Genomic DNA, 72089 nt, shown 5'->3' with positions numbered 1-72089 from the left:
ATAGAGAGAGGGGGGAGAGAGAGAGAGAGAGAGAGAGATTTATTCACCTATATCAGAGGTAAGTGGTCTCATACTCTTTCCACCTATTTATTTAATATTTATTTATTTATTCTTCAAAGCAATGCAATTAAATAAATCTATCCTATGCATTGTTTCCTTTCGAATTTGTTTATAAACTAAGTTTTTTAAATTTTCTGAGATTTCTAAAATTTTTATAATAACTTATGTTTTGATTAGGGAGAACTATTAGACAAACATATTAGGAGAACGGCATCCCGTATGTTCAAAAATTGGAATTTCTATGATTGAATTATGTAAACAATGAAACTCAATGGGTTTTTCATAAATTTTCTTTAAAATAATGATTAAAATATTACTTATAATTAATGCAGGAGTATTTTCACACTGAGCTCAAGTAGAGTGTCATGTGTGAAGCAGGGGCACACTCGGGGTGGGCGGCCCATATGAGGTGGGACCCATGTGAAGTGGGACCCATGAGGGGGGTTCAGCCGAGGGCCTAACCTGGGTTATGAGATAAAGGGATTGGTTCACCATACTTTATCAGTTCGAGTTTTTATAGTAAGTGGTTGGTTGTCCTACGTCAATATCTTAATTAGGTCAAGGACCATCATGCATAGAAATTTTAAGTTTTGCATGTGTGATCAGTTAAAATCATTTCCTATGATGCTTTACACTTAAAATTCTATACTATAACTCGAAAATCTAATTTTTCAAGGACTTCTTGAAAGGCCGAGTTAAATGTCCTAGAGGGGGGGTGAATAGGACAATGCTAAATTTAAAAATAAAGTGCGGAAATAAAGACTTAATAAGCAGTTGATAACACAATAGAAAGCAACCTCTAAAATCAAGTATTGAGAGGTTGATACAAACTTAGTTCTAAAGATAACCTGACACCAAAAACCTACAATTTATGGCAGGACAACCTTACTAGAACGTGGGTGAGTATTAAAAACTCAAACTCAAATGGAAGTGAAAGAAATAAGAACTAATCTATTACAACATTCACCACACAATGCTTGAAAAACAAAGATTACAACATTCACATCCACAAATACATCCCACGATCTTAAACCATAAAATGATAAAGAAATAAATCAAACACTCACCAAACACCAGAGAATTATAATGGTTCGTGTGTGTACACCAACTGTTTGAAAGCAGCCACACAGCTACTCCACTCCTAATATCCACTCCCAATATCCACTCCCTCGGGATATTAGTGTTCACTAATCAAATAGGTTTTTCAAGGTTCACGTAAAACCTTCACAATTGTATTTTAAGTGGGCTCACACAATCACAACCCCACACTCCGAGATTTTCTGGCTGATCTCAGAAAAAACCAAATGAGATTTTCTGGCTTATCTCATAAACCAAACAAAATGAAATTACAAAAAAGGAAACACTTATCTGTGTGAAAATTCTGAAGTAGCCCGGTAGAACCAACTTGATGATGACGTAGATGTTCAATGTTCAGTCCTATAAGTGTATAGGGTTTTAGGTCTAGATGATTTTAATTTAAATAACATGGGCTAGCTTGATTTGATTTCGATCTCAAGAAAGGGTAAATCAAATGTCCCTTTTCAAAATCAGATTGGAATAGAGATCTAAAATAAAATAACAAGAGCTACTTATAAAGAATCTAAAATATGCACAAAATAGCTTAGAATGAACACAAAATTATCTTAAGTGATTACCTAAAAATAATTACAATTGAATAGAAAACTCTAAAATTCGAGTGCTATTTATAAATGAAAATTTGGTTCACTCGACTGGCCTTAGGTTCGCTTTGACTGGCCTTAGGTCCAACAGATTTTTAAAAATTCTGGCGCGATAAGATTTGCAAAGTGCTCGACTGACCTTGTGAGTCCCACGACTGGTCGAGTGGCCTGCTCGACTGGTTGTGGACTACACATGACTGGTCGAGTGGGGCCAGAATGCTTTCTGTAATTTGATTCGAGCCCTGCACGACCAGTCGAGCACTATTCACTCAACTAGTCTAGCAGTTTCCAAGATGGTCAAGGACTAACAGAAAAATTCTGAAAAATTGTAACAAATCCTAGACTAGTTGAGAAAATTCTAAAACTGGTCGAGCTAGTGCTAGGGCTAGTCGAAAAAATAACCTATTAATTTATAAAATGACTAATACCAAGTACAAAATGAACGTAACATGCCCTAAGGTCAATCTAGGTCATTCATACCTTACTTGTGAGATAGAACATGTGAACCATCAAACTATCAATCACATCGGCAACTTTAATTCTTGCAATATTCGAAGCTTGAACTCAACGTATCATACTTAGTCTTCAATTAGGACTTGAGTTCTTGGACATTTCCGGTTACAGAACTTGAACAGCAATATTGCGATTGGGTTCTTGAAAGTTGAGTCTTCAACCAACACTTGAAACTCATACACTTTCTTCAGCTTAAAGATCTCGGCAAGTTCATCGTAGATATCGGCAAGATTGATTCAGCACGATCATCAAAGATTCAAAGCAAATCAAAGTACAAGCTTGATACATAAAACACATAAGCATGACGCAAACTCGAATTGGTTTGGCACACCAAAATTTGACTAAACTTAGACTTTAGTGTAATTTTTCTAAAGTTTCAAATTTATGATTTTTATTTTAAATATTTAACTTATTACTAAAAATTGAAAGTAAATATATTTGATACACTGTTTTGTTTTATGGAAGTTTATTTAAGATAGTGTTGGAAAACAATGTTGATTTTTGGTAAGTATGTTGTATTTTGGAAAATATGTGGTTCATGAAACTGTGATTTGTTATTGGATACCTTAGAAAGGTTGGAATTAATGGTTACAAAATACTTCAAAAGGTTTTATTTGAGTATTATATTTTCTTTCAAGAGAAAGTCATGCATCATGTATTAAGAATACTAATAAAAAAAATATGTGCGGTGATTGAGTCACTTGAGTTGAAAGTTTTTAAAGCTAACATGTGGGGTGATTAAGTCCCTTGAGTGAAAACTTTAGATTCTAATTACCCCGTAGACTCTATTGATCAAGGCATGTTGGGTAAGCACCCCAGTTGATTGTAACAAATCAGTTATGTGGGCCAAGTTGAAATTTTTGCATGACCACACTGAGTGGATCCCTCACCGTGATCCGAGTGGATTTGCTTGTAGGACTGTGAATGCCTCTAGAGACAGGTGTTGTAATTTGATAATGTTGGCCAACTAAGGTTAAATGGCCTTATCAGTTCGTTGGTTAACTATATTGTGATTGTTATTTCATCCTTACATATCCTACGCAGCATGGATATTTCTAAAAACATGATTTAAGAAGCTTTTTTATTCAAGTCTTGAATACTATTATTTTTAAAAATATCTATTTTACGTGGTTTTGTAATTATAATTATGTATGGTAAATTATCGAAGACTTTCTCACTAGGTTGTCAAACTCATTTATTTTTATATACATGGAATTTCAAGAGCAAGGTCTAGCTAAGGAGAGAAGTGGAGCGGAGTTCTAGTCGCTTGTCTAGTTTTAGTGTCATTTTTTAGTTTGAATTTATTGTAAAAACATTTATAGTGAAAGAGTATATGATACTTCAGACTATCGTGATGATATTTGAATACTTTTTTAATGGATTTATTTTATGAAAACATAGTCTAGTATTATGTGATATTTATTGAATAACGGATTGTGAATGTTTAATTTATAAGCCATGTCCTGATGTGCGAGATCATGGTCTAGTTAACCCAGATGCCGAATTTCGAGGGATGACTCTCTCTCTCTCTCTCTCTCTCTCTCTCTCTCTCTCTCTCTCTCTCTCTCTCTCTTCCTCTTATAATAGTTATATCAAATACAACTATTCTCTAGTAGCTGTGTGTCTCTCTACTTCTCTTAATATCTATATATGTTTCACCCTACTAGGGAAAAATAATCAATAAGAAATTCTAAATTTCATCCTTTACTTGTTTTGAATATGGTATCAGAGCATCTTCTCTGATCTAGAATTTAAAAAAGAAAAAGAAAAAAGTTGGGTTTAACAGTTGTGCAAAGCAGTATCCTGCAGCACCTCCAGGTATCTCCAATCACTCGACATGACTATTGCTCCCCTGCCCACCTTCCACACACCATCATCGCCAGATCTAATAAGTTATTTGACGCATATAGTTGTCGCATATAGTCGTTGCAGCCTATCCAAACATCCTTCGTCGAGAGTAAATCCCTACTTCATATGAGCATCACATTCGCCATTACTTGAGCTCTTCTCCGGTCAAGTCAAGGCTCACTCCATTAAACCTATCATGACTTTCACCCCTTCTCCACAATCGCTGAGAACAGCCATTAAATCCAACAAACAGAGTAACTCTCTACTCCGATAGTTAGTCCCCCACCCTATTTCTCTAATGTAGGGTTTTGAAAACCCCTTGCCAATACGAACAGCCATTGATTTCAACAAATCCTCTCATTGCACAGATAACTGCTTGTCACCATGTCAACAACTCCGAGTAGACATCTTCTATCTCTGATGCCAACCACAAAGAACGCAATTGTTTCCATCACTCCATTGAAACTCTGCTCGATCTCCATCTCCCATAGTCGCTTGCTGCCATGTTTCAAGGTCCATCTCTGCCACTATAATTGAGCACATGCGCTTGCCACCTCAACATCATCCTCTACATCGAATATCGATTCTATTAACACTGATTTCCACTACTGACAACACCAAGTAGGGGCAAATGAGATGAAAATGAGGGTCATGCAAATAAAGGGCAAAAGGCTTTGTTTTTTACTTAGTTATTTGTCGGTAGTATGATGGTGCACACCAGTTGGTGCTCACTCACACTTGATCCCTTTTCAAGCATATTTTTGTGTGTCGTGTCGCCATTTAGGAAGATCTTGTTAAGAAATTTCTATAGATTGAATCACCATAAGGTGTGCAAGGATGAGATCTATGCGACAGATGCACATACCTGAATCGGTCATTAACGCTGAGATGAAGCTCTATCAGAGAAGATGGTGTCGATTCCTTGCTTGAGTCTTTCGCTCCTAATCACCGCCAACTGATGGAGCTTTCAAACCTTTTGGAACTGGTGAGAGGAGTGGGGACTGAAGTCAGTTTTATAACAACTGATGGGTGGTAGAATGTCCGGCCCATCCCGAACTCTCCACGCAACCCTTCTCTTCCATGGCTCTATGTAAGAGAGGAAACTCATTGCTAGTTATGACTCAAAAGGTAAGGGTCGTATGGTACTCTGGTAGTAAGCGTCGTATGGTAATCTGAGTCCACCAAAGTTTATACATGGCCCTCTTCTTTGGGCCCCACCTTATGATTATCCAAATGATCCAAGCCGTTCATTGTGATGCCCACATCACTAATGTCATGCATGGCCCATTGATTTCTAATAGATTTGTTCATTCCAATCATAAGGAGAAGACTAAAGTTTTTTCAAGCCTCATTGTAGGTTAGGTCCTAACCCAATATTTCTTATGGTTGAATCATTAAAAAAAAAAAACTAGAAGCAGTTTTTTTCGCCCGAGGAAAATCCTATCATTAAAATAAGTCCATTTAAATTTAACAGAAACTATTTTCTTTCCTTGTACCATTCAGTCAAAATCCTTCTCAGTGGTAAGGACAAACTTAGGTATGTTAATGGCAAATTTTCAACCCCAAAGAAGGCGATCATAACTACTATGATAGGAATCAACCAACCACCTTGTTATGTCATGATTGTTCAATTCCATGGAATCGCATATATCTAAAGTGTCACGCCTCGAACTCGAAAGCAAGACTCACAAAATTTTTAATCGCCGAATCCGGCGCCGACAGCCTCCGTAGAACCCCATTCTCGGCTCCCGGCACCCATTTACCAGGTTCCGATCCTGGGATCCTACAAGGAGGATTTCTAATATCAATTTGATTCATAATGAGCATAACCAAAAGCATAACCCATGAACAATAACCACAAGAACACCATCACAAAATCCACTATGATAAAAAAATTTTAAGTATAAGCCGTATGAAAGGGAAATACAATATAATGAAAATAATGGAAACTCCAAAAGCTCGACTGCACGCTCCTGCTGCGACAAGGTTACGGCTGCGTCCTGGCGTCACCTGCACGCATCAATCGTGCATAAGCTTATAGAAAGCTTAGAGGGTGGTGTAAGTGTGTGCACAATATAAGTGTGCTCAGAATGCAAGGTCAGAGTAATGCGGAATCATGGTGATGAGTACATGAATGCAATCAACCGTACCAAGGCTATGCGGTGCAAGATATGAATGTTATCGGCCATAACACGGCCATGCGATCGAGATGCAACTCAAGCATGCTAATCCTCATCATGTATCAGTACAGTTCTCATTCTGGATAATCACCGGGGTTTAGTACACTCCAAATGGCACTGCCGCTCTCCTAGCCGCACAGTCCAAGTAAGCGTAAGAAACCTCACTATCCGCTTAGCCAATAGTCTGCCAATACCTATCTGACATGTCAATAGTGGACTCATTACCGAGCTAGTCAAACTCAGTCTAGTATTGCCCCCTACCCTCGGGCGAGTAAGGCCACACCCCTTTCCAACCGACCATGACGTAGTGGGAGATGCGGCCTCCTAGTATTCGGCCCTCGTGCGCTCATATATCCACTCGGTCTCGACGTGGAGTCATCCTCTAGTACCATTGAGTTTAGAAATTTTCACCCAGGGACATCTATGACGCCCCGATGCTAGAAACAGTATTTTCGGTATCCAATTCAGCCACCCACGATGTATCTGTGGAGGCTATGGCCCTGATGTCACTAGGGCATACAATAATTATAATCACACAAATGTAAGTGCATGAATCACTCTACCAGACATGCATTAAATCCTGCGCGTACCGCACGCTCATGTAAGACAACTCTGCTTATTAGGGAGCCCATAAACAATCTGGCCGAGGGCATATCCTATGATCAGTCACTCCTCATATCAAGCATACATATGATGTGTATGATCATGAATCATGGATCTATACTAAACAAGCTATGTGGTGATGGGCTCTATCATAATGAAGATGGGCCTAAACAGCTACGTGCTACAAGTATGGGCCTATCAATGGGCCCTAGGGGGAGTCATAATGCGGACATTTAACCAACATTATCCTTACAATATGGACATCAAACCATCATTGCTCCCAGGGCATAGCCCATTATAAGGGTCAACATATACACCATGGTGGGATCACACTACAATGGACCTTATGTGTGTCCTATTAGGCCTTGACCCATGGGCCTCCAGTACATCAAATGGGCCTCATAACGTGGGTTTCGTAAATATATTAAGGTAGGCCTCAACAACGGGCCACAAATACATTAAGATGGGCCCAATCACATGGGCCTCTTGTGTATCAAAGTGGGCCTACATAAGGTACTCACATACAACTAATGGGGCCTCAAATGTGCCAAGTAAATGGGCCAAGTCAAGTGGGCTGAGTCAAGTGGGCCCCTAAATACATCAAATCAGCCTTAGCCCATGGGCCCCAAATAAGTCATGTGGGCCGATTCCAACCACACCATCCATCTACTACTAGAGATCAATTTAGAGCATTATTTCAAAATAAATGAATCATATTCAAGGATCATCTGGACCATACCACATATGGCAGTGGTGACAATGATTCACACTGTTAAAATTTAGAGGGCCTACCATGGAATTTATTTTCCATCTAGACTATTCATAAGGTCACAAAGATCCAGATTTAGAAAAATATTATATGAGTTCAAAACTTCTATAATCCCAAAAAGGGTTCCAATGGTGGGTGCCCAATCCACTGCCTCCTGTAGTGTGGTCCATCTGGTAGATGGATCTATCTTATTTTATTATTATTATTATTATTATTATTATTATATATTTATTTATTTATTTTAGTCTCAAGCCTTGAGTCAATCTTGTCAAATGGATGGACGGTTAAGATATAAGACATTGTATCATGGTGGATACATGTATCATGGTGGGGTCCACAGTTGTCACTGTACAAGGTGGATTTCCAAGTTGGGACACAACACATATGGTGGGGTCCACAAAGTTTGGTGACATCGACAGCAGCTGAACAGCGGCTGTGAGATGCACCTGCTAACCCTGTCTAAATAAGTGGGTCCCACGTGGGGCCCACCGTAATGTTTATTTATCATCCAATCTGTTGATAGGGTCACACGTACCCTGTGGAAGAGGAAAACAAATTTCATATTGACCCAAAACCTCTGTACCACCCAAAAGAGGTTTCAATGGCAGCCGTTTAATCACCGCTGTGTCCTATAATGTGGGCTACCTGAGTTGTGGATAGGGTTGGTTTTTGGGGTGGCCCCTGATCAGAAGGGGGCCATCAGAATGCACGGTGTTGATTTTCTAAAACATTAAGGTGGGGTCCATGGCTGGGACCCGTGGTCCCATCCCAGCCCGTCCGCATGCAGCAGCCGCCTACGCTACACGGTCAGCAGCAGCAGCAGGCGCTGCTGCTTGTGTACTTAAAAAAAAAAACCATTTTCTTTAGTTTTTCTGTAGTAGGGCCCACATCATAAGAATCTGCTCCAGCCATTAGATCTTACGGCTCAAGACCGACCAAACGAGTCCAATATACGGCATGTTTTTGGTGAATAGAAGGATCAAGGTGGGTTTCAATGATAATACCGCTATTTTCTATGGTATGGCCTACCAGAAAATGGGATCAACTTCAGTTTTCGGCTCAGCGCCTAAAATGAGATGGAGAATGGAATGGACGGCGTGGATTAACTTCATACACCAAGGTGGGGCCTGTATGGTAGCTTGTAACTACACACCCCTGTTAATATAACTTCATGTTGGCCACGCCCATCCAGCATCCAGGGACGTTGGATGGCATGGATAAACACATGCATTGTGGTGGGTCCCATATGGACGTGGCCCACCAACTATATATATTATGTATGTATGTATATATATATATATATGTTCATATATTAGCATAGTATAAATATAATATATTATGTATGTATATATATATATATATATATATATATATATATATATATATATATATATATATATATATATATATATATCTGCATGTGGGACTTCCCACCGGATGGTGGATTTTGCCTAAAATGTGATGGGCCACACCATTGATGAATGGAGTGGATTTAACATGATTTGGTGGGGCCCACTACATTTTAGGGAGAGGAAAGAGAGAGAGAGAGAGAGATACGGTGATAGAGAGGAGGGACCCCGCCACTTTGGGCCCTCCATTGATACATCACATACATCGAAATGGATCCCATCAACAAGTGGGCCCTAAGATAAGAAATAACGATGGATCACCCACTTCTAGGCCTCCTCCTTGCTCCCTAAGCCTTCTATGCTCCTTGCTTTCACTTTTGATGGTGGTTGATGAGATTTTGATGGTGTGGATGAGAGATGAGAGGGTGGGCCACACTTGTGGTTTGGGAGAGAGAGAGAGGTGATGGGAAGGATAAGAGGTGATGGAGTGATGTGTGATGGGTGATGGGTGATGGGTTGCTTGTACTTGACTTGATGTGTGATGTGTACTTAATTGATGGGATTGATTGATTGATTGATGAGACATATCGTAGAGATTCCCTCGAGGTTTGCAACGCCCAGCATTTTTCTCGAAATGAACGTGGGCCGACATCTTCTAGCCTAGGTATCGAGTCGGTGCGCGAGTTACGGTGTTGGAACCGCGGCGACGGCGCGGTCGCTAAGATACAAGTCTCGGGTTGAGCTGACTTCGGTATGCAGGTCTCGGCTTAGGATCGCAATCAAATGTCAGATACGGGTCGAGGATTATCGGAATTCGACCGAAAGGACTACGGAAGCCAACGGAACGGTACGAACTAGGACACGGGCCTTACATAAAGGCCTTTTCTTCCTTTAGATGGCTCATGAAGTATGGTCCTCATTGCATGAAATTTGTGCAAAAAATAATAATCTTACTCGAACTCCAACTAGATATCTCGAAATCTAGTATAATGGATAACAAATTTGCAAATGTATGTGGGAATAGCTCTCCCATCTAAATCTCATCATCAATGATCTAATAAAATTAAAGAAAAGAATTGAGTAGGAGTAAATATTTCAAATGTTAGCCAGGTTACTGACCATTAGTCAAATTTTAATGGTAACCAAGCTTCTCCATCTTAATGATGTATGTGCTCAGATACAAAGAGAAGAAACAAGAAGAAAAGTTATTGGTGTTTCTAGTACCTGAACTCAATGGAACATTTGGCCTTATTCTCTAGTGCTCATCCACTCATTGGACATGGTAATGGAGGAAGAGGTCGTGGTCATGGTAGAGGCCGAGGAAGAGTAGGAATTGGTCAGGAGCTTCAATGAAAGACTTCGATGCACTCACTGTAATAAACTTGGCTATGCAAAGGGCAAGTGTTGGATTCTCCATAATAAACTATACGATATGACAAGTAGCATCAATCCTATCAATGTTAATATAGCCAACTTCTAAATTTTTCATGAAAGGCTTCTTAAATTATTTGAGTGGATAAATAAGTCTAAGGTTGCACCTCCTACCATTCAACCATCCTCACAAGACTTAAGTATTATTTCCTCTATTTTTCTAACTAAGTGTCATTCAAAAGTCTTAAATTATTGACTCTGATGCCATTGATCACATTGTTGGGACATCAAACTACATGTCTTCTCTAATATATACAAAAAAAAAAAAGATGGTTTCCCTTATGAATGGATCTACCTCAGGAATCGGCAACACAAATCTATTTTCCAATTTTAATTTACCAGGAATCCTTTTGGTCTCCACATTTCCATCAAACTTATTATATGTTAGTAAACTTACTAAATTCCTTAATTGTTATGTCACGTTTTTTTTTTTTTCAATTTTTGTATTTTACAGGACTTGATTATATGAGGAAGGAGATTGGTAGAGGATGAAAGGTACATGAACTTTACTTGTTAGATCAGAATATAAGAGCTCCTTTAAGCAGTGAAAGTAAAAGTGACACTAATCAGATTTAACATTGGAGACTAGGATATCTATCAGATCGAGTGTTATATCGTCTATGCTCTTGTTTGGTTTTTAGTTTTCCACTTAATAAATGTGAGGCTTATCATTATACTAAAAAATCCAAGGTACCTTTTAAGCATAGTGAAAATTCGAGTTACTGACCTTTCAGATTAATTAATTTATGTTTGAAGCTTTGATTTGGTAGACTCATCATTTGACATTAAATAATTTATGAGTTTTATTGATGACTTCTCAAAATATTTATGAATTTATCTATATATTAAAATCTAAAGAGGAAGTGTTTAATGAATTTAAGATTTTTTTTTATAAAATGATTGCTCCTTAGTAACATGCTAAGGTTAGAATTTTAAGATATGATAATGATAATGAAAGAGAATACATGAGTAAAATGTTTGAAGAATATTTTAGAAATAATGAAATAATTCATCAGACTACTTTTCCGAATACTTCATAATAAAATGGAGTGGTTGAACATAAAAATTGTCGGTTGCATGAAAATTTTAGGTCATTCATGATTCATATGCATATTCTAAATTTCTTATGGTTAGATGTACCTCATTAACTGGCTATATCATTAATAGGTTACCAAGTGTGGTTCGAAATGGAAAAGGCTCATTCAAAGTTTTGATTGGAAAACTTCCCAACATCTTACACTTGTATGTTTTTAGATGTGTATGATATGTTCACATACCAGAATATAATAAGAACAAATTAAAAAATGACTATAAAGTGTATTATTGTTAGTTATTCACTTCACAAAAAGGATACAAATGTTTTGATCTAATTAAAAAAATCATGTTATTAGAAACGTGCAACTTGTTAAAGTTCTATACTATTCAGGATATTAAAAAAATTTACACTAATATAGGTCTTGATTGAGGGAGTGAGAGAGCATTTGGTTGTTGTCAAGTCTATTTATAGTTATACAAAAAAAAGATGGAGATCAAACAAAAGGCGACTCTATCATGTTAGCTTCCACCACCCAACCTAAGAACCAAGTATCCGGTGGTACGACTAAATTCACAAGCATAGAACCTATGACGTCAAGCTCCTTCTCTCATCAATCTCCATCCTCTACAACAAGTTCCCCCATGCTAATTAGTATGTCATCCTCTCATACTTCTATTGCCTTACTAAAAGAAAAAAAACATAAATCTTGTTACTTATCTTATTTTCCTTATCAAGTTGCTTATCCAATCTAGTTGCATGTCTCTCTTAAAAACTATTCTAAACAACACACATCATTCTTAAGCTCCATCTCCTTAATTATTGAACCTACAAAATTTATAGAGGCAGAATCACAAGATGAATGGAGGAATGTTATGGATGAGGAATTAGAAGCCTTTGCAAAAACTGACACTTGAGAAATAGTATAATTTCCCAACGAAAAGAAGCTGGTAGGTTACAAATGGTTTTACAAAATCAAATACAAAAGTGATCATACTATAGAAAGGTAAATGCTAGATTAATTACCTAAACTTATGGTAACGATTATCAATAAACTTTTTACTTATGAGTAAGATGGGCTTTATACATGTGTTGTTATCCATTACAGCTGATCAAGAGTGGCATCTTTATCAATTAGATATCAAAATAAGTTTTTACATGGAGATCTTTACGAGGAAGTGTACATGAAACTATCTCCTAGACATCTTCAAGAGGGGAAGAACAATATAGTTGTTGACATGGTTTTCAGTTGAGTTATATAATTTTTGGGGAACTACGGAAGCACACATAGATTAATCAAGTAAGGTATTCCAATCGCACAATCAGGTCCAATCATAAACACTCGGAATTTAATATGAAAAAACCCTTGCAAGAAAAAACCACGGCACAAAGTGACAGTAATGCACTATAAAAGTAAAAAATTACAAGAGATAGAGATTACTCAATTCGAACAAGCCTCGAATCTCCCCAAGTTATGCCCTTAAAACCTTAGAAAAAATTAGAAAGAGCTCAGTACTCCCAAATTTCGATTACGCTCATATATATAGCCTCTATGATAATCATGATCGAAATCAAAAATAAATCCCGCACATACAGAATTTTGCATGGGTGCTCGATGGCACTATGATGTTATTGACAGACTATCAATGGCATCAAACGCCTTAGATATCATCGAAGAAACAACAAAACATTCCAGCGACTAAATATGGATTTTTAAAATTTTTCCGATGGCACCTTCGATGGGACTTTGATGGCATCGAGTTAGACACCACAAAGTGTCTAGCAACGACTATGTGATTTCTAAATTTTCTCGATAGCATCAACCAACTATCTATGGCATCGAACAATTGTCGATGGTATCAAATATTCTATCGATGGCATCAATAGACCTTATTGCTAAAAGATTTGAGACATCAACAATAATAATAATACCGTGGATGTTTCCATTAAGAGCATTCATCAAGCATAGTCGAGACATGTATAAAAACAAGGCACACCCTTTTCAAGAGGCTTTTATTAATATGGGTTCAAATATACATTTTAGGATGTGGTCCAGCATAGCCCCTTATTTACATTCGACCAGGAAATACCCTTGATTCTAAGGCAAAGCTCAATGAGCTATAAGAATAAATTCAATATAAATAAATAAATGAATGCTAGTAACAAGTAATTTGAATGCATAAAAGGATTCAATGAGTGGCGCACAAGGTTGTAGACATATTATAAATAGGTCATGAACTGGGCCATAGGGTGGGCAACAATAGCAACTGATTTAGTCAATCAAACATAATGTAAATCAAGGTCTAAATGGTCCATAAGTCGACCTTAAAATTAACAACATGTAGGACCTCAAACGGGCCTAAATGTAAACAACAATTATGTCCTACATGGGCTTCAAAATGGGCCAGGAAGTGAGGGTCAGCATACAAGCTTGACATGGGCTTGAAACGGACCTGTACAGAAACAACACCCGGGCCTCGTGTTGGGTGATCAGTATAAATGAATATAGCACATCCCCATATGCATATGATGAAACGTGACCCATTTTAATATAACTTATGCAACGTTCTCATAAGTGTGCATGTGGATGCATGAGAGTCCAAAGTACCATGTATGAAGCATGAGAGTCCAAAGTACCATACATGACGCATGACATGAACGTGATGATCAAATGTACATGTGTTTCATGCATGCGATAGTGAAGTGCATGAGGTTACATGTTAAGCATGTGAGGGAGAATACAATGTTGTGGCGTGTGCATGCAGTAACATGCAGAAAGGTGCAAAACATGTAACATACATGTAGCATGTAGGTATTGTTGACGAAGATGAACAAATCATTGAGGAAGGAGTTGGTGACGAAGAATGGTTAGCCGAAAATCATGGCGAATCCTTAGTCGTGAGGCAATTGGTGTACACCCCACGAAAGGAGTTGCATCCACAACGGCACAATATATTCTGCACATGGTGTATTGTCAATGGCAAAGTCTGTGATATAATCAGAGATAGTAGAAGTAGCAAGAACATCGTCTCGAAGGTGATGGTGGACAAGTTGCGGCTACTTACGACAAAGCATCCTTCCCCTTACTTGATTGGTTCGATAAAGAAGATGAACTAGACTAAAGTAACCGAATAATGTACTGTCTAGTTTTTAATTAATAAAAATTATAAGGACCAAGTACTTTGTGATGTGGTTGACATGGCAGCATGTCATACGTTACTCAGTTGACCATAACAATCGGACCGTGATGCGACCCACTGAGAAGGGGATAATGTTTACATCTTTGTCCAAGATAGTCGAAAAATAGTTCTTGCCCCTATGGCATCATAAAATCACCTTAAAACTTCTAAAGTGGAGGAGAGTTTCCTCATGACCATTTGGGATTTCATAGAGAAATCCAAGGAAACCAATGAGATGTATGTCTTGGTGGTAAAGGGCGATGAATCGAAGCTCTTAAACATTCCTCCAAGTTTAATATAATTGCTGAATAAATTTAAAGAAATTTGGCTCGGTGACCTTCTCGATGGATTGCCTTTCATGCGAGATATTCAGCACCATATCGACCTTATCCCCGTGTCCAGTTTACCCAATCGCCTTCACTATCAGATGAGTCCGAATGAGTGTGATATTCTGCAAAGGCAAGAGAGGAATTGATCCGTAAGGGTCTAATTTGAGAAAGCATAAGCCCATGCGTCATACCAGCCCTATTAACTCTAAAGAAATATGGGAGTTGGCGCATGTGTCTCGACAGCAGGATGATCAATAAGATTACCATAAAAATACATATTTCTCATACCATGGCTGGACGATATGTTGGACATGCTCGAAGGTGTAAAATTATTTTCTAAAATTGATTTAAGGTGCAACTACCATTAAATTTGAATACGACCGGGTGATGAGTTGAAGACAACTTTTAAGACTAAGGAAGGGTTGTATGAATGGTTGGTCATGCCCTTCGGTCTTTCAAACGCGCCTAGTACATTCATGAGGTTGATGAACCAAGTTCTAAAACTATTAATTGGGCGTTTCATAGTAGTCTATTTTGTTGATATTCTGATATACAATCAGGACAAAGCAAGTCATATGGAGCACCTCAAATAGGTCCTTTAAGTGGTCATCGAAAATAAGTTGTATCTCAATATAAAATAAATATAGTTTTTTTTTTACTGATAGTCTTTTGTTTTTGGGCTTTGTGACATCCACGGGCATCCGGGTGGACGACGAAAAGGTGAAAGTCATCAGGGAATGGCCGGTTCCAATAAGCATATACGAAGTACGAAGCTTTTAAAGATTGGTGACATTTTATTGTCGGTTTGTGAAGAATTTTAACACCATTATGTTTACAAGTTGCATGAATAAGGGACCACTTCAGTGGACTGAAGAAGCTAATAGAAGTTTTGTCGAAATCAAGCATAAATTGTCCACAACCCTGGTTTTTGTACTTCCTAACTTCAAAAAACTATTTGAGGTCAAATGCTATGCTTTATATGTCAGAATTGGGGGAGTTTTATTTCGAAAAGGCAGGTCAATAGCCTTCTGCAGTGAAAAGCTTAGTGATGCCTGCAAAAAGTAGTCGACATATGAGCTTGAGTTTTACATAGTTATTCAAGTGGTGTAACATTGGCGGCATTATCTAATTCAGAGAAAGTTTATTCTCTACATCAACCATCAAGCCTTAAAATTTATTAATAATTAAGATAACGTGAATCGTATGCATGCTAGATGGGTTGTGTTTTTGCAGGAATTTACATTCGTTCTGAAGCGCGCAAGTCAGGGCAATAGAATAAGATAGTTAATGCACTTAGTCATCATTCATTACTACTTGTTACAATGAGCAATAAGGTGGTCGACTTCAATTGTCTCAATGAGCTATATGCTAAGGACAAGGACTTCAAGGATGCATGGATGAGGTGCCAATAAGGTCACACCAGTGACCTACATATGTAAGACGGTTTTTTGTTCAAAGGGACTCGATTGTGCATCCTTCAAAGTTCTCTGATGGAGCAGATTATTCAAGAGCTACATGGAGGTGACCTTGGTGGACACTTTGGGCGAGACAAGACGGGAGCTCTTATGGATGAGTAGTATTACTGGCCACAATTGGAACGTGACATGGGTAAAACAGTGCAGCGTTGTCATATTTGTCAGACCTCTAAGGTGCAATATCAGAATACGGGCCTCTACACCTCATTACCTGTGCCTGACGGCCATTGAGAAGATTTATCTATGGACTTTGTGCTTAATTTTTTACGAACACAACGCGGCATGGATTTCGATGTTGGTGGTGGTAGATTGTTTCTCAAGTATGAAGCACTTTATCCCATGCAAGAAGACTATCGACGCAACACATATAACGAACCTATTCTTTAAAGAGGTCGTGTTACTACACGAGGTTACCATGACCATTATTTCTGACCATGACACAAAGTTCATTAGCTACTTTTGACAGACTTTGTGGAGTCAGTTTGATACACGACTTCAGTTCAACAACGCCTACCACCCACAGATTGATGGGCATACTGAAGTTGTGAATCACACGTTGGGAAACCTCCTTCGATGTATTTCGGGTGACAAACCGAAGTAGTGAGATTTGACCTTGTCTCAAGCGAAATTTGCATTCAATAACATGGTGAACCACTCGACAGGGAACTCCCCATTCCAGATTATTTATGGTCGAGTGTCTCGCCACACACTTGACTCGGTCCCTTTGCCTAAGCTTCCCAGCAAGAGTATTGCAGCATAACATATGGTGGACTGAATTGTTGGCATTCATGCAGATGTGCAAAGCCAAGTTGCATGCCTCAAATGACCAGTACAATGAGCAAGCTGACAAACACTGGCAATAAAAGGTGTTTGAGGTGGGTGACCATGTTATAGTTCACCTATGCAATAAGAGATTTTCGACCGGGACCTACAACAAGTTGAAGAATAAGAAGATTGGACCAGTACCGATCCTCTGAAGGATCAATGACGATCATCTGGATGACATGGAGATCTCACGTACTTTCAACATCGCAAACTTAACCAAGTATCATAAATCAAAACAGGACATGCTCTTTTGAAGTGAGGGGGACTGATGTAGAGTGGGTCGTGGACACTTTCATATCTACGATGGACCAGAAAAGGTCCAATCGCAGGCAAAAGTGATCAGGACTGTCAAAACCCTAAAACAAGCCTATCTCGCAAACCGGAATGGGTTATTCAACGTAATATATATGATTTTGGGGTAGGAGAAGCTACTTTAGCCAACCAACCCACTATTCAAGCCGAATTTGGGAGATTCCTGTTCACTCCCCAAGTATAGGGTTGTGATGAGTAATAAACTCGGTGAGACCGAGGTCGAATCCTAAGGGACTGATACCTGTACGTAATCTGAAACTAAGTAGAACTAGAACTAGACTAAGATGAAATCTAAATCGACTGTAATTTGAGGAATAATGATGAAATAATTATCTAAAACTTAAAGAATCAGGGAAAGGAACGTAGGGATTCAGAGGATCCACTTGTAGAGATCAGGGAGATTTTATGTCTGCTTCAAGAACTTAACTAAACTTAGAGTCTCATCTTCATCCAGTTAAAGGGTGTAATATCAAAATCAAACTGAACTTCATTTAATATAATTTTCAATAGATGAAAGGTATATGAATCAGAATGGATTCCATCACCAAACCATGCCTAGGAGATAAAGTAAACTACAGGATTAAACTAATTACCAACCAATCAACAATGTATGAAGGTTATGAAGGGTACCGTCATCTGACCATGCCTAGGAGACGATGGTGAACAATAGAGCTTTCTGACATCATAAACATAAAAAGGAAAGAAACATGCTCAAAGTTATCGCAGACCCATTATAATTTTAGTCACGACAGACCATTAAAAACTAAAAACATTCTCTTAATTAAATTAAAATCAACATCAGTTCACTTTAAATAAAAGGCACAAGCAAAGAGTCTTTCATCACGCTACAAGCTTCACCTCTTAGCCCTAGCTAAGAGGTTTAGCCCAACATGATTGGACTAGATCTCTTAAAAAAATAATAAGAAAAACAGTAATCAAAACAAATAAAAAAACTCTAAAATACTCTCTTTCTCTTTAATTATGCCTCGATCTCTCTCTTTCCCTTTCCTTTTATAGCTACTGTAGTCGGTCAGTTGGGAATCGGTGTTGCATGAGGCGGTGGAAAACTTCCGCAAGTCTTTACGCACAAAGGCGGTTGCGCAGCGACATGCGCATGAGAAAACACACCAACTCGTCGTTTGGCTTAGATTTTTGGGGCAATGAACATGTTTTGATTCAGAATTTCTCCATGGTTAAGGTCAACTGGGGGCCTGGGTGTCATATGGATGGTTCAGATCATCAAAAAGAGTAATGATAGTGGCCCACAACTCCCCCGAATTTCTGAATTTTCTGGACGCAGGGGCTGCGTAAACAGAGTACGTAGTGATGCTCGGTGGGCCCCTGATCAGCTGTGGAAGAACAATCCACTCCGTTCATTGAATTACTGGCGAAAAACCAGCCTAGAAGGAGTAGTTTTTATCTGGTTTTTGTGCGGTCCACTGTATCAAACCAACTCACCGTTAATCTTACGTTTTTCGACGATCCACGTGAATACACGTGTATGGGGCCAAACATCCACCTAGGAGAGGGTCACTCATACCCCAGAGATACAATAGATGGTTAAGATCATAAAAATACATGATGGGTGGGGCCCATAACCAAAAACTGGACGGCGTGCGTTAGACGCTGTTGGAAAATCTGTTTTCTTGAGAAATCCTCGGTCAGCACCTATTGACCGAGTTCTTGAGTTGTAATGCACGGCTGGACCACGTGCACTGTGTACACGCGTTTCAAGCGTGGACTCCACTGAGATGTGTTCTGAAAATCTACTCCGTCCAACCTATTTTTCATATAATTTAAAGGGTTGAGACCAAAATTGAAGCATTTCCAGATACCAGTCGGGCCCTAAATCAGGATTTTAGAGGATGATCTGTCCGTTAGAATACTTTCGCAAGGATCCAATGTTTTAAATTTATTTTGTACGGTTAATTTATGGTCCTCAATCCATATATAAAGTTTCGAGCCGAACGGATGGTGGGAACTTTGTGATCTTTCATTCTGGCTGACTTTCAGGCTACTTGAGCTTCAGTTTCTCGATTTCCTTGGATCTATAGCATGCAAATCCGTCGATCTTAGTCCTTTGGAGTCCATCCATTGCCTTGGTGACTTCGAAGCATTAATTTCATACTTTTAGCACCTTGTTTCAGTTCAAGCTCCTAAACACACCTTGCATCATAAACACGGTTAAATTGGGTTGTTAAACAGTACCATGTTCGTAAATCCAGGCAATAACTAGGGTCTGATATGCAATATTTGACCCTCAACAATTCCATTAAATCGATAGTCGAAAATCTATTGTATTTCTGTTTTTACTAGTTATAGTAAGTTTTGATTCGATCATAACTTTTGATATGAGTTTTAGGAGTCATGCCCAACATGAAAAGGGCTTAGAAAAATATGGGGAATAACATGGTTAAGCCAAATTGGATACTTACTATTTTTGGCCGAAGACCATAAAGTCTAGTAGAAATCATGACCGACTATAGATAGTAAGTTTATTATTTATAGTAAGTCACAATTTTAGAGAGTTTGGGTTGGAGTTTGATTCTGAAACTTCTTCCTAAGTTTGGTATTACTATTTAAAGGGTTGTAAATTCGTTGTTATCAACAATCAAATTATTTTTGGATTTATTAGAATTTTTATTTTTTTTTTCTCTAGTGGATTCAAGGAATCTCTGTGAGGAATTCAAAGATGCTTCGTAGATTCAGAGTAGTTATCCCTGAGGAAGATAGTCATCGACCTCATCATGTACATCCTTGCGTTGGATTTAACCCTAAAATAATATGGAAAAATGGATGGACGGAGTGGATAAAACACTTATATCATGGTGGGACCCACTGAGCACCGACTACTAGCCACAGCGTCACAAACTAAATGGTGTCCTACACATTCCAGATCCATGTCTGTTTATCAGACACAATGAGAACATGACAACAATATTTTAAATATCAACAATGACAACGTATATGTCCCATAATATATCTTGTATCCCAACTGTGTGATATGAAACCCGTAGGTAGTGTCGATATATCCAACATGTTCGATCTAGTGAGCATTTTTAGTTTTCAATCCTTTAAAAAAAATTTATGTTAAATGAGTGTCAAATGGCTGTAAATCTACTAGTTCTTCATGTTTTGCATGAAAATTTATAGAGTTAGGGCTTTGATTTCAATATCCATTGGTTCTTCATGTTGTCTTTTTTTTTTCAATATTTTCCTTCAACCAGCTGTTAATTGAGACTAATTTCGAAGTATTTAAGAGTATTTGATGAAATGATTATCACATACTTTTTAATTTCAAAATTTGAGTGTAAGTTGTTCGATTTAAAGAATCAAAATTTCTCCAATCTCTCAAATTGCTTGTAATGTTGCACTACAAACATGAAATCAAGCATATATGAGGGTTGATCTATTGATTTGTTAAGTTCTTGTCAATTTTCAAAAAATAAAATTTATTTTTTTATTAATTTTTTTTTTCGAAAATTTCTTTCAACTTGCTACTGTCAATTAAGACTAATTTCAAAGTATTTAGGAGTGGTTGATGAAATGATCATCACATGCACTCTAAATATCATGAATACAATTTAAATATAGTTGCATTAGTTCAATCAAATAATGCACAACTTGGGATCCTATACAAAGGAAATCTTTTATGTGCACTTTTTTGAAAAGATGTTATGATTTAAGAGTGTAAATTATGGTATTTTCTAACAATTCCTAAAGTTTTATTAAAAAATTCAACTATTTTTCCAATATTTTTCCTTTTTTTTTAAATTTAATTGCTATAAGATATTTCATACAAACAATATATACCGTGTCATAACTGATACAAGGTAGTGTCCTAAGGTTGGGATGTGTAACGCCACGTCAATATCTGGAACACTGTCACAGAGAACGCAGATTAGATACTTACAGGTTGAGAAGCGAGTCGGCTACTAAAGTTAGGTCTCTGTAGGCCCCACTAATGATATATGTGTTATATCTACACCGTCCACCCATTTTGAGATATTATTTTAGGGTATGAACCAAAGACTGAGGCAGATAAAAAACTTTAGTGGACTCCACCATAGAAAATAGTAGGGAGAGTGATCCCACGGTTAAAACTATCCTAAGGCCCACCATAATGTTTATTTGAAATCTAACCTGTTCAAAAGTTAAAAACTACGTGAAGTAAGGGAAAACACAAATATTAGCTTGATCTAAAACTTTTGTAACCTTTAGAAGTTTTTAATGGTGGGCGTCACTGTCCCCACTGTTTTATGTGCTGGGGTCAACTGGTGCTTTGAATTTAACTCATTCTTTTGGATATTGACATAAAATGATCTCTCCAAATGGATGGAAGGTGTGGATAAAAAACACACATCATGGTGGTGGCTACGGAACTTGGTGACGTCACTTCAGTAGCGAGTCTCGCTACTCAACCTGTCAGTAGGTAATCCGCGCCCCACGATAGAACCCGATTGTATACGGGTTCCACATGTCAAACATGGTACCCGACGTGCCGGTACGCTGCACCCAACCCGAATCCGAACCCGAAACGGTGACGGCCCTAGTCGGGTAATCGGACCGTACGATTCCTGGAGTTTAAAAGCAACTCTTCCTGCCGGATCTTTGAGAGAGGGAGTGAGGGAGAGGTATGATAGGAGTGGGGAAGATGAAGCAATACACGAATGTCCTCGACAAACCTCTCAGCAAAGGCAAGCAAGAGGTATTATTTCATTTCTTTCATTCCCATTTTGGCCCCTCAGTTCATGATCCGAAATCTGGGGTTTTTGATATTCTCCGTTCCAATTCCATTGCCCTTTTACTTCTTGATCAATTCATCACTGTATTGTTCTCTATTGCGCTTCATTTTATCTATTTTTTCTTTTAGTTTGTGCCTGTTTGGATGCACTATCGAATCGAATTGCAAATTACTAGTCTGATGAGAGATCCAGCCTCTCTGAGTGCTGTAAGTTACAGTGATGTGAATTGACGGTCCAATTCGTCCAGACTGGTCTTCGTGGGCTACCGAGCAAAATTCACACTGATCAGACAATTCTAACCATCCGATAATCAGTAACCTATAAAATGGATGGTCAGAATTATTTTTTTTTAATGAGAAATAGGTCCAATCAGTAATTGGGAACCATCCATTTCACGGGGTCCATCTTGAATTGCTCATGATTCTCAGGAGTTGCTCTATGATTAGAGAGTCTTGGCCATTTCATGGCTTGTAAAATGGATGACTCACTTACAGAAAAGAAGTCCAACTTCCAGATGAATAGGATCATCTTATGGGTGTATTTTTTTGTTGGTGGCCACAAAGTGTTGCTGCTGGACTAATGGAGAGTCTGGATCACTTCCCGCCTGATAAAGTGGAAATGACCAAGTTGTGATTTACCTTCCTCTCTATATTCGGATTGAGTGTCAGAATGCATTTATGCCCGGGTCTGTTTGGATGCTCAATTGAATTGAATTGTTGATTTTCAATTCAATAAGGTGGAAATGACCAAAGTGGGGTTAGCCCCAACTCTACTCAGAATGAGGGAAATTGGGGGGTTGGTTATCCTTATGAATTAAGAAATCCTCACCAACTCCATTTTTCCCATTTCGTTTGTGTTGATTTGATTTTTTGCAGCGTAATTGAATTGGGCGTCCAAATTCCAAATGCAAACCCACATACTTTCAAGTTGAAGTGGAAATAGCGTAACTTCAATTTGAGGGCTTCTTCCTTATCATGAACACCAAAGAACATCGATAAGTTGTCATTTGCTCCTTATTAAACTAAATGTTTGGAATTCCATTCACCTGTCCATCCAAAAATATCCATAGAGTATTGCATCAATGTGACGGGTTGTTTTTCAGTCACTGTTGCGTTGATGGGTCTTGAGCTACCTTTTTCTAATTCCTATTTGGGGATGGTTCCAGAATGGCATAAGCTTTTTGTTTTTCATCTTGCGTAGAGTCATCATTGTTGTTATGATCATGGCATTGTCCTCCCAGCTACTTGCATTGGCTTTATGCATGTGCTGCCACTAATCATTCCCATATGAGGCCTTATACTTGGTAAAGTCTAGAACCCTTCATATCCCTTCTCAGCACCTCAATGTCCTTATAGATCTTCCCTCAATCCTACTTACAGGCCCTTGAACCCTAATCAAGTTTCCCTTCCTTACTAGGGCCATGCTTGGCTGAACATCACAATGTGCTCCCCTTCATTTTCTCTCCCGATTGAGGCTACTCTTTTATTTTTATTTATTTAATTTTTTTATCGGTAAGACTGAAAATTTTATTAGAGGAAACTTAAGCCCTCAAGAAACAGAAAGAGATACAACATGCAAGAACACCCTTACAAGAAGAAAACACCAAAAAAATAAAAATAAAAAAATAAAAGGAAAAGAACAAAGAACCTCCCTCCTAACAGCCCCATTCTTTGCAAGAATATCAACCTTGGAGTTGGCCTCTATGGGGATGAGCATGAAAGAGATTGTTTTACCAACGCACAGTTCCTGCACTTGTTCTACAAGCTCTGCAACTCTCCTAGCCTATTATATCGCATTACTAGAGTCGCCTTAAAAAAAACAATAGAAAAGAAGTTGTGATCCACGACCATCTTGATAGCTTGGAATTGAGCCGCAACTTCAACGTAGTTTAGAGCATGAGATGCTGATGGGGCTGGAAAATTCCAAGAGAAATTCCTTGGCATTGTCATGAAACAAACCCTCAACCCCTACAATTTTGGTGTTGCAATTAAAACTATGAGCAAGCTGTGCAAAAAAACAAACAAAAAAAAAAAAAGCTTCTTTTTTCTGGTTCCACAACTTGGTCGTGCTAGTCAACTTGTTCTTGGTCTTCGTGATTGGTGGTCGTTGGTTCAAAATCTAGGATATGGGAGGCTTGGAACTAGTTTTTTTGGTATCTTGCGACATCATCTATATATCCCACGATATATCAGTTATCCTAGCTGGGCGATACGAAACCTATCTTTAATATCCATTTTACATGGTATCATGCAATATATTGCACGATATCGCAATATCATGCAATATATCCACACTCCCCCTTTATAAATTCTTAATTTATTATGTGCTATATTGATATCGAGTGCAATCTTGAAAGAGATAAAAGCAAAACTAACACTATTCTGTCTGGAAAATCCTAAAAATTGGTTGTTCTTTCTTCCTTCGGCAGGCCATCAGTGAGTGATAGAACACAGGGAAAGCAGTATAAGGACGAGGCTGACTCTGCCCCCCAAAAATCGATTTTTTTTTAATTTTTTAATTTTTTAACTTCTTCTTAGTACATTGTAAGGTGATTTCAACCAGTCCACTCTAATTTGTTGGAAGAAAATCTTTGAAATTTCTCCAAAATCTTGATCGGAAGCTTCTTGGGGACAGATTTTAAAATTATGTATTTTTTAGGTTTTTTTTTTTAGTTATTATTATTATTATTTTTATTTTTTATACGTTGTAAATAGTGTCGAATGGTAAGAAATCCATGATTCCTCATGTTTTACATGAAAAATTATGAATTTAGAGCTTCGATTTCGAGATTTGGGAGATATGGACCGAGTTACGGAAAATTGGGAAAAAATCAAAAATTTCCCAAATGTTCCCCAAATCGGTTGCAATCTTAGTGCCCACACAGGAAATCAAACATGTATATAACTTGATATACACATTCTTGGCAATTCGGTGAGCTTTTGAAAATAAAAAAATTTCTTCGAAATCCATAGGTATATTTCTAGTTTTCTACTTCTTCTGTTGCTTTTGAATGTAACACTTGTTCTTTCCATACATGTCTTCTTACATTATAAATTTTTGAATTGGCTTTGAATATAGTTACATCAATTCAGTTAGACAACGCATAGATTAGGACCCTATACAAAGGAAACCTATTATGTGCACTTTTTTGTAAATTTTATTATTATTATTTTTTAATTTCTAAGTTTTTATTTGTATCTTTTTTAACAATCCCTAAAGTTTCATTGAAAATTTCGACCAATTTCCCAATGTTTCCTCATGTGTACCAACAACTGCAATAAATTACACGATACAACATATATCTCACACGATAACCAATTTGCATCCGTATCCCAAGGGTGTGATACATTACATGATAACAATACAGAAAACATTGCTTGGATCTTCTCTTGGGTTCCTTTGGATGCTTTGTCCTCGACTTCAGCTTTCCTAGTCTTGCCACACATCTAACTTGAGTCTCAACATCCTCGTCCTTTGCACATGTGCCTTCTAATTGCTAACACTGTCCCATATGGTATAGATGATTGAGTAACAATTTTATAAAAAGTTCCAATTGCATAGAATTCTTGATGCTAGAGGCACATCTCTACTTCATCCACCAAACTCTAATTCGATTGGAAATGTTCCTGTTGATCTCTCCATCCTCATTCAATGCTTATTTATAATTTTAGTAATCATTTAATTTCCTGCTGTAAGTTCACACAAACAGGATTATGAATCACACAACGTAATTGCTTTCTCATGTTCTGAAATGCCGTGTTCTTCGTAATCTTTAGACAAGAGGGAGGGTGGCCTCTCTCTTTTCCTTTATTTATAATGGGGATTTACAGGAGAGAAGTTGCAATTGAGATGGGAGATGAGAGAAGGAAAGTGATAAAAAGATAAGAGACAAGGCTTGCATGTGGTGTCCTGCAGGAGCACTGAACTGTTTGTTCCATCAGATAGTAAATTACACTGCAGGAGATAAATTGCACTCTACAGTCTACACACTGATTCACTTCTAATAAATATTAAAAGCTTCAATCTCGTCTCTTTATCATTTCATAAATTGAATTAGACAATTGGTGTGTTTTCACAATTTCAATCATGCTTTTGACTTGCATGATTTTTGACAGTCTCGTGTACAATTGATTCTGTTGCAGGTTAGTCTGAGTGCCTTTGCATTCTTGTTTTCAGAGCTTGTCCAGTACAATCAGACTCAGGTTGACAATATTGCAGAGTTAGAGCGAAGGTGATGTCTTTTGACAATATTACTCATAATTTCATTAGAACGCCTACCCCCAAATCAGCCTTTCTTTATAATGATAAAATCTCCATCTCGTTTAGAGTACGGCATTCTTTAATATGGTTTTCAGATGTCCAAGCCTCAATTTATTGCTTGTTTAGATATGCTGAAGTTTGCAACAGTCCTAGATTGCATCTTGCTTTTAACAACTAATAATAGAGATATGTTATCTTCTATGCTTGGAATCTGGAGAGGTTAACATGCTTTGGGTTTGTGTGTCTCTTAGAAATAAAGGTCTTTAGGTCATTTTCAAGTAATCTTATTTAAAAAGATACATTTTGGATGTGACAGGACACCTAGATATTGCATGCATACTTTGGTTATATGGGTCTCTTATTTTATGGGTAGTTGGGAAAAGATACGTGTATTTAAGTCGGTTAATCCTAGAATTATGGTGTTCCTCACCTTCACATGAACGAACTTGATTCTGATATCAAGAATCAATTATATATCGGCCTTATTGCTATAAGAAATGAACGTGACAAGTTAGTTTGGAGGCTTGCTTCTAGTGGAAGGTTTACAATTTCTTCACCTTGGGATGCCTTGAGGCATAGACAGCTGGTGGTGGAGTTTTCCAGATGGATATGGAACAATTGCATCCCTAAGAAAATATCAATTTTTGTTTGGAGGGTGTTGAAGGGAGATGTAGTGGTGGAGGTGGTGAAGAAGGGAAGTCACTTAGCATCGAAGTGTTATTGCTATATCGATTATCCACAAGCAGAGAGTTTGGATCATCTTTTCTATTTGAGTGTGATGGCTAGGCAAGTATATAATCTTTTTTTGTGAGGTGTTAAACATCATAAATAGCAGTATCCAATTGATCACTGAGCATTTGAAAGCATTGGTTTTCTATAGCTAAGTTCTCCAATCAGATGCAGCTTATCATTGGTTTGGCTCCTTTGTTATTTGGGAGTTGAGTAAAGAGAGAAATTCCCCTAGGGACGACTGTTTGGATTGGTGCAATCCTCTGGAAGACTGTGAAAATGGAATTGATTTCCACAATTGTGACGTTTTTCCAGCTTGTGAAAATCATTTATCTGTGGAAATCGTTTTCTATTTCCATGGGTTTTCCTCAAAAACGGCAATTTCCATTTCTTCAAAAAAAAAAAAAAAAAAAGCCTGTTAACTGTAGATTTCCACAGATTAACATGTTAAAGGGGAATACCCTTCATCTTTGGAAGTTTTGGTATTAGTGGATGGAACTAAAGCATTGTTTGGAGTTATTGGTCTTTTTCATTCATGTTCTTCATCAAAGAAATAAAGTTGCTGTGGCATTAGCAGTTAGGGGTTGGGGCTGTGATTAAGAGAGGAACTGTATCGAGAAATATTCTTCTCTCCCTTAGAAGGTTGCTTTTGAGTTTATTTTTTTATTCAACAGGTTCATTTGATACCAGAGTTTGATTCATATGTATGGATGGTTTTGGGGAAGGTTTCATGTCCCACCAGTTCTTGGTGTAACCGCTTTTATTTTTAATAAAACATAGTGGTTCCATCCAGTTTTGGCAAGGAAAAAAAAAAAGATCTATTTCTCACAGTGGTGGTAAAAAAGCTTAAAAAACTACAATGAGGTATGTCTTTGGGAAAGAAGAGGACAAATTTTACTTATAAAATCAGAAGATGCACAAATTTTTATTTTTTTATTTATTTTATTTTATTTTATTTTTGAGGGAAAAAAGAGGAGGTATGCCATTGGCTAGGGTGAAAGAAAAGAATTGGTCTTGATTATCTCAGTGGTGGTGGAGGTTTGGTAGTGAATCAAATGCTTTGTGTAGGCATACTATGGCAAGCAAATATGGTTAAAACGAAAGGGTTTGGACTCATGGTGTGCTCTACAGGTAAAAGGCTTGACCAAATGTAAGAAAATTTGGCATGGGATCAAGGGCTGGTGGAGAAAGTTCGGAATGAGGAATTATTACGTTTGGAGATGTATGGGTTGGGAACTCTTCTCTTGCTCACAGATTCCCAAGACTGCAATATCATCTAGGAAAGGAAGCACATATTTGAGGATCTTACGAAATCCTCAATGCCAAAGTAGTTCAGAACATCCTCCTTAGAAAGAAGCTTGTGGGATCACAAAATTCAAAATTTTAAGGACTTTACAGGAATTTTAGAAGGCATCTAATTTTTTGTGGACTTCGTGATGGGATATGGTTTCCTCATGCACAGTGAGTTCTCTTCCAAAATTTTCCTCTATGGAAAATTAGTTCTCTTCCTCATATTTCTGAAGAATATTCTTGCAAATGAAAAGGATAGAACGCATGACTTTTCATATCTAATATTTTTCCAAAACAGAGTTGTGGTATATATGGCATAAACTGATATGGGTTAGTGTGCATATGGTGGACCATCCAAACGTGTTGAACCCTTGCCGGCATTTAATGCATATTTACTTGTTATCGAAATATTGTTGCAAATATTTGTATGGATAGAACAAGATGAACTAACTGTGGTGATCTGGATTGACTACAGACATTGCTTTGGTTGGGAGGATAGAACAAGATGAACTAACTGTGGTGATCTGGATTAACTACAGACATGGCTTTGGTTGGGAGTTCCATTTGAAACTTCCAGAAGTACTATCCTTACTAAGCTTATCAATTGGAGAACCTAACAATAATGCAACAGGATTACAAGACTAAATATCGTTTGACAAGCAACTTGGCTCTTAATGCACCCAATTTAGTTAAACTATTGTCTGCACATTAATTACTCATCATTCATTTTTTTTAAAAAATTTAAAAAAAAAAAGAAGAAGAAGAAAAACTAACACAATTGTGGGTGGATTGACTTGCTAATTTGGTGTTCATTTGGATTTGTTTTACCTGGACTATGCATTTCCTTGTACTACTGTAACTTGGTCTGGGAGCTGCAGGTTATACTATGTCTCCCCTTATCATTTGCTGATTCTTCTCTTTTTCTCTAATACACCCCTTGTCATATCTTCAGGGAAGGGTTACTGCCCTTTTTTCTTTCTTCTTTCTTTCCTTGAACCCTTGTACCTTCATTGACTACATTATCTTTTTGGCATATTGGTCACTCAGCCATCTTTTGCCAATTGAAGAACGTATTCTTCTACTTGTAATCATCATTCTCTTATCTTTCGGTGCATTTGTGCAGTAGATAGTGATTTAAATGATTATAAGCAGTTCTGGTTGTTGAAGTTATCGATTTTTTGCAGTTGCATCTTCAATTTTCATATCAAGCCAGCGTATTATTTCTTAACAGTATCTATATGGGGAAAAGGTACTATGAATTCAACCTCAAGCTTCCCATGAGGTCGAGCTGTGTGGGCATCACCGTGATCTACGTCAGACATCCACCCCATCAATCAAATGCCCCCTTCAGTGGTGGGCCACAGGCCTAAAAATCAGCCAATCCATGACTCAGGTGGGCAACACCACAGACAACAGTTGAGAGTTTATAACCACCCATTGAAACCTTTGTGATCGTTTATAGGGCCCACTGAGATGTGGTTCCGACATCCGGCCTATCCATTTTGTGTGTCCTACTTGGATGAGGGGTCAGACCAAATTTAGTTGTATCCAAAACTCAGGTGAGCCCCACCAAGTGCTTTGAGATGTTTTAGGCATGATTTCACACGGTTTCAGATGATGTGACCCACTTGAGTTCCAGATACGGCTGATTTTTGGGATATCCCATAACCTAGAGGGGACCCACCAAATGCATGGTGTGGATGTCCGGCAAAAATCATGGTGGGCCCCACAAAGCTCGACCTCATGGGAAACTCCCATGAGATCAACCTCACAGTACCAGTTTCGACACACACAACACACACACACGCATGCACGCACACGCACACACAGAGAGAGAGAGAGAGAGAGAGAGAGAGAGAGCGAGATCAAATATTGTCATGTTGGATACATATGACTTAACTGACACAGTGCTGGGATATTCACATTATTACCTGTTATTGGCATGGTCAATAACTTATCGTCATTCTATTTCATCATTTGTTAGCTTAAAGAAATTATTGGTTTAGGAAAGTTTCTTACTACACAATGCCGATATGTTTCCTAGCAGCCAAGGTTTAAGTTAGATCTGTTAGGTTCTTCAATTTGTTTGGAAATAAAGGATTAACAAGAAAATAGGTTTGATGCGTATTTAAACAAACAGTCACAAACAGTCCAGGATCAAATTTTGGATAATTTCTTGGTGAACATGATCTGCCATAATCCCTTTATGTGCTAGACTTATTCATTACATTTTTAGTACTTGCCGCTTGGCCAAAACTATGTTTCTTGTTTGTCTTAGTTACTTTATTTGAATTTCTATAGAACCATGATAATGTACCTTTTGCAGTAATGATAATATAACTTTCTTGGAGATGGAGCAGGCTAGAGGATGCTGGCTATGCTGTTGGCGCGAGAGTTCTAGAACTGCTGTGCCATAGAGATAAGGTATAAAACTTTTTTTTATGCAAATGGGTTCTACTATTGATAATTTCTTCGAAGGTAGGCTGATGTTAAAAATATTAATAAATTGCCAAATTGAAATTCTAAACAGTATATATCAGCAATGTGTTGCTCAGATCATTTGGTGAAGTACTAAGGCTGTGCTTATATGCACTATCAAAGTGAATTGCCATAATTAGTTAAATACAGTGGAAATGACCAAATTGTAATTTCCTTAGTATTCAAATATAAGGATTAGACTCCAAATTGCAATCACATTACTTTAAAGTGGGCCTTGAAAGGAATGTAACTGCAAGTTGAGGATGCTTCAAATGCCGTTACCATCCATCATTTCCTCCTGATTGGAACTGAATATTTGCAATTCATTTCAGTTTTGCATCCGGATGCAGCCTACAGGATTGAATTGGAGTCCCTTGAAGCCAACTTCCTGCAACCCTTGAACAAAATAATGGAAGAATTGTAACATCCTATCTTAAGAAAACTCAAGACAATAATCTTAAAGACAAGTTAACCTGAGATCTGATGGTACAAAGTATTATGGCATACATGCAAGTCAGAGTTTTATTTTGATATTAAAAAACGAGGAAATATCTTCTCTCTTACTATGCATATGTTCAGATAAATGTGTGGTTCTAGGCTTCCACTATTTATTATCCAAAACAGAAGGTTTAATTGACTCTGGTCTCTGAGACTTGTACTTAGGCATTATCTGTTACAGGATGGACTATTGCAGGTCAATAGAGCATGAGTAAAAGTGTAAAACAGAAAAACATTCTCAATATAACTTGTTTAGAATTTATCGTCATTATAAAAACTTGTTTTATGTTTTTGCCAGCTGCACAACACATGCCTAGTTTGCTTTTGTATAATCTCCTCCGACTGAATTTCCTCTTTGTGCCAAAAAGGAATAAGAAACACACGAATGAACCGGATTAGACATATATTGCAGATGGTATGTATTTTATGCATATCAGGTTTTTGGGGAAACCAACACAATGCATTTTTTGTAGCCGATATGTGACTATAGGAACTCTGCCTAGAAATAATGCGGCAGCTGGTCCCAAGGCTGGGTAGCGTAGGTTTGCTCTGCTTGGGTTGCTAAGGTGAATGTTTGATTTACCAGAAGCAGAGGAGGAATTAGTTGCAGGTTATCAAACTGAATATTTAGGTATCAAATCTGTCTAATTTTACGTTGCTTCTGTGTCCCAAGCCGAAATATCACAAGTACTGTCTCGTTCAGGACCGTCGCAAGGAAAACTATAACCGAAATCTTTTGTATCCAGCATCTCTTTCTTGGGCCATATTATATAAGCAACTTAACAGGGTCTGGGGGAAGGATAAGCGTAACAAGTGGAAAGAGGTTTTTCTCAAGGTATTCAAAATCGGTTACGTAATGGTCGTTACATTACGGTAACGGTCATAACCGTTACGTGTTAGGGGGTCGAAATGGCCGTAACGGCCGTTACAGAAAAAACAGGCCGTAACAGTCCCGTAATGACCCGTAACGGCCTTGTAATGGTCCTGTAACAGTTTTTTCAAAAAAATAAAAAACGGCCGTATCATAACGGTAACGGTGGTAGCCGTTATGGCCACCGTTATTGATTTGGAACACCTTGGTTTTTCTTTGGGAATGTGTCAAGTGTGAGGCTTCCACTACTCTAGTTGCATCTCTCTTCCCAGTGAAGGGTGGAAGTTCTTTATTGGTGGCATTTTCCAGGGATCCCAAAAGTTTGGCTTTTGGGTAATGATTCGGGACAAAGGGGTCAACTAAAGTGTTTCGTTTGGAGGGATTGATTTGGGAGGCAGGGGCTCAGAATCTTCTCTTCATCCTTTTTCAGCCCTATTTTGGTGATATGCAATTCTCTAGATTGATGGAGTGGGTTGGAAAGAAGCTGTTGGAGCCATGGAGATTTGTCCTTTATATGAGATTGTGGATTTCACTTTGAGGTTAAACACTTTCTTATCTGCCAACTTTAAGGAGGCCAAGAATCTCGCATTGAAACTTGAAAGAACTATACACCTATCTATTTTTGTTAGGGGCTTATCCTCAAATTTGTAATTCTTTATTATAATTTTTTGTTATTCTTAAAAAATGTATATCAGGTCAGTGTTTTTTGCGCTCTAAAATCCAAAAACATTGTAATTTGCAGGTCATAATTCTTTGGCCTGAAGTTACCCTTTCATGGAATTTTTAAATGATGGCATATAACCAATCTGTAGAGTTTTACACATACCTTCTGACATGCCCACATGCGGAAGATATATGAGCATTCTTAAGGTGGGTTCAACCATGTAGATGACCTGATCTGAGGTTAGCTTGCCAACTCATCAGATGGGCTACACATGTACGCCGAATGTGAACAATCAGCAATGATTTTTAAGCTTTAACTTGTTTCCTTGAGCGTTCCTCACAAGATGAGTTGACCTTGATTTTCAGCCAGGTCATCAAAACACTGAACCCATCTCATTCCCTGATCTGGTGTCCACTAATGTCCGGTTGGCACTTGTGGCCATATGTAGAGGTGTGTGGTGAGAGGCATGTGGGCTTAACAAAGTTCTCATTCCATAGTGAATCTTACCTGTCACACCATATTAATTTCTGAGTACATAGCTATGAGCTCGAGTAATTAAGTGTAACAATGGAGGCTGGTGTAGGTAAGACAGTCACATTGTCAAAGGAATGTGGTAATGTCATCTTTTACCCAGGAACCTCTAGGAGGCACTTGGCATGATGATTTCGACCTGACAAGACGCACCTACAGGAGATGTCCTTATGACCAAAATACACCCACTAATAGATATCTAGTCTATCTATACAACTATTGACTGCCTTCTCTTTGCTTAATAGTTGAATGATACAATGATATCAGACCACTTATTTTAAAAATTGCTGGAAATGTGTGGAACAATCTGAATTATGGTACTGTTTAGTCCAAGCGTAATTTATGCAAATTCATTCCTATGCTGCTGGATTTTTCTGATGTTTCAATTGAACAAATATTTTGTGTAAGAAAATTGGTCGTTATGGTTGACTTCATTATCATGTTGATATGTTCCAATCTGATGCCCAGGGAAACAGAAGGGAGACACGATTATTGGGGATTTTGTCCTTTGTACACAGTACAGTATGGAAGGTCCTGTTTGGAAAGGTAAGCAGCCTTTGACCCATCTCATGTTGAACTTTAAAATTTATATCCTTTGAGGTTTATCATTTTTCTCACTAAGAAATTTGTAGATGTACTGTTGTCATTGTTTTGTTTCAGTTATGAGTTTGCCATTATTTTGGCATAGAAAATACTACGATTATAGATGTACACTGATTGGGTTTCTTTCTGCATAGCTTGCATTAAATTATAACCAACTTTCTGAAAGATGATGACCTATGGGCTAACCAAAGGTCTGGCCCATGATAGAGTGGAATGGCAGAATAGGATTCATGTAGCCAACCCCAATTAATAGGGATAACGCTTAGATGATGATGAAGAGTTTTCTGAAAGATGAAAGCCTATTTTTTGGAAGTTTTGGCATGTCCACCTCTGAAACCTTCAGTTACACTGTTTTTTTTTTTTTTAATTAATTTATTTTTTATTCAACTTTGGAAGGTCTTGCTGTTGGTACCTTAGTCCCATGTCTTCTTGATTTAAATTTTCCAGGAACCTGGGTATCTTCCTCTTGGAGTCCTTTATGTTATTTTAAGAATTCAGCTGTGGTGCCTTCGGTTGGACACACTTGTTCATTTTGAACTATTGCATTCACACCATGTATATTGTTTTTAAAAAAAAAAAAACTAAATGCCATGTGCAGAAAATCATTTTATGTGGGTTTTTTTTCTTGATAATACTGTTAGGTGGCTGACTCACTTGAGAAAGGCACTGAACATGAAGATGAATACATGATCAGTGAGAAGGAACTCCTAGTGAATAGGTACTATTTTCACCTATTGTATTTGGATCTGTTTTAAAGTAAACTAACAGCAGTTGTTTCTGAAAGTTAACCAGATTTATTTCCAACCCTTTTCTTTTGTTTGAAGATTTATTTCCATACCAAAAGACATGGGGACATTCAATTGTGGGGCATTTGTTGCTGGAATTGTCAGGGTGAGCATACAATAGTATAGGACTCTCTCTCTCTCTCTCTCTCTCTCTCTCTCTCTCTCTCTCTCTCTCTCTCTCTCTCTCTCTCTCTCTCTCTCTCAGCTACAAAGATGGGACTAAGATACGAAGCCCTGATTTGTAGGAGAGCTATCTCACTGGCTTTGGTTCAACATATAATCTGGCATTTGAAGATAGAACTAAAAGAAACTGTTTATTTCTGTGAAGGGTGTCCTAGATTGTGCGGGATTTCCAGCTGTAGTAACAGCTCATTTTGTACCCATGGAGGGCCAGCAACGACCGCGAACCACCATCTTGATAAAGTTCGCTGAAGAGGTATGTTCTATATTATCATCTCCTAGTATTTTCATTAGCCCTTGAGGCTGAGATTAGATAGGATCAACATGCTTGCAGTCGGGTTAAACGTGAACATGTACATAACTTCCAAACCATTTTGAAGTTAAATCATCTGCCATTGGGAAGATATAACCATCTTTAAAACCAGACTAGAGGCCCGGCCAGTGCAGTGGCATTTCAATCTCCACTCCAAACAGGTTCGATCACTGTTTCAAATGGTCTTGAGAAGTGGCATCATCATGATGTTATATGTTGAGTGTTAAAACATACCTGTCACAGTTGAACAGTCCATAGCAATTTGTACTGGATCAACCCACGTGGACAGTGTTTAGTTATTCAGGTTGTTGACTAGCTGCCTGAATCTTTTGCAAACTACTGCGAAAGTGGGAGTCCACTGAACTAAAACTAACTCTTCAAGATATAATACGTGGACAGCTATGCAAGTAAATTCTCTTACATTAGCATAAGTTGCAGGCCTAAGAAACATGGGCTGCATAAAGATCATATCCAGTGATGCCGCACCGAGGGCTATGTATATGTATGGATGATGGATCAAAGATGTAGGGACAGTTTGGAGAATGTATGTTGGCATAAGCTATTGACTATTTAAATGGCACCACCTTTTTGTTTTAGATAGATAGGCTTTGCTTGGAAATCATAGACACCTCATTCCATATTCTGCACAACGGGGAAATTCTGTCAAACCAACTTGAAATGGCAAGTAGTGATGCAGGACATGGAAAATTAAATATGATATACAAGATTGCAGGCTTAGATCACACCAATTCAGAAACAATCACACAAATTCCACATCCCACATGAAAATCCAAACATTCAATTAAAGGGGAATCTATGCGGGTCCAAGCCGACACAGGCTAGGACTGGACCAATAAAATTATAAACCAAACAATGTCAAAGGGAAATAAAATCAACTACTCATGCATAAAAATCAGTCCCTAATCCAAGGGATTCCCTAATTTCAATTCAAGGAACCCTGAGCCAAAAGATGATCCCGCGTGTGGACAACAACAATGGCCCAAACGGACGTGCGTGTGATCCCGGCCGCACGTGTGTGGGGCCCACTATTCAGAAAAAGGCCACCTTGGCCCTGGTCAGCCAGGGATGGACTCCAAAACCTCCAAATTTCAGCTCGATCCGATGTACGGTTTGTGCGTGGTGCTCCGCCAAAGTTTCAGCTCGCCTGCGAGTCTGGAAACCTGCTTCAATGAAGAAATCTGATGCAACAAAAGGACAAATTCAAAGTACGGATGGTGGGGGAAGATGGAAAAAAAAATGATGGAAGATGGGGGTGAATTGGGATCGATGTGGCTTCGCACCACGGTAGTTAGCCCTTCGAAAAGGGAGGGCTTCGCACCCACTTTTGAATTATTCCACAACTCACGAAGAGAGCAGAAAAATAAAGCAGGAATTTTTTATTAACTTCAATCAATGAAAAGAACTACAAGGGGTGCCTATTTATAGGAAGAACCCTATACCCAAAACTCGCACCATGTGCGACACCTATTACTTGGCGATGAAGTAAACTAAAATAAAAACCAAATAAGGAAATCTAAAACGTTCACGATGTTCTAAATAATAACAATAAGCAAAACCTAAAATATAAAACCAATCCGATGAGTGGGCCACGATCATGAGATCTCATGGTGGGCTTTTCTTGACTATCGGGCCACTTTTCTGAACCAAAACTTGTCTTCTAGCTAGGAGGCCCTCTCTGGACGTCGTCATCGAGCCAGATCGATGGTGGGGTCCTCCTTCTACGTACGTACGTGCGTAGGGGGGGCGACGTGAGTGCGTGTGTGCGCGTGATGTCCCCATCAAGTAGCCTCATGTTAGAAGTGGCCAACTTGAACTCAACGGCCCTCTTGAAGTGGCAAGTAGCTTCTGTCAAATGATGATAAATCCATTAGGGAAATCAATTCTATCTCAGTTGTTATATATCTTCCAGGAATATGGATGAGTTTGGCATACATTTCTCATCAGCCGGAGGTATCATTTGATTGTTGTCTCCTTGCTTAAAGAGCTTCATATGGTCATACATTGTCGTTTGTTGTAATCATTGGTGTTGGATGAACTATGGATATGACATAGATGATCTCATTTTTATGCTTGCCATCTCAGTGGTCGCCTAGAGTCAACTGCAGTGTGATGAATTTCTCTCTTGTCTGCACGTTCCTTAAATTTTTGTGGTTGCTTGAAATGTCAGGCATAGTTGATTGACGATATATTTGTTATCTGAAACATTGAGGTCCAGCTGTCACATAAACCAAGTGTTGGTATTGCATATATGGAATGGACAAGGTGTAGAAAGAACATAACACAAGTCAAAAGATTGATATCTTGCCCAAAGGCAAAACAGAGAAAGCGAGTCAAGCTGCTCTTCACTTCATATAACAGAGGAGAAATGCATGAGATGACATATAGAAAGCCAATGACTGCTTTATGTAGGAAAGGCCAAATCCTTCTATGAGGTCTTCACCATTTTTATTTACATCCCGGTCCTTTCATTTATCATGTGCTTCTCTTTATTTCTAATTTTCCCTTATTAACTGCATAACCTTCAACTCCTTTGACACTTTTCTTTAAATCCCATGAGATAAGCATAATGTCCCATTTATGCTTCAGCCCACACCCACCCAATTAATCCTTGACAGGTTAAAATTGTGAGCGTACTATTTAAACCGAAAAGTCCTATTTGGATGGGTTGTAAAGAACATCAACACATTCCCCTCATTATCTCTCACGATATCACCTATCATGTAAGCCCTAGGGTTCCGAGAGAACACCAACCAAAATTAAGGTTTAGACAAATGTGTATAGGTGATGCCCATATCTCTCTCAGATCTTATTTTGCTTAATGCTTGGGGTACTTGCCATTCAGTCCAAGATGATATCCAACTGAGAACAGCCCAGGCACTTGGGTCTGGGACGAGATAAGCAATGATGATAGAAGTGATTCTTCTTAATCATATCAGCCAGGGTGACTTTGTTCTTGAAGATTCTCTTCCTCTCCTTCTAAAAGCCCCAAATGATTCTGAAAGGTGCCATCATCCACCGAAGATGCTCTCTAGACATAAACAGGGCAGGTAATCACTCCCTGATCAACTCAGTGAGAGACCCCTTGAGAGTTCAGTTCACCTAGAAAGGGCCGAAGTGCCCCTAAATGCCTCTGGCCACACATAGGCAGTTGCAATGATCTGGGTTTGTGCTGGGCCAGGCTACGCCGAGGCCCGGCACAACACTTAAGGTCCAAGGTCTGAGCTTGACCCAAGCCAGAGCTTTAAAAATTTTGGCCAGGCCCCCGCCTGGGCCAACCCAACACGGCACGGCCTGAAAATTGATAAAATCCCTATTTCCCACTTGAATGTTTCTAGTGTATCCATTGATCAAGTATGCCACACATGCACTACGAAATAGACACCTAGAGGAACGAAATCAACGATTCAATGGTCTACACTCAAGATGCATGGGTTGCCTAATCAAGGATTAGAATGGCCTAGTTGTAAGATTTAAGACGTACATATCAAGTTGGGTTGATGCTTGTTTGGCTAAAATGACTTGAGCCCAAGCCCGACCTTGAAATTGATTAGGCCATGCGTGCCAGGCCCAAGCCCATGGGCCAATATAATAGGTCCAAGCCCAGTCCAAGGCCGGGTCATGCTCATTGGACCGAGCAAACCACCTGTAGCCCCACAAAACAAGTGATCCACATTATCTTCATCTTCTTGGCACAGAAAACACATTTTTAGGGAGGATCATCTGCTGCTTTGTCAGATTGTCTACTGTGGTCCATAAGAACTTGTTAGGCCTTAGTTGCCAAGCAAACACTTGAAGTCTACACAGACCAGGGGCAATGCTAAACTTCAGTGCATGTTGAAGGATCTCCCCCTCTGGAGGTACTAATCCAGCAAAGTATTTCATAGAAATTTTCTGTTTGACGACCACATCCAGATTTTCATGTTGTTCGTGGATGTATCAATGCCAACCTCGCAAAGCATACTTTTGAATTAGGGTTGGTTTTGAATCAATCCATTGCTTTTGATATTAATTTTCCTAAGCCTTCCTAAAAATCTACCTTGCCATCCTTTGGACCAGCCCCTCCAGCAGCTCATAAGCATTAGGATTGGTTTTGAATCAATGCATTCCTTTTGAATTTGACTCACTATATTTCAGCGTTGCCATTCTTAGCCCACAATCAATGTGTTCACTTGCTACAAGAATGCCGTCAAGAATTTCTCTCCTGACAGAATTTCCTTGGTACTGGGAAATAACAAAAGCTCATAGGCTCCCTTAGCTTGATTGAGAGAACCTTTATGGAAATTTTATAGATACTTCTAACCAAACTTGTAGGTTCTAAAACCCTTGATCTCTGTTGTCTCACTGGTTTTTGGTATGAGCGTAATGGAAGTCACAGTAAGGGCCTTCACTCACCATCAACCTCTTATGAAACTCACTTATCCAGCTCATGATATTATGCTTGAGAGAGTCCCGATATCTAAAAGGGCCCTAATGCTTTATTGTGTCCACATCCCACAAAACATTTGTGATTTATCTTCTCCAATTCTTCTTTCAAGCCACTTCACCATCTCTGAAGGAAGATGCTTGAAGCAAAAGACTATCAAGATTCGGTCTCAAGATCAGTTCTTCGGAATATAGCTTGGTACAGAGATCTATTATTCTGCTTCTGACTTGGCCTGGGTCCTCCACAAGTGTCTTGAATGCACAATTCGTGCATGTAATTTGATTTGAGCCTCCCATTCACCATCTTTGGAAGGAATGCCGTGGTTTTGTGCCCTTGAGCCACGTTATCATAGATTTTTCCTCCTGGCAACTTCTCCTATTCCCAACAAGCGAGATTTAAAAGAAAAAAGAAAAAGAAAATAAAAATTTTGGCACTTCGCTGCTTACTTGCAGAGATTAGCATTCATGTGAGGATCTAACTTGACTCTTTTGTGAAAATACAAGTCATCCAATTATAGCAATGCAATGTTTGGTGAAAGAACAGAATACATTGAGGTAGATTTTCATGTCGTTAGACAAAAATATCTTAATGGGGCTATCTCCTTGCCATGTGTTTCATCATCATTGCAGCTCACAGGCTCTTGGGCTAGTGTTAGACATAATTTTCTTCTAAGCAAAATTTTGATGGTTTCACTTGATTTATCATCATCTTGATGGGTGGGGGTGTTAGATATGTGTATACTTAGTGGTTACTTCAGTTGTATATAATTGAAGGCAGTTTCATTTCCCTTTTTTGGGTACTTGTACATGTTTTCTAGTTAATATAAATTTTGTGCATTTCCTATTCTACTCTGGGTTTCCTTAAATTTATAGGCTTTATTAATCTTGCTTCACTAAAAATTCCTATTTAAGGCTGTACATTCTGTAAGTAGAGAAAGCCTTCATATCCTTTCTCATGACCTCTATCTAAGTTCTTTTAGGCCTTCCACCCTGTTATCTTAGCATGTGACCTTACCATCTTAAATGGCTCTCATCATCTTATCTCCAATTGGGACCTCACCCAAGTTGCTTCAAATGACCCCATTTGTAGTTATATCCTTCTTACCTTCCTACACATCCATCTCAACATCTTAGCATTTTGTCGCTAAGACTCTAAGAGAGAAATTTCTCCTGTTTTCTAGATTTTTCTTTTTGTTTCTTTACATGCCCACGCAACACCCTCGTGCATGCATGGGGAGGGAGGCTCAATACCACTTGCACATACCACCAAGAGTGTTCCAAACTCCCCGAACTTCAGGAAGGCTCCAAGGTTCTTCAATGGTCTCTAACCACCCTCTACAAGGGAAGGGAGGGAGGCTCGATACCACTTGCACATACCACCAGGAGTGTTAGGAACCACCTGAACTTCAGCGAGGCACCTAGATTCTTCAGTGGTCTCTAACCACCCTCTATTGAGAGTGTCTCCGACTCTCCGGGGCCCCACAAATTCCTTACAAGCGAAGACTCGAGATATTATCCTTGCACGATCATTTTCAGTCACCTTGGCCACATTCTCTGATTTATTTTTTTTTATGGTGCAATTATTCCTTTCCTTGGAAGAGAATCTCCATAGAAACTTTAGGAAGGTGCCCAGATTCTTTAGTGTTCCAACCAACCTCTATTGAGAGTTTCTCTGGGGAAAGTTTGTCTTGCCCTCGTGCAAATCCCGCAAGCATGTTCTTCCACGAACATTGTCAGTCACCTATGCCACATTCTCTGATTTGTGTATGCAGGTCCTAATTATTCCTTTCCTTGGAAGGGAATTTCCATTAACTTTTGCCTCCTGGATATTGTTCCTCCATGAACATTTTCAGTCACCTAGGCCACATTCTCAGATTTGTTTATGAAGGCCCCAATTATTCTTTACTTGGCAGTGACAACTTCAATAGATTTTTGCCTCCTGGATTGCCCCTTGAGCTCCTGTCAGAGTTTAGCTTCCACATACCACTGGGAAGGTTCCAAACCACTTGAACTTCAAGGAAGGCACCCAGATTGTTCAATGGTCTCCATCCACCCTCTATTGAGAGTTTCTTTGGGGACTCCCACAAATTCCTCACTAGCTAAGACCCAATATTTTATTCTTTGATGAACATTTTCAGTTACATAGGCCACGCTCTCTGATTTGTTTATGAAGTCCCCAATCATTCCTTTCCTTGGAAGAGGCAATTTCCATAGAATTTCTGTCCTGGATTGTCCCTTGAGATCCCAGCAAGTTAGCTTCCACATACCACTAGTTGGGATAAGGCCTTAATCAATGATGATGATGATGATGATGCCACTAGGATGATTCCAAACCACCCCAACTTTAGAAAGGAGCTTAGATTCTCCAGTGGTCTTCAACCACCCTCTTTTTAGAGCGCCTGGGAACTTCTGCAAATTCCTTTCAAGCTAAGGTGCAAGACATTACAAACTTTTCCAGCCACCTAGGACACATTCTTTGATTTGTTTCTGAAGGCCCCAATTATTCCTTTCATTAGAAGAAGACAATTTCCATAGAATGCTGCCTCTTTGTGATTAGTAACCAAAGTTCTACAATTCTAGAAGTGTGTCTACAAAAGGGTGCATTTACCAAACAACCTTACAAAGATTGAGAATATACCACCCAATCTGCTGGGCAAATTGGCAGTAGATAAGAAGTTGGCTGACGGTCTCATCAGCTTTTGAGCACAAGTAACCCCGTTCACAATAATTCTTTGCCTATTCCGGAGGTGATGGGTCATGTAAGGATTTTATCTAATCCCACCATCTTATAGAAACATGTGACCATAGGTGGGATTCTGTTCTTCCAAAGCAAATTTATTGGTGTGTTTGCTTCACTTTCTCTGATGATCGCCAACTCCTGTTTGTATTACTAATTCAGGTTTTGATGAGTGAAAGTAAAAATTTGCAAGTGACTGGGCAAGGGGTATATGTTGAAACACATGTGAGAGAATTTGGATAAATCATGAGATTTGTACAAGTTCATTCTGCGCATTCAAGTTGTCAGATAAAATATTTTGCAGCTCAGATGTCTATTTGTGGTTTATTTTGTGTAGCAGATTTTGTGCTCTATATTTTGTGGATTGGTTGAACCTTAATGATTGGTTGAAAGAAAAAAAAGGAAAAAAGCCGATCACCTCACTAATCTGTACTCTCTTGTTATATTTCAGGTACTTCGAAGGGAAGCACGTTTAGGCTGATGTGTTCGTATCTGTCTTGTGTGGCTGAATGGTGAGTGTCATCCTCTTGAACATGTATCAGGGTGAGAAAGACTGGTGAAATTTTAACTGATTTTTATTAATTTGAGAACAACCAAACAAGAAGAGGAAAAAGAAACCCCTTATTCGATACGAACTTTGTACAGATATTGTAGCCCATTTGGATGTACCCGTAGTGAAGATTTGTTTCATGCTTTTGGCCGAACCCATCTGCTTTGTGTATGGGGGCTGCTCCCTCAGCCCAAATCTCACTGGATTTGGGTGGAGCATATCCCAGAACACCGAAATGTACCCTTACTAGTCTCATTCATAGCATCATTCCAGATGTATTTTCCAATCAGAGTTCCTCCTTGATGCCAACTGACAAATACCCTTGCAGATAGGAACTCCTGATTCTGTTTCACCACGATGCCAAGTAAGCCGACTTGTGGGTTTCATCTTCATCTCCTTTTGAACCCACATTAATTTAATGGAATTAGTTATTGGTCTGATTGCAATATTCCTAGTTCTCTTTAGGACTTCTCATATGTGGGGAGCATAGAACGACATCTGTGTGAACTTCATTTGGTTTTATCCATGCTTTCGCTCGCTGCACTAGAAAGATGTGCAATAGAACTTTCAGAAAAAAAGTTGAGGAAATTTCAATTTTTTTTAATCTAAGCCAGCCCATATAAATGGAGAAGTTGTCATTGAGGCATCCCCCAAGACTACCCCCACTCCCCAAAAAAAAAACACTCTCCACTGTGTGCCCCTCAGAATTCAACAAATGCATAACAATGTTAGAATTGTTTTCAATTTCAAGGCAATAACCATTCAATCTCAATAATGGGAAGGCCATAAAAAATAGTGCTTGTGTTACCTTTACAAAAAAAGAAAAGAAAAAAGATAAGCTTTCTTGGCGTTCCTTGCAACACCCATCCCTAGGTTACCTCTAAATGCCCCCTTGACACCACTCGAGGATAAAGCTGCATTGCCCTGTAATTTCACACCTTTGGCTAAAATGTATTGTCTATGCTGCATGCCACTAGTCCAATGGCTAAGATCCATTGCCTATTATTTATCTACTTTTACCTATCTATAAAGCAGTAGACCACATTAAGAGTTCCATTCATTTCCAATATCATCCACATTATGGTAGAGATGCTGGAAATGGGTGAAGTCAGATTGTTTTAGCAAATTTCATGTTTCCAAATGATCACATGTTGTCTAGACTTGGCAAATTTGGAGAAAAAACAGGCAAGCCTTGCGTCATCAACCTGTAATGGCCTTGGACTCCTTTGGAGAGAGATCATAGTCTCTCAACTATCCTCTTCTTCAGGAAATACTAGTTATCAACCATCCTCTTCTCCAGGAAATATTAGTTATTACAGTCGACCATGCTGATGGCATCACCTCCCAGGTTGGCCACAATGCAAACTTGTGAGGTTTCCGGCACTCATCCAAGTGTTGTCGTTGGTGTGGCCAGCTGAGCTTATTGAATCGCTTTGATTTCATGAGTCCCATTTGCATGGTGGGGTTAACCTGCCGGACAGGTTTCATGCTACACTCACACCATGGTGGGCACCACATGCTGCTCTCCAGAAGCGGCCTGTTTAGCTGCTTTCACAAGCCATACGAGCAAAATCAAGAATGGCATGTTCCAACAGAGACAAAAAGGGCACATTTGAATCCGCCCTGATTGCAATAGGTCGAGTGATGGATTGTTATCCTTCCATTCTTCTTTGCGTTTAATGCAGCAACGGTGCAAGGACATCCTGTGGAATCCTGTTTCTCACTTCTTCTTTTTGTTTTTTTATGGTCCCAGCTCTTGAATACCTGGGCTCTCACCTTCTTCTTTTGGATCTCTTGGAAAGATGAAAGGGATACTCGACTGGCTTAAATATGGCATTATCGAAGGACATGTAAAGAGTTTTGCGCATTCATGTTATTTACAAGGGACATCTATTAGGTGCAAGAGAGAGAAAAAAATAAAATAAAATTCTTTTATGCTTCGTTAGATTATGGGGTTTATACTTCCGTGTACCAGTGGGAATTCAAGCTAAACTATACAAGTCGTGGACCTTTATTTAATTGCCTATCAGACCAAAAGTTACATTGATTTGATTTCCCAATTGGCTTATTGGTGGGTCTTTAATGCACGGCCAAAGGGGCTAGAATAGTTAAACAAATCTGAATTTTGGATGATAATATAAGTGGGTCAAACGCATCAGACAATCTGATTGAGTTAATGTTTGCCATGTGCCATGTGCAACTTCAAAGTGCCTGAATATCAACCATCACACTCTGCTAAAGTATCAAACAAGAAAAAATTCTACAATTTCCCAACCTCTCTATGATGTCTTAGAAACCACTTCCATTCCCAGTATCTCTATCCTTGTCAAGCTCACATGCAAGTGCAATAAAGCTCATGCACACATCACACATGTGCAAGCATTGCATGACGTATGAAACCCAATCCTATCGAGCAGCACCACTACACTGATGCCGTGACCCAATAATCAGGTTGATCCACAGTCAAGTGGGCCACAGTTTGCAAAACAAATGTACAGCTCAGAAAAACTTGGGTGAAGTTTTCCAACCCATCCGCTTGTTTTCAATATTTGGTCTCATATGCTGAGTGGCCATTCTTGGAAAAACATGTACAAGGGTCAGACCAACCTGATGCATGGATTGGATCTCACACCTACGTGACATTGCGGGCAAATCTGTGGCATGTACATGAGCTTTATTGCCAACATATGCGCTTAGCAAAACTCTAAATGAATGGAGTTAGCCTGGCTTCTTGACCGGTCGGGAGTAGAAGAGGCTATCTACCTGGATGTGGTTGATTTGAGTAAGCTGTCTGCTCTCCTTGTTTCAGTTCCTTGCTTTGATCCTGCCATGCGCATCACTTGATGTTAACCTGGCCATCCAATCACATCACTCATGGTGCAACATTAGTATTGAGAGAGGATAGATCAGCACGACTCGAAGTGTTGGCTTGGAGATGAAATTGGTTCTTTCAAGCCCCTGCTGCACATCCCTCGCCCTGTTGCTCTTGTTACCACAGTCCTTGTGCCATGCGGCCATCCGTTGAGTCCTTTGCCTGCCTAAAAAGAGTCCTTTGCTAAGCAGATCCTTTCAAATGTCCAACACAGGTTAGATACACGTGTGCATGTATGAAGGTGCCCCAAAACACATACCAAGTGCACTAATTCAACAGCATGATACCCTGATCCATAGCTCAAGTGGCGGACAGTGAAAGATACCTCGTTTCAACACTAAGGTCTTGGTATCGATCCCTAGTGGGGGTGGCTAACCGTGAAGTGTGAACTGACAGTGGGGTGTACTAACAAGCTAACTGTAATGCCTGGGATTTCGTTACCCGAGTTTAGTACTCGTTTTCCGAAATCTCAAGTGTTAACTTTGAAGGATAGCCCACATTTCACAGTAATTTTTTTTATTTTATTTTTCTATTATAAGTGAGCAATCACAACGGAAGCAAACAAACCATACATGGAGGAAATGTCTAAAATATATCTCAACTTATACAAATGGTTGCTCCATTCGGCTTATACAAACTAAAGACTCAAATATAAAAAAATAATGAAAGAAAACTAGGATCTGGAGTTGTAAGATCATTCAGCTCTCCATGCCCCACACCAATGTTGATCAGTGCATCATCTACATAACCTACATCAACTGAATACGGTTTGATAGCATTAATGGCCATAGTGAGGTACACCCTCCAAGATTACCAAGCATCACAATAGTCAAGAATGGAATTCAAATAACTCAAGAGAATACAATATCCAACGTAAACTTCATAAGTAAAATACGAAAATGAACAATTTATGTTTCACAAGTGAGATATAGGAAGATACCACATGCAATTCAGAAGAAGATACAACTCACATTTTCAAGTAAGAATTTAAGAAAATATAATATCTAAATTACAATCACCACTCACAAGTACAACACCAACTACATATCCATCTAGAATTCAAAGTATAACATGAAGAGATACAATCCATTCTCCATAAATATAAAACAAATGGTTATAACATCCAAACTACAATTTAATGTATAATATAAGAAGATACAATCCACTTCATACACAATATTCAATCGTCAACTTAATCTTGATTAATGAACGAATGCATGAATGCAATTAACCTAGGGATGCACATCCAGCTGAACAAATGAATGGACCTTTCAAACAGTTAGCCCATTCATACAAGATATCGGGTCTTTCAAACAGTCAACCCATTCAAAATGCAAAAAGGATCGTTTAAACAGTACCCTGGTCTTCCAAACAGTCGACCAAGCACCCGATAACGCCCACATGTCATATATGCATGATTAATCCAACCGTTATTAGTACGATTTCCAAACAGAATATCAGAGAAGCTCAAAGGTCACTACGAGGGGCGCGTGCAACCCAGCATAGGCCGACAGCTCAGGCATAGTGTCACATTCCACCATCCCCGGCTCATTAGACTTAAACAAGTAAGATTCTAACACACTCAAATTATTATAAGTAGTGATAGTAAAATAAAGAATCCAAGACATTCCATTTACAAGAATCTCTATAACTAGTGGTCACTCATAATTCGACACGTAGAAATTACCATCACCAGTCTAGATATACTTCCAACAACAAAAGTCCTTCCAATAAGCTACATTAGCACCAAGTCCTTCAAGGACATCACCAAATATTACAATCCACAAACCACATAAACACAAATAATCCAGGAAATGGTAAGTCTATGACCACATAACATTTAATTTATTCACAAACGGCCACTAGCTCGAGAAAACACCAATATACATATTCACTAACATATAACATTAAATTTCAATTACAACTTAACACAATCAATTGTTAAACCAAACTACAATCAATTCAATATGCATCATCAAGTGTTAAACTAAACTACAATCAATTCAATATACATTATCAAACAAATACACATAAGTATACATCGAAACTAAACTAGAGAAAATAATTCCACATTCAAATAAATCATAACCCTATAGGATTTAGATCATTAATTTCTACAAATCAATAAATGTACTTATTTTGGTTCCTAATTATAAGGGAATGTGCACGTATAATTGCCAATCATCTTAAAGTGAAGATCAACAATTCATAAATCAACTAATCATTCAATCATACACGTAAACAAGTCATAAACATTATTATAAAAATAAATCAACAGAAAACTAAATTAACTATCATAACGAAGGAAAGCTTGAATGGTGAATCCTCACTTATCAAGAGAGGTTCCCTTGAATCGAAGGAACTCTTAAGTGTGGAAATATAGGAAGAAATGAAGTCCTCAAGATGCATACAACTTGATCGATATGTACCTAGCATTAATTAGGGCGAATAACATGAAATTGGAAAAAGCCTAATTAGGAAAAATCTATACCTACGTCACTAATCAAATGTGTATTTAATGACCCTTGAATAGTCATGAACTTTACTCTAATTAACAACCTAAATTGACATTTAGATTTTAGCTTACCTCAAATCCGAGTCAACTCGGATCCAACCTAATCAACTCGACCTAATCAGGCAATCCAAAGATGACATTTGAAAACTTATAATTCTTACATAACAAATGAAGACTAACATCGAATTATATTAATTCAAAATAGGTTTAAAATCTGCAAATTCTTGCAATTAAGCTTACCTTGCTCCGCTAAGTTAACTCGACTCAGTTTCTACCCAACCTCAACTCGATCAACAAGCCAAAACATTACACCCACTACACCTGGGCCTAGGCCTAAACTCCACAGCTGGAATTCTCGTCCAGCACCTAGATTTGGACCAAGCCTATCCCAACTCAATCGAACTCAGCGATCACTGAGTCGACATGGCTAAACTCCAATCTGACTCGGTAACACTCTATGTACATTGCCTTCTTCTTATTCTTCTTCTTGGTTCTTCACTTTCTTCTTTCCTTCTCTGCTAAAGTGTCTAGCCATGGATTTGAACTAAAACAGGCCCCAAAACTTGCTTGACTTAGCGAGTTAAGGCAGCTCGATGACTCGGCTCGACCGCAACTAAGCCTAACTCAATACGACAGCCCCCGATCAGATCTCCCTCTCTCTCATTCCCTCACTTCTTCCAGCTTCTCTTTTCCTCCTTTCTCCTGCAACGACCAGCAGGGCTTGCAACCCAACCCAGACCGAACTCGATCCGAGTCAAGATGGTGCGGCAACGAGAGGATGACGCTCCACTCATCTCTCCTCCATCTTCTTCTTCCTCTTCCCTTCCTACTTCTCTTCTTCTCTTTTTTGGTTAGAAAAACTAATGAGATGCTGGACTCAGCCCGATTTACAGTGACTCAAGCTGAGTCGACTCAACCGAGTGCAATGCTAGAAGCAGCGCCCCTTCCTCTTTCTAATTTTCTTTTCGTTTTGGAAAGGGTTGCCCTAACAAGTAGGGTTTTATATGCCCTTCTAATCCCATTCTAGAATTTTCGGATGCTAACTAATCACTTGATTAGTTAGCCGAGTCGGTTACAAACCTATATGCAACATGGTGTCATTTGAATGATTCAGATTAAAAATAGCTTGCATGGCCGTGATCGGACCATATGGATGGACTTCTAGGACCTTGGCCCACCTAACAGGAGGTTCTGATCAGCGAATGGGCCCCATCAGTAGGTGGTGGGTTTTCGAATAAATGGGGAAGATGATAGGTCAGATCATGGTGATTTCTGATCCATGACCCCATCCTTTGATCCATAGCTTTTGAATGGATCGGATGGGTCCCTTGATCACTGTGGGACCCACCAATGAGACGGTTATTAGCGTTTTCCTAATGGGTTCGAGTGCAACATGCGGCGGCAGATGGGAAACTCGAACCACAACTAAAGAAGCCCTAAAATGGGTGGCTGGGATTGTAAGGTGGAGATCCACTGAGGTGGAGGGCTAGGATACAAGGGGAGGGTGCATGTGAATGCAAGCTAAGAAGGAAGAAACGGAATCTTTTTCCGTTTTCGAAATGTACCACATGCACGCACGATTTCTCCCGCATTCGTGCATGCACGTGTGTAGAAATAGTGGAAAAGACCAAAGGTTTAGTCAGGCCCACCTCCTCAGTTAGATGGACGGTTCAGATCATTCCCATGGTCCTTGATGGTGGGCCACAAACAAAAACAACGGACACAGTCCGTTTAAATCTTATTTTAACGGGAATAAAAGAAGGAGAGAGAAAACCTCTCTATTTTCAGAAAATCACGGGCCAGCACCCGTTTGATTGAATTAACGGTCCAATGCACTACATGTGCACACAAGTTGTGTACATGCACAATTCAATGGTAGGGTCCACATTGATGTTTGAAAAGATCCACTCCGTCTATTTAGTTTCATGGTCACAGTAACACCCAAGTACGGGAGATAACGGGTGTTACAATCTACCCCCCTTAAAGAGAATTTCGTCCCCGAAATTCAACACTTCTACCATTAATGGGAACAAAGAAAAATCTAATATACGGTGTCTCTAAGCGCGTTCACTATTATTATTATTTTTTTTTTCTAGAAATACACATGTATGTACAAGTGTATACGATTGACTATCAAAACTGGGGCTATTATAATCTACCCCCCTTAAAGAAAATCTCGCCCGCGAGATTTGGTAATGTACATCTTAACCATTAGCATTACAAGTAGTAAAATTATCCTACTAGTCTATCCTTCTTCTTTTTTTCTTTTTTTCTTTTTTTTCATTTTTTTATAAGTCTATGTATGTAATCATTACCCAAATTTTTAACATGTTATATATAAATTTATCATAATCCATGCATTTTTTTTAAAAACTAAGAGTCTAAAAGAATCATTACACCCACTAATATCACAATTTCATACAGTATCGCAATAAATATATAAAGAAGAATCTTTATCACTAATATTATATCTTGTTTTTTTCTTTTTGATAGTTTCCAGCTTTCTTGAGTAAAAATTATTGTTTTCAATATTTGGGGTAACACGAAATGACATTTGTAGTGGGTTTGAGCCTGATACACTGATCCTCTGCCTACAGAGCAGTGGATTCATTGATATCATTTCCTAATCCTAGTGAATACCGGTCTTCTGCTTGATCAGATCATTAAGTCCATTAATAATTATCAGTATTTAAAATTGAATCAAACCGCATACACCTCGCTATAACAATATTCTGTCAATTCGTGGTCCCAATTATTTTAAACACTTGGGAAATATCATGTAAATTTCCATTTCATTTAAAAAATAATAATAATAATTATCGGAATGTCTTCTTGGTGGGACTACTATAAAAACTTTCGGACTTAAACTCCCACATTTGATTATGGTCTTCCGATGATTAAACCATGGTTTCGATCATGTGACCTGTGGGTTATGGGCCCACTCTAATAGTAATCATTTGCTAAATGTTGTGACAATGTTATTTCTAACTAAAGAAAATTTTATAGAAAGTTAAATTCTAGATTTCAAAAATCATTCTTTGTAAGTCAAACTCAAAGATTGTTCTTGTTTGATCTTATGTTTATCATGGTGGGAATCTGTTCTCCCAAGGTATCTAAGTTCAGTTTCTATGTTCAACGGCTATCCAAAAATTTTCAGGCAACTTAAAATTTGGGTCTTTAGATTCACAAACACCCTAATTTTAAGGGAAATCCACCTAAGTTCAAATCTCTAATTTTCATCAACATAAATTTGAGTCATTTGAGTTCCTACAAGTCCATTTCCCCAAGGCCTGGTTTATCTAAACTCGCTTTGATACCATTTTGTAACGCCCCAGATTTCGTAACTCGAGTTTAGAACTTGTTTTCCGAAATCCCGAGTGTTAGCTTTGAAGGATAGCCCACATTTCACAGTAACACCCAAGTACGGGAGCTACAGGGTGTTACAAAAAAAAAAAACAAAACAAAACAAAAACAAAAACAGCATGGGTCCTATACATGCCCCATTGGCTTGTGTGCAAAAGTAGCCATCCATTGGCCTCAATTGTCAATTAAAAATCACACTAATCAGACTCTTAACCATTCAACGGCACTGACCCTTGACTTTGACAGCATTAGCAATCATTTGATGGCTGTCTAATTATCATTTTTCGACATATGCTCCTTAATCCCAAGACCACAGTGTGATGGAGTGGACACCATGCGGCACACGTATCCGATCTTATGTGTCAGCCAAATTTCTAGGGGTAGTTTCATAATATAAAGTATTGAAAAATCATATTACTGAAAAAAATGGAGAAATTCCAAAACTTTTTTTTGCCTTTCTTAGCATTGTAAATAAGGGATCCAAGGCTGTGTACAGTATAATGAAGTTTTCATCAATTCTAAAAAGTGGGACCCATGATTGAGTAATCGGCCCAAAAAACTACCTTGAGAGGACAATCCACGAGTTCAAATTCAACTGAGTTCCAAATATCAGTGGTCAGAATCTTTCAGTTGAGGAGAGTTTTGGATCATGGTGCATCCAAGGTGGGGTGTAACAGAACAATTATTGGGATTACTGAAGAATGGGCCTCACTCGTGTGAAATGGAAGCCCACATATACTAGGCAAACCCTCGGTCGTGTGGCCTATAATATCCTTCTTGATTATGTACATCTCCAGAGAGACTCCCCTGGGTGGTGTCCCCCATAATATCCTTCTTGACTGTGCACATCTCCAGGGAGACTTCTCTGTTTCTCTAAAAATGAGGAATTTATTTTACAGTGCTCAGATCAAATTAGTGGCAGTTTTACATTTGAGCCAGCATTCTGGGAGAGGAGCCCACCTCCAGTGATCCAGACTCTGTCTAGTGGCCCCACCATGAACTGATGATGGACCAACACTGGCAGCTGCCTGGAGATCCAACTTCACCCTCCCTTGCAACCCAAAAATTAAAGAGCCAGGATTGTCTGGAGTTCTCCATGCAGCATCTGCCATCTGCGGTGGAGCCAACTGGAGAATGGTCTCAAAACCTGAAAAGTTGGCCACACACAAAAAGCTGGCCCAAAAGGAAAAGTCCAGCAATTTGAGCTATGCAATGTGTACTTTCCACACACACACAAAGCATAAATGAGTTCTTGAATGCAAATGACAATACCTCATGCTGGAGACAAAGGAAACGCAAGTCCGGGATTGAAGCAGCCAAATCAAGCCATCAAGTAGGACCTGAGCAAAGCAAAATGTGGTAGTCCATTACCAAAGGACATAAGAAGCACAGGTACAGTGGACCCAATTTACCAGACCTGCACCACTTGTCATTAAAAAAAAACAAAAACAAAAAGACATGGGCATCTCTAGATGCACAATTAGTTCTATATGAAAGAAGTGTGTCACTAGCTGCATGTGGGGCTCCATCTTGGTGTGTGTATGGCTGGAACCCGTCCAGCACAGTCACCCCACCACAAAATCAGGATGCCCAAAATTCAGGCTGATCCAATCATCAGATGGGCACACAATAGAAAAAAAAATCAAAGACCTCCAAATTCACATGGTGGCCAACCGGGTAGTTGAATTGGCCTGATTTTTGGGGTGTCCCATTTTCGTGCTGGGAAACCATGCTGGACAGATTGGACCACACGCACAACAGAGTAGATGCGACACTGCTAGGTGCATGATTATCGCATCTATAATGAGTTGCATATGACGTTCTCAGAAAAAAGAAGAGGAAGAAGAAGAAGAAGATGGTTCAACAGACGGTAGCAGGTAGAGGAGATGAAGAAAAAAAATACAAAATAAAAAAACAAAGAAAGAAAAAAAGAATGGATTCATCCAAGCTTCCAAACATAAAGCTAAAGCATACCAGTCAAAAAGGAAGAGTTATGTGCGCAAAAAAACTGTGCGTTCTCTAGCAAACATCAGTTAGATGAATGCACATGCAGCTCACATGGCGGAAGTTCAACAAAGCTCACTTTGCACGTGAACAAAATATTCCAAAGGCAGAGGAATCTGTTGATCGCCCATTTGTAGGGTGCAGACTGACGGCAGGTATATGGGGGGGCTTGTTTTAGCCCTTCTAAGGTTTGATGGTTCGTAATGAGGGTCGTTTGTTGAAATAGGAAATTTGCCATGTGTAAATGCTACTTGGTGCCATCTTGTGGCCATTTGGAAAGAAAGGAATAGGCAAATATTCATAGATTAGGTGTTGCCGGTGGAAAAGGCTGTTGTGAAAGTTAATGAGTTATTTTGTCTGGTTTCCTTCAGATCTCATCTGATTGGAAAGCTGATCTATCTTCTAAGGCTCCAGATAAAGTGAACATGCAAAGGGAGTTTGTTTCCCCCCAAGTCAGATGGAAGTTGAAGTTCAACGTCAAAAGATTTGTTGCCCCTCTATGGAGGGATGCTGCAAATGTTGGTGCAGAACAAGTGAGCCTGGGCTTATATCCAACCTACTTCATAAGCTAAGACTGCACGAATTTTAAGTTGATGCAAGAGATATGACAGGTTACTTCAGAGGCCCCGACATTTCCTTTTCATGGATTTGGAAAATGCAGTGGTGTGTGTGTGTATTGAAAGGCAACGATTTTATTAAAGGGCAAAAGCCTGGAGAAAAACAGCCAAACAAAAAGGGGACTAAGGACGGTGAGACAGCAACCCGGTTACACCACTAAAAAATCCACATTACATCCCTTTGTTTTGGGGTTGGACACTCCGCCCATTCGGAAATCAGCAACCTGATTTTGAAAGCAACACTTTCCACTGCCTTTTTTGAGTTATCGAGGCACCTAGTGTTTATTTCCTCCGGCACTGCCCTCCAAAAGGCAAATAAAGATATTCGAATGGTCCCTCCTGAGGCTTGGAAGATTAACTCCGTGCCACGCGAGCAAGCAAGAGTCCACCAAACCTGGCATGGACCACCTAATCTGGAAGCGAGTCAAGATATCCACCCAAATCGGCTCCAAGAACGAGCAATGCAAAAATAAGTGATCAACCGACTCCCCATTTGACATACACAAAACAAATATTTGGGATCACCATGGCCCCTTTTTTCTCAGATTGTCTATCGTGAGGACTCTCTTCCTCCCCATTAACCACCCAAAAGCGGCTATCTTTGGGGGGATGGGATAGGACCAAAGAAATTTAGAGCAACACTCCTCTCCCAGATTCCTGGGCCTGGTCAAGAGAGAAAAGAAAGACTTAACTGAGAACCGACTGGAGGGATCTACTTTCCACATCCTCTTGTCCACATCGTCTTCAATAGGGGCACAAAGGGAAAAACGCTCCAAAAGTCCAACATAAGCATCAACTTCTTCACCCTGAGATTATGTCTACAAGGGGGACCCCACACCACCATCCCACCCATTCAAGAATAGCAATCAGCCACGAAGATGGAAGGATCCGGCACCAAGTTGAAGATAGAAGGGAATTCTCTCTTTAATGCATTAGAGCCTACCCATTCATCTCCCAAAATCTGATTTTTTTTTTCGCCATTGCCTAGAGAGAACCCAACTCCTTGCCAAACAGCTTCTTTGGTAGCCGAAACACCTTTCCATAAGGCGGAAGCCCTATATAAAGTTGAATCTCTTGTCCAAAAACCCTCCCTAGAAATGCCATATATGCACCCCAGACACCCCGGACAAACCAAATGTTTAGCCATAAAGATAGGGTGCAAAATTTCCTCAAAAACATTAGAGATGGAATTTGCGATGGTCCCTTCCCTATTGGCCCATTTCACCAGCATCAAATTGGCCACTTTGACTTTGATCTTTAGGGGCTGAAGATGGGCGAAAACAAGCCTTAGAGACTAAGTGATAGCAATAAGGCCTAGGTCTAGCAAGAGGCCATGGCCAGACACAAAAAAAAATAAAATAAAATAACCTTGATACTTCCCTTGGGGTCAAGAAGAATACCCCTAATACCCCGCTTGCCACCCTTTTTATTCCAACAACTAGAAACCTTGAATGTCTACCGGGGTATTCAATAACAGTAATGGTGACTGTAACGACCATCACCATTACCATTACTATACGGGCCGGCTTCTTTCTTCTTTCTTTCTTTGTTTTTATTTTTGTTTTTAAAAAAAAAAAAAATCTGTATCAGCCATGTAATGGTTATTACAAGCCTCTTTTTCCATAACAGTCATTACAGCCCCGTAACACGTAATGATTCCCACCGTTTTTTGTTTTTTTTTTGGTTAGCTTGTTAGTACACCCCACAGTCAGTTCACACTTCACTGTTCGCCACCCCCACTAGGGAATCGATACCAAGACCTCGGTGTTGAAACGAGGTATCCTTCACTCAGTCTACCACTTGAGCTATGGATCAGGGTGTAATGATTCCCACCGTTACCATTATGTGATGGTTACATAACCGCTTTTGAATAGCTTGATGTCCACGAGTCAAAAGACCGTGGACACGAGTCCCTTAAGCTCCCCTAGTGAGAGTAGATAAGATCATCCCAATTTTCATTCAATGAGTCCGTTGTTACCATTTGTCAATGAGAGCCCAAAGGACTAGTGTTCTTTGACTTTCATTGCAATAGATTGGGTTGATTTTTCCTGATCTACGAAGATGAGTCTATTTTTTCCGACCCACAGCTCCCATATAAACACGAGAGGCAGGAGAGACCATAGCACTTTGCCCAAAGATTTGAAAGGGCCATTGCCCCAGCCATCCAGAACCTCATAAATCTTCTCATTTAAAACCCAGGCAGCATGTAAGATCTGGAGATCCTCATTCCACACAACTTGAGGAAAGGGGCAATGAATAATCAAGTGGTTGGTTCTCCTCAGTACATTTGCACGACACACCTGTTTGGAAAGTGGAAACCTCTTTTCTGAAGCTCGTCTGCCTTAGGATCTTCTCCTTGGTTGTTGTCAACATTAATGCAGAGTTTCTGCTGGATTCCAGACAATTGTGGGAAAGGTTTGACATGAAGTAGCGGATCAGGTAATGTTGTTAAATGGCATATGCAATCCCGTGAAACTCAAGGGGGCTGTCACTTACGCGATGGCACAACCCTCCAAACAAATTTAAATAAATAAATAAAGGAAAATGAAAAAATATATGAAAAATTGTGTAAAAGACAAGTGTAGGGAATTGGTTTTAGTTTAAGAGTATTAGACTATAAAAGTCAACTAACAACTACTCAAACGAATGCATACATACTAAAAAAAATATTTTTTTTTTTTTTTTGAGAATTGATAATTTTATTGAAAAAGGGCTGTAGCCACAAGAATACAAGAAGACAAAAACAAAACTAACAACAAAACCCCCCCATCAATCCTAACAACAGGAAAGGATAGAAGCTGAACGCACCCATTCCACCACAGAAATTTTGCTCTAATAAAGACTTCCTTAGCCTACCTCTTTCAATTCCTAAAACAATGATCGTTCTTGTCAAGCCAAAGAGCCCAAAGAACTACCAAAAGAGAAAGATGCCAAATCTTCCTCCCAGTCTTCCCTATACCCCGCTCCATGCCAACTCATAAGAAATAAATTCATAGATCACGGCGAGACCCAATCGACGCCAAATAACTCGAGAAAGCTATCCCACAACTCCCTTGCAAACAAGCATTGGATAAACAAATGATCCACCAATTCCTTGGCTTGAAGACATAAAAGACAAACATTCGGCAAAATCATGTTCCTTCTTCGAAGATTATCTACAGTAAGCACTTTCTTTCTTCCCAATAACCAAGCAAACACCGCCACCTTTAAGGGAGCATGATATCTCCAAACGAAAGATGTCGAACAAAACTCCCTCGAAGCAGTCTCACCGTTAATAGACAAATAAAGGGATTTCACTGAGAATAAACTAGAGTTACCTTTCAACCAAATCTGTGAATCCGGTTCCGAAATAGTCGGCAACACCTTGGAAAGCTTATCTAACAAACTGATCAACTCTGAGAATTCCTCATCTGATAAATTCCTTCCACAAGGAGCCCAAACTATTTCCTTACCCAACAAAGAGAAGAAAATTTTCACTTTGAGATTCTCCCCACAAGAAATATCCACCAACCTAGGAAAAAGATCCCTCAGCCTGTTCCCCACGACCCATATATCATCCCAAAATCTGATGTTCTTTCCATTTCTTGGCCTAAAGCCAATATTTTCCCATACTTTATGCTTAATTGACACCACCGACTTCCAAAGAGAAGACGCTCTGTACAACGAAGACGGCCTAATCCACCATCCCCTATCTTCCTCCCCATATCTCCTATGAATCACCTTTCTCCATAGGGAATGAACTTCTACCCCAAACCTCCAAACCCACTTCCCTAGCAACGCTACATTTATGTGCTCCAACTTCCTAAAACCTGCTCCCCCTTGATTTGTAGGCTTACACACTTCTTCCCATTTCATAAGATGAAATTTGTGATCATTTTTCGCTCCTTTCCACAAGAAATCCCTCAATTTTTTCAACCTATCTATGACCGATTTCGGGCATTTAAAAAGCAACATGTAATACACTAGAGGATTCGACAAAACCGACTTGATCAATGTTACTTTACCACCCAAAGATAAGCTTCGAGTTAGACAATGAGACAATCTACTTTCGAATCTTTCGATAACTTTGTCCCAAAGTTGTTTCACTAGCTTACCAATGCACAACGAGAGGCCAAGATACGACGTAGGAAAGGCACCCTCCCTACACCCAAACTTGGAAGCGAAAAATTACATTTCCTCCTTCGGAATCCCCACCCCCATAATTTTGCTCTTGTTAAGATTAACTTTTAAACCTGAAAAGGCCTGGAAAGTAACTATGATTGCTTGCAGATAATCCATAGAATGAGTATTTACTTTGCAGAATAACAATGTATCATCCGCGTATTGTAAATGAGTAATCTGGAAAACAGAATTATCCACTTTAAAACCTTTTACTAACCCCATCTCCACCCCTTTGCCTAGGAGTCCGTTGAAAGCTTCCATAATCACCACGAACAAATGGGGAGATAGAGGATCCTCTTGACGAAGACATCTCAATGCTCGAAAGAAGCCCTTTTAGGAGCCATTCACCAAGACCGAAAATTTTGCTAACTTAACACATTCTTGCATCCATGCCCGCCATTTAACCCCGCATCCCGGCCTAGCTAGCATGTAATGCAAAAAAGTCCCAATTGATGTGATCATAAGCTTCTTCTATATCCAACTTGCACACCAAACCTTTTGACCCTTTTTTTGCTGTACACATCTATACATTCACTTGCCACTAGAAAACTATCGACAATCTGTCTACCTTTGACAAAGGCTCCTTGCGATTCTGAAATTGCTTCTCCCAACACCGCTCGAAATCCAGAGGCAAACAACTTTGCTAGGATCCTGTATAGACAATAAGCTTATGAGTCTGAAATCTTTAAGGCACTAGGCTCTTTTTTTAGGAATTAACGCTATGAACGTGACCCCCATCTCTGAAGCTATATAACCTTTTTAAAAAACTTCATTTAAGAAAGCAAACACATCTCTCTTAATCAACCACCAAAACTTCCAGAAGAACGATATCGGAAAACCATCCGGCCCTAGCACTTTATCACTACCCAAATCCTCCACCGCTTGCTTAACTTATTCCTCAGAGAAAGCCTTTTTCCAACGATTCTGCCGCTAATGATGGAATAGGATCAAAAGTGAGATTATCCAAAACCAACCTATTTCGACGATCATGAGAAGGCAACTTATTATAGAACTCAACTATTGAAGCACAAACCTTTTCTTTACCCTTTATTCTTTCCCCGTTGACTGTGATGGAAATAATTTTGTTAGCCCTGCCCTTGCACTTGCCATCGAATGAAAGAATTTGGTCTTTTGATCGCCCCTCTTTCAACTAGAGAGCTCATAAATGTTGCCGCCATTTAATTTCCTACTCACGCAACCTAGCATTGTACTAGGCCCGAAAAACTTCTCGTCAAGCTTTCTCCTCTCATGATAGAACTTCTTTCTCTTCTTTAATGTCAAGCTTTTGAATATCTTCCAAAATTTGTGTGGTTTCCTCGTATGAACTTTTAGGACCTCCTCCTTTCATTTCCATAGACTATAGAACTTGAGAGATGAGCATTAGAGAGAGAGAGAGAGAGAGAGAGAGAGAGAGAGAGTATGAAAATAGAAGGGTGGGAGTGCCCATTTATAGGCAAAAAGTGAAAGAAAATGAAGCAAAAAATAAGTCTTAATAGTAAGAAATCTAACCATTGGGAGGTTATGCCATTGCATACTATGTATGCGATGGCATAACTACGGCTTATGCGGTCGTATCCATCTTACTCTGTACAACTGAGTAAGCCCCAACGGCACAATAACCACATATGTGTCCACTGGTCCAAAATGGCATATGCGATGGCATAAGCACTTATGCGATTGCATATGCCAACATTGGGAACAAGCTTGAAAGAATGACTTAGCTGAGTAGACCCTTGTTTTGGTCATGTTCCAAGTCTTTTAGTCTCTTTCTCTACCTATGAACGACTTCGTTTGAAGAATGGAGAGAAGCTTAGCATATCTCGAGATTTCTTCGTCTATGAGGTTCCTTCTGAACCGAATGGACCAGACAAGCAACCCTCCTCCAATCACCACTAAACAGGCCTAGAAATCTCTTAGCCAGCATTTGGTCACCAATTCACTTGTCTTTCAGTAAGCGGATTCTATCCCTACTCCCCTTTGATAATTTTAAGGTTAGTTCCCTCTTACACAATCCTACCCCATTGGTTCTCACTCTCCCCAAGCTTTGCTAATATTCCTGTAGACTTTTGATTTTGTTGCTCTGTTGGCCCCATTATGCTCCCAAACCCCTTTGCTCATGGCATATTTATCTGATACAGTTTTCCTCCACACCACTTCTTCAAACCGAAATCTCCACTGACGATTCCAAAGCAAGCTCCAATTCCTTTCTTTAAGCATCCCCAAGCCCATCCCCCTTTGTGGTGCAACCCGATTATCAAGTCAATCAGATCCCAACATCCAAATCACAAAGAAATGGATAAAAGAGTACACCCACAAGAATAATCGAGTAGTAAGGGAGAGAACTTGATTGATACAAACTTCTTCTCTTACAATACTTTAACCTTTAAAAAAATGGAATGCCTACGTCTTACACCACCACCACCCCTCTTTATAGACCCTAAAAAAATAATGAAAATCCCCTAACTTAGAATGCTTTCAAACCAATCTTACAAATCCATTTGATCTACATAAGATGGCAACAAGCCTTATAACGACAAAAGCAAATCTAGAAAATAAGCTTAAAAATTTTCAATCACATCTTTGAATCCCCCCAAGAAGGGGGAAAAAACTTCTCTTACAATACTAAATAAAAAATAAAAAATGGAATGCCTACCTCCTACACCACCACCCATTTTTATAGACCCTAAAAACAATAATGAAAATCCCCTAACTATTAGAATGATTTCAAATCAATTTCAAACCAATCTTAATTGATTTCAAATCCATCTTATATACCTAAGATGGCAACAAGCCTTATAACGGTAAAAGCAAATCTAGAAAATTATCTTTAAAATCTTCCCTTCACAAATAGTAAGTTGTAGTTCCCGAGACCTACATCCTAAATCTAGCAACAAACAGTTCAAAATCAGTACATGTTTTGCTGTTTGGCATTTTAATAATATTTCTACAATCTTAAAGTTTTAAAAAAATTAAAAATAAAAACAAAAAGCACCTCGGGTTGGAAAGAACGCAACTCCAGTGAGTTAGACGCTTCATACAAGTAGTAGAGGGTCCAAATTCAATCTTTTTCAATTTATAACCCGTGATCCATATGCATTCACAACGGGACTTGTTCTTCCATTTCACCAAGTATTGTTTGTATTGGCCTCATCTCGCCGAGTGACGATGGTCTTCATCCATAACACTAGTTCAATTTTCTTTCTGTTTCTTGGGAGTTGTCTGTCCATATCAGTAATAACTTCGTCTTGCACATCAAGCACCTTGCCATGATACTTTTAAAAAAATATATCCACCATATTGAAAGTTGGCAAGATATCCAAATTATTTAGCAACTCAATCCCACCCAACTTTCTCTTGACTCGACATGGTGCAATCTTCTTAAACTTGAGCTTGTTTTAAGTTCTACTCAAAATCCTTTCTTTACAAAGGTAAACCATAACCAAGTCACATTCTTTGTATATCTTCTCATTGCAACATTCATTTGCAATTTCTCGATACTTGGCTCTGCTCACTTTAACATCCTTCTTTCGCTTCTTTGTCTTCTTTCCCTTTCTTCTTTTGAATATCTTCATGTTCGACCATTCAATCGGCAAGAGCATGGCTTGTTTGGCCGGACCCATTTGGTAAAGTGCAAGATTGGGCACGTCTGAACATAGCACCAAATCAATATGATGTTGAATGTTCCTCATTGGAGGAAATTCAGATGGAAGTTCCTTGGGCACCAAGTGTTGATATTCACGAAGGAGCTTCTACATGAGAGGTGGAACATCCAACTTTTTTTCTTCTTCTTTAGCAACTAAGACTCTTTATTAGATTTGGGTGTTTGAAGATGTTCCATTAGGTACAACGTGATATTAACACTATCATTAACGAATGAATAAGTGGTAGCCTAGGTAAATTGCACCATATCTATGTCCTGCAGCCACGGTCTTTCCAAAAAATGAGGCATGCATCCATGGCAACCACATCACAACTCACACCGCACCTCATCCTGGAGCTCTCCCACTTAATTAGTGAGATTGTTTATCATATGCATGAGCTTACCTGCTCGCTCTGTGAGTGCGCAGATCAATTGGGTTGCTTGTGCAAACTCTTCCTATGTAACCCCCTTCAAAGCCATTAAGAGATGATATAGATCCGAAAATGATGCAACCCGATTATCGAGTCAATGAGATCTCGACACCAGAATTGCAAAGAAATTGACAAGAGGACACCCCACAAGAATATTTGAGTAGCGGGGTGGGATTTTATTGATATCAAACTTCTTCTCTTACAATACTAGAGAAAACTCACTAATAAGAAATTTTGGATGCCTACCTCCTATACCACCATCCCTTTTATAGAACCTAAATCCCTATGAATCTTTAATAAAATCCCCCAACTATTAGATTGATTTCAAAACAATCTTAATCAATTTCAAAACAATCTCAATTGATTTCAAACTGATCTAATCTATCTACGACAGCAACAAGCCTAATAATAGTAAAAGCAAATCTAGTAAATAATCCCCAAAATCTTCAATCACATTTTAAAATCAGCCCTCATCTTCCACAAATCATACAATGCAATTTTTGAGATTCAGGCCCTAAATGTAGCAACAAATAGTCCAAAATCAGTAAATGTTCAGCCCTATGGTGGGCTTCGGGCCTACATCACTTTGGACCTCTTCCCAATTCACCGAATGGATTCTTTTGGAATTACCTTCCACATCCCACAAGAAATGACATTGTAGTTTTTCCAATCGCTTCATTACTACAATCAACACTTTGAACAGTAACATGAAATACACTGGGAGGTTGGCGAGAACAACTTTAATGAGGGTAATGCATCCTTCTTTTTTTAAAAGAGAGAAGGACACTTTATTAAAAAGCCAGCCAAAGGCGAGAAAAAGGTACAACCCAACTCTACAATTTAAAAAAGGACAAAGATCGACAGAATTAACTGTCATAAGAAGCCCAACCCAAAACACTAAGGGCTTGTTTGATTTTTTAATTCCTGGTAAATACCCTGTAAATGGGTAATAATTACTTCCTCAAGTATTTACATCATTTTCCCCAATGCTTGATTTGACCGTCTACTTTTTAGATGCAAAAATTGAGAAAGCTGCAAAATATTTGTGGGTCCCACCGTGATGCATGTCGCTTATCCAAACCGTTCATCCATTATGCCAGTTGAATTTATGGCATGAGCCAAAAAAATGAGGCATATCCAAAGCTCAAGTGGACCACGCCATAGGAAAAAGGGAATCGAACACTTACTGTTAAAAACTTATTGGGGCCACTGTTTCTTTTGGTGTGGGCCACTTGAGTGTTGGATCTGCCTCATTTTTCGGCTCATGCCTTAAAATGTTGTGGAAAAACGGATGGACGAAACAAATGTATCATCTACATCACCATGGAGTCCAAATTTTTAAACTAACTCAATTGTCAAACAGGTGAAAGGGTAATAATTACCCATTCACAAGGTATTTACACCGGCTTTGAAAAATCAAACAGACCCTAAGCTTAACCCTGCGAATACTTTCCTCAACCAAGGAATCCCTATTATGAAGCAGAGGCCATTTAGCCAAGACTATCATTCTCCACAGCACTTCCTCCACCTTCCCCACCCCTTCCCCAAGCCAAGCCCACAAAAGATCAACCACAATCCTCAGCATCACCCAATCTATATGAAGCAAAGCGAAAAAATGCTCCCCAACCCACCCACATAAGGGCAATGAATGGACAAATGATCGATCGACTCTACGTCCCCCATACGCATCAAACAGATGTTCGGAAGGATAGGAGCTCTCCTTTGCAAGCTGTCCACCGTTTATACTCTCTTTCTTCCCACTAACCAGACAAAAGCCACAACGCAAAGGGAAGTAGCATATGAACACGAACGGAAAGGGAAATGAACCGAATGTGCACGAGATGGCTCAGAAATCAAAGAATAGAAAGATCGAACCGAAAAATGGCTTGAGTTGTGAACAGACCACACCAACAAATCCTCATTAAGCACAAGAACAACACATTCAACTGATCTAGTAAACCCGCAAATTCCACAATCTCGATGGCCTTTAGATTCCTACGACAAGGAGCCCACACCACCCGATCACTGCTAATAGAAAAATAGCGATCCACAATGATACATCAGTCCACTGCGAGGCAAGCCATCTTGGGGAAATCTTCTTGGAGCAACCTATCTCCACACCATCCACTTAAAACCAAATGCGATTCCCAGACCCGAGAGAAAAAGAATACCCCTCTATGAATCAAGTGCTCAGTTGAAGCAACCACTTTCCAAATACTAGAAGCTCAATAGACAGGAACTCCTCATTTCCCAACCTCCCAATTGAGAACCATACTTTCTTTCAATCATCATCACCCTCCATAATTTGCCTTCTTCAAACCCAAATCTCCACAACCATTTGCCAAGAAGCACCAGCCCCCCACGTAAACTAGCCTACAGACCCCCTTCCAACTAAAGAGATGAAACTTTCTCCTTTCCTCCATCCCATTCCATAGAAAGTCTCTTCGTAACTTTTCCAACTTATCTAGCACTGATTTAGGACATTTGAACAAGAACATAATGTAAACCAGCATATTAGAAAAAACAGGATTTAAGAGAGTGAGGCGACCCCCAAAAGTTAGAAATTAATGTTTCTAACTAGACAACTTCCTTTCGACTCTCACAATAACTTTATCCCATAAAAATTTCACTGATCTCCAAATACATAAAGGCATTTTGAGATATGTCAAAGGAAAAGACCCCTCTTTGTATCCAAACCCCAAAGCTAGATGCACCAACTCCCTAAAGCTAGATACATCGACTCCCTCAACTCTTGCAACCGTCGAACAAGAGATGTCTTTCTTCCATGAGGCAAGCCTTCTTTTAACCCTTACTAAGGACTAGCTCCCAGATAGATTTCTTAACCCTATATCCCCTTCTATATCCCAGAAAACAAGCAAGACCACAAACCTCTTGATCTTGGATCCCCACTCCAACCATCATGCTTTTATTAAGATTGACCCTGAGCCCAAATACACCATAAAGGGGATTCCGGTATGCAAGCATCTTCCACGCCGATGTGATTGAATTCTAAATTTATCCAATCTTGGCATTAGAATGCGATACTTGGCAAATAGCTTATGGTAGAAGCCCACAAATTCCGATCATATTGTCCGTGGTTCTCCACCACTACTCCTGTAATAATCAACATCTAAATCATGTTTACCCTTTTATATCCATACCATGATGAAAAAAATCAAGTGTTCCTATCTCCCTCCTTTGACCATAGAGCCTTGTAATTCCAATCACATCATCCATGGTTCTCCACCTCTGCTCCGGTAATAATCAACATCTAAATCATGTTTACCCTTTTGTGTGCATTAGTCATATGATGAAAAAATCAAGTGTTCCTATCTCCCTCTAACCATAGAGCCCTGGCCCTTTGCCTCCACATAATCTCTACTTCAAGAGCCTACTTTAATTCTACCTATAGATGGGCCTTTCTATCTCCACATCCGAAACTATACCCTGCTCAATGATGCTATTAATGGATTGATCTCCTTTAGAATTGTGGCTATCGCCTCTTCCACTTTACCAAACTTTTCTTTGTTCCATCCCTTAATCTTTAGTTTGGATGCTACATCTCGAAGTTGATTCTTCCACCTGCATCTCCTAAGCCTATAACAAATCGCACCACTCCCTTATTTTATGCACAAACTTTACTTCGCGAAGCCACATCAACTCAAATTCAAATGGAAACAAACCCCGCACATCATTAGCGCGTGTATGGATAATGGACTACCACGATTATGTGATGTAAAACTCACATCATTACTCCTTGTCTTTGATTGGAAATTGCAGACTATCAAATCACGGTAATCCTTCTGAATCACAGCACCATATAGATTGGAGGACGTGTGTTGACGTGACATAGTTTCGTAGGCCACACCATAATGTATGAGTCATATCCACACCATTCATCCCCCTTACATATGATCATTTAATGGAATGAAACAAAAAATGAGGTAGAAACAAAGCGGAAATGGACCACACCACAGCTAGCATGGGTACTAAACACTTGCCATTGAAAACTTATTGGGGTCTACAGAAGTGTTGGATCAAGCACATTTTTGGGGACACACCCTAAAAAATATTGCAAAATGGATTAATAGTGTGGATTTAACACATATTGACATAATTACATCAAAGTATATCCACCCAACTAAAGTACTTTACATGCCCAAAGTGGGATTACAAGGGGAGTAATGTATACGGCCACTGCTTTATTTTACTTTTGACTACAGTAGTAATGATAATCATTACTTTTTTACCATAGATTATAGCACATTACTACTATTTCCGTGAATCCAAACATGCCCTTACACTTCTGTAGAAAATGTCCACACATATCAACTAGTAAAACTGCCATATGCATCACATGAAATGCACGTGGAGAGAGAGGAAGCAATTTGCAAATTAGAAGTGGTTTGTCTTATAGTTGCATGAAGCATGAAGCGAAGCAGCAACAAATTCAAGTGCAAGAGTGGGGAAGCATCCCTTTCATAATGTAAACAAGTACAAATAGGTAGGAAGTAGAAGCGTAAACGAGATTCTGATGTGGGAGCTGGAGAAAGATTCAAAATTAGGGATTCGAAGCAGGAGCGGCGCCTAGTTAGAAGGATCCTGCAACTAAGGTTTGTCATATAAGTACACAAAGTGTGAAGTGAAGTGGCAAAAAACTCAAAGTGCGGAAGTAGGAAAACATAATGTAAACAAGTGTAAATAGGTAGGAGACGGGAGCTGGAGTGGGAGCAAGAGTCAACAGCAGGGATTCAAAGAGGGAGCAGTGCCTAGTTTGTAGGATCGCTACAACAAATGTTTCATCCTACCATATGATAGAGAATTGTCAAAATAGCATTCTTTTTTAATGTTTTTGTTGAATACATTGCTTCAAGCCCAATTACAAATATACCCTTAGAACTACCTAGAATGACATGTTAAACCAAGGTTTCTTGAATCCAGGGTTGCTTTCGTATGCAATGTTTTCAGTATCGATGATATTGGCAAATATATCCCACGATATTCTTGTATCCCACCTGTGTGATACGAAACGCACTGGTAATGCCAGTATTTCTTGCTTGTTTGATCCAGTGAGCATTTTCAATTTTCGATCCATTTTTTGTACATCATGTTAAATCATTGTCAAATGGTTACAAATCCATGATTCTTCATATTTTGCATGAAAAATAGTGGATTTGTGGCTTCGATTTCGAAATTTGGGGGAGATGGGCTGAGTAGTGGAAAATTAGGTAAAATCGAAAATTTTCAATTTCTCGCAAATCGGTTGCAATCTGTGTTCAAACACAAAATCAAACATGTAACCTAATCTAGTGATTCTTCTTTTGCTTTTGAATGTATTGCTTGTATTTCCATATATGTCTTCTAACATTTATAAATTATATTAATAGACTTTTAATATGATTGCATCAGTTCAGTTAGACAGCTCACAGATTAGAACACCAAGCAAAGGAAACCTACTATGTGGACTTGTTTTTTGAATGTTTTTATTTCTAAGTGTGTATTGATGTCTTTTTTAACAATCCTTGTAGTTTCATTGAAAAATTCGACCAAGTTCTCAATGTTTCCTAATGGTTCCCATGTTTCCCAACAACAGTGATCCATTACGCGATACAATCGATATGTATCCACATCCCAAAGGTGCGATCCATTACGCGATAACGATACGGAAAACATTGTTATTATGTGAAGCAGGAACAAGTACACTGCTTGCACTAAAACACAATACACTGGGGGAAGGATCGTGTGCGTCTCTCAAGGTGTCCCAAAACGGTTACGTATCAGTCGTAACGGCCGATGCGTAACGGTAACGGTGGTACCCGTTACACGTTTCGAGGTCGTATCGGCTGAGTTCATATTCTGTACACGTAACGGCCGTTACTGACCCGTAACAGCTGTTACGGGCCTTTTATATAAAAAAAAAAAAACAAAAAAACAAAAAAAAAAACATACATCTTTTCCTTTATTTTCTTCTTCTTCTCTTTCTTCTTCTTCTTCTTCTTCTTCTTCTGCAGCTACGGCTGCGGCTGAGGCCATGGCCTTCTTCTTCTTCTTCTTCTTCTTCTTCTCTCTCTCTCTCTCTCTCTCTCTCTCTCTCTCTCTCTCTCTCTCTCTCTCTTCTTTCCCTCTTTCCCTCTTTTTTCTTCTCTCTTCTTTCCCTCCTTTCTTTTCAGTTTCCCTCTCTCTATTTTATTTTTTTTTCAGGCGTACCGCACACGAGCTAGGGGTACGTGTCACGCTAAGACGAGCGCTGAAACTCCTCGAGCTCCGAGTTGTACGAACGGTTCAAAGGAGATCAAAGTTATATGGGCTCCATAGTGATGTATTTATTACATCTACACCGTTCATCTATTTTCAGAGATCATTTTAGAGCACTACCCAAAAAATGAATTATATCCAAAGATCATCTGGACCGCACCAAAAATAGCAGCGGAGATAATATTTTCACCGTTAAACAATTCGTAGGGCCCACGGTAACGTTTATTTTCCATCCAATCTGATTTGATCAGACCCGAGTGGCCCCCACCATGATGTATATATTTTATCCATGTCATCCATCCATTTTGCCACGTCATTTTACGTCAGGATCTAAAAAATTAATAATATCCAAATCTCATGTGGACCACACCATAGGAAATAGTGGTTATAAAATGCTCACCATTAAAAATTTCTTAAGGTCCATTGTAATGTTTATTTTCAATCTAACCTATTAATTGGGTCACACTAACGTGGATGAAGAGAAAACACACATGTCAGCTTGATCGAAAACTTTTGTAGCCCCCAATAAATTTTTAATAGTGAACGTTTAATTAGTGTTGTTTCTTTTGGTGCAGTCCACCTGAGCTTTGGATGTGCCTCATTTTTGGGCTCATGCCCTAAAATTATTTGGCAAAATGAATGGACGGTGTGGATATAACACATTCATCACGGGTGGGGCCCAAAAAACTTTGACACGTGTGCTACACTTCACGATCCAAGTCCCGCCTAATTCGAGCCTTAAAAAATTGTACACGAGACATATATTAACTTAAAATTTAGCAATTAAATTATGAACTACAATTGCTAACTCACAATGCCAAAATCAAATTGTTTGAATAGTTTTAATTGTTAATTTGTGGACTTTTATTTTTTAAAATAAGGTCTTTTGATTTTTTTCATGATTCACTATCCAATAAATGTCCACCAATTCATAAGTGGGATAATGACAATAAATTGCATAAATTTGAGGCTGATTTGGTGCATAGATTGGTCCTCCAAGTAAGCCTCAAATTAGCAACGCCATCTACATGAATTTAATTTCATTTTTTTTAAAGAACTATTGGGAGAAATGATATCAAGTTGTTAAGTATATAAATTAGATATTTAGAAAATTAAATATATAAATTTTGTAGTCAAATTCAGGTTATCTGGTTCATAAATTCATTAGACAGTCCGATACAACTTCTCACCAAAGAGTGGACCATTATACCACCATAAACATGTTCCAATTTATAAATGAATGCATATTTGGAATGCTTAGAATATTCCGGATTTAATTCATATTTTTTTAGCCAAAAAAAAAAATTTTGCACCGTTACGCCCCCATATCGCCGTTACGCCCCCGTATCCGTATCAGTTTCAGAGGGCACCATTACGCCAACCGATACCAGTACGGGACACCTTGACATCTCTCCATTGCATACGCTAAGTAATGCAATCCAATTTCATGTACAATGTGGTATTATAATTTATAATTTATATTTGAAATAATCCCGCAAGCTTCTTTTTTTTGAATGGCAATCCTGCATGCATAATAATCTATTATATGCAGGCTATTGCACAAAGCAAAGTATAAATTTCTGCATTCAACATATAAATTTACTTTACAACTTAGAATTGTAATTTTGGATCGGTAAAAATGGTGAGTGGCACCAGAAATGGAAGAGATGACAGAATTCAGGATGGAAAAATATAGGGAGGTTGGCAATTAGGTAACATTAAAACCCCTTGTGAGGTTGGCACTATAGGTTATATGATGTTAAACCCTCATGATCTCCAAACCACAATAACAATATGGCATGTCTAGCAATAAGAGGAGGCTGGATTAAACCCCCTTGTGCTCTAAACCACAATAACAACATGGAATGTCTAACAATAAGAAGAGATTTGCAGTATAAATTTCTACATTCTACATATAATTAACATTACAACTTACAACTGCAGTTTTGGATCAGTAAAAATAGTGACTCCAATTGTAGAATTCAGGATGGAAAATATAGGGGGGTGGGCAAGTTAGGTAACATTATGTTAAACCCTGGCACAGCAGGATTCCAAGAAGTGAGTAATTACTGGGGTAGCAAGGATCCAATGACTATCTCTTCATTTCACTCAGAAGCAGCTGTCCCAATAACGGTAGAATCAAAAGTTGATATGAAAAATTAGGTTTGTTTAAATAAGTCTGGTTGAGAGGGGGGGAAAAAAAAAAGGAAACATATGGAGAAGCACTGTTGATCCTAATCAGTTGGGATAAGGCTTAGATGATGATATGAAGAAGCACTAAATATCAGGTGACATGATAAAAGACTACAGTGGATGTTCTAATACCTGAAGCAAATATATCGACATCCCATGATCTCATAACCTGCCATAGACAGCAATTTCATAAATAGAGGATGAAGAATTAATTAAGAAGACACGCCAGCATAACATCTCAGATGTTTTCAAGCATTCAATAGGATAACAACCACAAAGTGATATCAGATCATGGAAATTACAAATCACAGATGATTACAAAGAAACTTCACGAAATTCAAACATGAAAGATGAAACTCATTTTCACATACCTTGCCAGATTCGTTGATATGCATGCTCCATGACCAAACCAGCCCCAGCTTTATGCACCAGTCTCCCAGCTTCTAATGTATGCAGTAAGTGATACTCAGCTACGAGAAAGAAAGGCTAAAAGTTTGATGCCCCACATTCTAATACGCCCTAGTGATGTTTACATTCAATAGCTGCCACAATGTTCGATATCTCAAAGGTACAAAACATATCCAAAAAATGTAAAATTCAAACATTTTTCTAATATAGTATAAATATTTCGTTAAGAAAGACCCTGGTTAAGAAATTTTGCTGAGCTTGGATGTTCAACTGAATGGAATTGCAGAAACTCAATTCACTAAAGCAGATGACCAAACTCACTCATGATGTGGGACTGGCCCCAAGATTGCAATAATTGCCGTTTCAAG

At 38.9% G+C, this 72089-nt stretch overlaps 1 protein-coding gene and 1 long non-coding RNA gene across 6 annotated transcripts; both read left to right on the top strand.

Moving 5' to 3' along the window:
• Window positions 1-22141: 22141 nt before the first annotated feature.
• Window positions 22142-43402, top strand: LOC131256989 (uncharacterized). Of its 5 annotated transcripts, none has more exons than XR_009177036.1 (9): window positions 22142-22293; window positions 26473-26561; window positions 30970-31033; window positions 34120-34197; window positions 34896-34972; window positions 35079-35145; window positions 35368-35475; window positions 35971-36076; window positions 43164-43402. XR_009177036.1 is itself a non-coding variant. In XM_058258128.1 (9 exons), exons 1-8 carry the CDS (start codon window positions 22222-22224, stop codon window positions 37982-37984), a joined length of 771 nt encoding a protein of 256 aa, XP_058114111.1. In that variant the 5' UTR covers window positions 22142-22221; the 3' UTR covers window position 37985; window positions 43164-43402. The 5 variants fall into 5 exon arrangements, 2 of the variants coding, with proteins under 2 accessions (XP_058114111.1, XP_058114112.1); XR_009177038.1 differs by having other exon boundaries at window positions 35047-35145; XM_058258128.1 differs by lacking the exon at window positions 35971-36076 and adding an exon at window positions 37769-37985.
• A 551-nt stretch (window positions 43403-43953) lies between these two features.
• Window positions 43954-45425, top strand: LOC131256988 (uncharacterized). The gene is made up of 2 exons (XR_009177035.1): window positions 43954-44898; window positions 45016-45425. It is a non-coding gene; the product is annotated as an uncharacterized LOC131256988 (long non-coding RNA).
• Window positions 45426-72089: the final 26664 nt, after the last annotated feature.

This window comes from Magnolia sinica, chromosome 9, assembly GCF_029962835.1.
Source record: "Magnolia sinica isolate HGM2019 chromosome 9, MsV1, whole genome shotgun sequence".
Lineage (NCBI taxonomy): Eukaryota > Viridiplantae > Streptophyta > Magnoliopsida > Magnoliales > Magnoliaceae > Magnolia > Magnolia sinica.
This window is presented reverse-complemented; position numbering and strand designations above follow the sequence as displayed.

Coding starts and splice junctions, on each gene's coding strand:
- LOC131256989 (XM_058258128.1), top strand. CDS start 22,222: ATGATAGGAGTGGGGAAGATGAAGCAATACACGAATGTCCTCGACAAA. Junction 34,198..34,895: donor GGAAGGTCCTGTTTGGAAAG/GTAAGCAGCCTT, acceptor TAATACTGTTAG/GTGGCTGACTCACTTGAGAA. Junction 35,146..35,367: donor TTGTTGCTGGAATTGTCAGG/GTGAGCATACAA, acceptor ATTTCTGTGAAG/GGTGTCCTAGATTGTGCGGG.